Here is a 65,874-nt window from a genome sequence, read left to right on the forward strand (position 1 = left end):
AGTAATGAATAAAGAGTTACTGAAAATTAATAAAGTGTTAATGAGTGTTCCAGTTCTGTTTTCTAATTCCTTTAACAAATGTGATACGTGTTTATATTTGTCGGTCAAAGTTATATAAGTTAGACGTAGGTACTATTAGCGATAAGTATCTGTTGATTCTGAACTTAGGCCTACAACTTTTGTCAAAGCGAACCTAGCCCTTAGCAAACATTGTAGAAGTTTATTCCTTATAGTTACGTGGAGTAGACTTCGCATTATTTTCTCCAAAAAATTCAAATACTTATAAATCAACAGATCGTATTAGAACGCTATATCTACGTTGGTAAATAGACACCGCTAAATTCGAGGAGTTGGAGCTCATTTCTGTGCCCACATACAAGAAAAGATGTTTGTTTCTATTGACTTTCACACAAAGACTGCGCTAGCTGTCATTACTTTTGGAGTGATAGACGAAAGTGAAATCATCTAGTTAACACTACCAAAAGCATAGTCATGGGTCCTCATTATATAGTTAAAATGTTGTCTGTTTCCCTTTCTGAACTTTTGGAAAAATAAGATTAACATAAGTTAATGGAGCTTTAACATATGTTCGCAACCACAAGTATCGTGGTTATAGCTTGAACATATGCTGCCTTTATGTTAAGGTGTGCAATCTGAGGGTTGCGGATTCGAATCCCCGTCGCACCAAACATGCTCGCCCTTTCAGCCGTCTTGGCGTTATAATGTGACGGTCAATCCCACTATTCGTTGGTAAGAGAGTAACCCAAGAGTTGTCGGTGGGTGGTGATGACTAGCTGCCTTTCCTCTAGTCTTACACTGCAAAATTAGGGATGGGTAGCACAGATAGCTCCCGAGTAGCTTTGTGCGAAATTCAAAAACAAACAAACAAAGCCTTATGTTTTTACACAAATTTTGAAATAATTTATTTAAATCTGTTTTCGTACCATTAAATGACAACCCTACCGACGAAAACATTCTGACAAGTTTCAAAATTAGAAACGTGTGCGCTCTGAAACTCGGTGACAGTTGTCACATGTCTTTAAGATGAGGGACCATCGTCCTATTTACAGTTGACGTAATACCCCCATTGTAATTAGAATTAGTTATAAAATCAGATTATTATATAGCAAATAGCCTAGAAGACAAGCATTTTCACTGTGTGCCCGCATGATTAGATGCTTGTTAATGTGGCTTAAGAAAGGTTGCCCGTTTTATTTCCTAGTTTTCCCTTATGACTCTTACGTAACTTTGACTGAATATAAATTCCCTGTGGCAGTTGTGAAAATATTTAATTATTTTTTATAAGCACCAGAAAATAGCACCTTCGAATGAGATCAAACGTTTCGTCACAACATTACCCAGTGTACATTGCGCTAACTGGTTCCTCCACTCCTTTTTTTTTTTAACGACAAAAAATCATTACAGTCACCTGGTATGGAAGATTATTTTATTCCACATCTGATAATTCTGTTCTGGTTTTGAGTTCTACACTTACATTGTTCTAACTACTGTATATTATTTGGACTACTGTTACAGTTTATTGTTCTGACTACTGTTACAGTTTTTTGTTCTGACTACTGTTACAGTTTATTGTTCTGACTACTGTTACAGTTTTTTGTTCTGACTACTGTTACAGTTTATTGTTTTGACTACTGTTACAGTTTATTGTTCTGGCTGCAATTACAACTTATTGTTCTGACTACTGTTACAGTTTTTTGTTCTGGCTGCTATTACAATTTATTGTTCTGACTACTGTTACAGTTTTTTGTTCTGGTTGCTATTACAATTTATTGTTCTGACTACTGTTACAGTTTTTTGTTCTGGCTGCTATTACAATTTATTGTTCTGACTACTGTTACAGTTTTTTGTTCTGGCTGCTATTACAATTTATTGTTCTGACTACTGTTACAGTTTATTATTCTGGCTGTTATTACAGATTATTGTTCTGGCTACTGTTACAATTTATTGTTCTGATTACTGTTACAATATATTGTTCTGGCTACTGTTACAATTTATTGTTCTGACTACTGTTACAATATATTGTTCTGGCTACTGTTACAGTTTATTGTTCTGGCTGCAATTACAACTTATTGTTCTGACTACTATTACAGTTTTTTGTTCTGGCTGCTATTACAATTTATTGTTCTGACTACTGTTACAGTTTTTTGTTCTGGCTGCTATTACAATTTATTGTTCTGACTACTGTTACAGTTTATTATTCTGGCTGTTATTACAATTTATTGTTCTGACTACTGTTACAGTTTATTATTCTGGCTGTTATTACAATTTATTGTTCTGATTGCTGTTACAATTTTTGTTCTGACTACTGTTGCAGTTTATTGTTCTGGCTACTGTTACAATTTATTGTTCTGACTACTGTTACAATATATTGTTCTGGCTACTGTTACAATTTATTGTTCTGACCACTGTTACAGTTTTTTGTGACTACTGCTACAATCTGGAAACTCAGATTACTGAATTCATTTCACTTTTAAATTGTTTAAATTAAGGTTTAACTACCATATTCTCGTTCTGAATAAAATAAAATAAATGATCTCCAGTGGCAGAGCAGTAAGTCTGAAGGTTTATAAAGCGGGTTTTGACACTGTAGGTGGGCGCAGCATGATAGCCATTTTGTAGCTTCATGTCTAACTTCCAATAAGAAGAGTAAAATAAAATAAAATAAAATAAAATAATGGAAGTGGAAGCTTAATAAACACGTGACGGATAAACACAATAAGAGAGCAGTACACACATTATATATATATATGATGTTAAAGTTATTCCTATATGAAAACATAAAACAATACATCCAATTCTAGGACTACTATTTACTAAAACTGAAATATATTCATCACTCAGAGTATTTTGAAAGAAATGATACAAAAATACTTTTAAATGTTTTTAAACTTCGAGTTTTAGTATAATTTAGTATTATTAAATAACATTCCTGCCTAAAGGAAAGTATAAACTTATTTAACAAATATTCCATTTTTGTCCTGATACTTTAGCTTCCTGGTTAGGAAAAAGTTAAAATAATTGGTTGTTCTAATACATAAGACATTCCAAGGCGTCTGTCTGTCTGTCTCAGATGAAGCGAAAAAGTAGAGTGCGTGAATTGGTGTTGGAAAAGAAAAAAACAGCTATTCTTTGAAGGTTTCATGTGCATACAAGTGTAATAATACAGCACTAACAGAAGCACTTAACATCAAGCAGTAAGAAGTGTCGACGCTTTGAATAAAACAAGTCATTCTAATACCATGCATTTGATTCGAGTTACAAGTTCATCACACACACACGTATATATATTGCTCTAACGACTCAATAAAGTTTGCTTTTCTGTGGAATATTTTATTTGTAGGCTTAAGAACTGTTCAATTCTTGTTATCTTACTGTTCGAAATTTATTTTATACATGCTAAACAATATGCATAATGTAAAATCATGTTTATTATTGTCATAAGTTCTTATGAAGATCAAGTGTATTATGCCTAGCTAGCTGTGTGATTTGAAATGATATGTATCTATCATCCAACCTCGTGAAGCTTCTCACAGTCATTACATTAAAGTGAGAGTTTCTAATTATTCATGAACCGTTGCTAGACCTCAGAAAAGAGAACCAGCCAATGTTGCGAAATGTGTACAAATTACTTAAAAATTAGTAGAACTTTTACCATTTCTACGGTAGAGTTGCTCGTAGCTCCGAATTCGACAAACCACCATCCATAATTCAAACAAACAACAAATAATTAAAAAACAACATGTGTCTGCTTGTTCTTGTTCGGCTTAATTATAAAGTATACCAGCCCCGAGCATGAACCAAATACCCTCAGTCGCAACAAACGTAAAACAGATTGCTTACGGCGGTGTTAACAATAAATTAAACGGACCAACGACATAAAGTAGAATATTTTAGATACATTTTACCCTGAAGTTAGGTGGTCATTTCATTATACTTATTTGGAGAGGATCTGGAATTTCGATTCAACGTCGTTTTTATACATGATGGTGGGTAGAGTGTGGTGTTGATAGAAATAAGAATTGGTTCTCGATCTCTGAAGAACCGTGCCACTAATGTCTTACATCATAGTGACAACAGAATACCACTCTTTGTGGTGTAATGGGTCTTGACTGCAGTCTGGTGGACGATAACCCCCTTTAAACTTGAAGAGGAGATTGGCCAGATAAAGTAGTCAATGCCATCTACTTTCATTGATGACGGTGTTGAACACATTCCATTTCAATGGTATGAACATATTCCATACGAGATTTCAATGGTATGAAAACATTCCATTTCAATGTCATGAACACATTCCATACGAGATTTCAATGTTATGAACACATTCCATTTCAATGGTATGAACGGTAAAAATGTAAAGCTATCTCTTACAGATGCCACTTGTTGACCATAGGTTGACTGACCAATCATTTGTACTTCAGGTTACAGGATAGATGGATTATCAGCTGCTAATTTACACAAATAAGTCGAGGAAGAAGAATAGATGAGTTTATTTTATAATTAGTTATTTCTAGATTTGTCAAATTATATAACTTTAAATAGCTTTGAATTCTTTTCTTTAGTACATTTTATTTATAATTAAATATATAAATGACTGAAAAACAATGAACACTTTTACAGAGTTAGATCAGTTAGACTGATATATGCACAACATATGTAAACTAATGAATGAGTCCAAGTGACTTAGATCAGTTAGATTGATATGTGCACAACATATGTAAACTAATGAATGAGTCCAAGTGAGTTAGATCAGTTAGATTGATATGTACACAACATAGGTAAACTAATGAATGAGTCCAAGTCACATAACACTCCTGAGGAAGGACATTGGATCATTGGAAAGGGTTCAGAGAAGGGTTACTAGAATGGTACGTGGGACGGAGATGTTGTTATGTGAGGAGAGATTAAGATTTATGAAACTGTTTTCTTTCGATAAAACAGAGTTAGAGGAGGTCTGATTGAGGATTTTAAGCTTGTAAAAGGAATTGATAGTTTTGATGTATTCATACTTAACATTGATAACGGTACGACTAGGGGAGACAAACATAGATTTAACATTGACAACGGTACGACTAGGGGAGAAAAACATAGATTTAACATTGACAACGGTGCGACTAGGGGAGACAAACATAGATTTAACATTGACAACGGTACGACTAGGTGAGACAAACATAGATTTAACATTGACAACGGTACGACTAGGTGAGACAAACATAGATTTAACATTGACAACGGTACGACTAGGGGAGACAAACATAGGTTTAACATTGATAACGGTACGACTAGGGGAGACAAACATAGATTTAACATTGACAACGGTACGACTAGGGGAGACAAACATAGATTTAACATTGATAACGGTACGACTAGGGGAGACAAACATAGATTTAACATTGATAACGGTACGACTAGGGGAGACAAACATAGATTTAACATTGATAACGGTACGACTAGGGGAGACAAACATAGATTTAACATTGATAACGGTACGACTAGGGGAGACAAACATAGATTTAACATTGATAACGGTACGACTAGGGGAGACAAACATAGATTTAACATTGATAACGGTACGACTAGGGGAGACAAACATAGATTTTGGTACAATAAGAGTCAGCTTTAGCTAAGACAGTTTTATTCTTCTAACAGGATGGTTGGACTCTGGAAATGGTTGAATTTAAATGTTGAGGAAACAGTAAATATGAGCGAGCTTAAGAGAAGACTTGAATCTATATGAATGCTAGAGGCTGACTTTGTTGTCCCTAAACACTGTGCTATGTTATAAATATATTTGTTTTATGAGGTATTACTGAAGATGTTTAATGATAGAAATAGATACGTGTATGGTATATACGAAGTGATTAGCTTACCAGGAGCTTTATAACATACCCTTCTAAGGATACAACCAACTTCACGTAATTTCTCTAGTCAAGGGTCTTGTCTGAAAGGCAGAATGGTGTAACAACTGTAAAACGCAGTCATTTGTATCAATGACATTGTAATTCTTTTTAACCTTTTGCTTCTAAGTTTTATTTCAATTCTTCCAGATTTAAAAACTTTCTCTTAGTGAATATAGCTTTATAAATATCTCATATTGAGCAATCTTTATTCACCCTCCACGTGTCCGACACTTGGTTATCTCCTCCAGGTGTCTCTCACTATTCCACGTGGTCTTTGTTCTTCTTTTCCTCTTCATCTGTGGATTCCAGATGAGACATTGTCCAATGATATTGGAAGAGAGCTTCTGTACGGTGTAGACAAACCAGTATCCACTTCACTCTCAGATACTGCTTGACCTTCTTACCAAGATTCAGTATTACTGGTCAGTAAACGTGTAGACATCTTTTGATGAACCAGGATTCAGTACTAAATAAGTAGATATGATGACAAGTTTACGAACGGCTGGAATGGCTAATGAAATAAACTTTATTACAAAGAAGTAACTTGACGAAACGTTGTACACTTGATATTTGTAATAAAGAACCTATTCAAGTTCTCTATAAACTTTATTATCTGAACAGTTTAAGTTTATCACAAAAAAACAAATAAACTGCGTGATAACAAGACGTTTTAAAAAGGCTTAACAGTATAAAGGATTTGGTAAACACGACTCTGAGAGTGAACTTTGTGCAATCCACAGATAAGAAGGAAGAGATCGAATTAAAAAGATTCGAACTTTGAACTCATTAAGTGGACGAAGCGAAGCATTTATTCGTCTTTGTGTAACAGACTAACAGATATCAGCATGGGTTACCCTTCCTTTGCTAAAAACATTGTTTTGAGTGACGTCTAGTGGAGCTACTTTCCTATTGGATAGTTTCTAACGCAGAGTGTTGCAAAAGTGTCACACTATTATGACTTTTTTTTAAAAGAGCCCAGCATGGCCAGGTGGTTAAGGCACTCGCCTTGTAATCTGAGGGTCGCGGGTTCGAATCCCCGTCACACCAAACATGTTTGCCCTTTCAGCCGTGGGGGTATTATAACGTGACGGTCAATCCCTCTATTCTTTGGTAAAAGAGTAGCCCAAGGGTTGGCGATGGGTGGTGATGACTACCTGCCTTCTTACACTGCTAAATTAGGGACGGCTAGAGCAGATAGCCCTCGTTTAAAAAACCCTTATACAATCTTACAGCTGTTGGAAATGTCCATCGTATGTGTCATAACAATACAATATCATAACAATACCAGTTGAACTCATTATGCAAAGTTAATGACTACAGTTTGTGTAACCAAATCAAAGAATCAGTTAGTGAAACGCAAAACTGATACACAGAAAAATCACAGTGAGGGCAGGACTTTGATAGAGATATACCAGTACTTTGGAAGGTTTATCTCACACTGTACAGTTAAATACAGTGGAGCAATAGTGTTAGATTATAGTAATCATTAATTAAAGTTTTAAGCTAGATCCTGCATTCATCTAACTTTACTTGGTTTGTGTTCACCTGGTTTGCTACACATATTCCAAGCTTGTATATATAACTTATTACTGTTTTGTCAAAATAATCTGTCATAATATAACTGAAGTATGTATATATATATATATATATATTCTGAGATTTAACAAGAAGGCAGAAGGGTGCCTAAAGGGGTCATCTGTTTTAACCATTCTAACGATTATAAAGTAACGTATTATCTGTCAGCCAGTCAGCAGACATTAAAATGACGTTATGTAAAGAACTCTTAACGTTACAATATCTATTGTCGTGAAGTTAGTAAAACGTGTGCATGCTATGAATCACGAGAAGAATTATGCACTATGAAGGCTACAACAGAGCATACCATATGAACTTGAAAAGTAAAAAAATAAAAAAAATATTTGTTACTCTTAATTTTAGTTTTATTTATTTTGGAAACAGAACACATTCAGGGGCCCTGCGGAAAAAAAATACACATAGTTTTATAAGACCTTTTTTACTATGTGCGGATAACTCTGGAAGTTACAACTGTACAAGTCGGTCCAGCTTAGTTAATCTACAGAATAAAATGGTTGAACTTGTATTATGTTGAATGTAGTTATAATGTAGCCTTTACGAAACAGATTGAACCAATTTGATTTCTTGAGGCAATAAAACTATAAATATTTTTAAAGTTGAATCCGTCTTCAAGTATACAAGGTGTCCCAAAAATGTCGACATGTAGGGATATGAGATAATATATTGAGCAATTTATTGAATTAGACTTTTTAAAATGCAATGTATAACCAGTAACTAGACTACTTTATAACTGTTTCTCAGTCAAACAATAAAACCTTTACCGCTTTGGGAAGTGATACGTAAAACAGTGGTGAGAATGCGTGTGTTTTTCTTATAGCAAAGCCACATCGTGCTATCTGCTCAGCCCACCGAGGGGAATCGAACCCCTGATTTTACCATTGTAAATCCGGAGACATACCGCTGTACTAGCGGGGAGCAGTGAGAATGTTATGGACTTTGTGGTAGTTTCGAGAAGCGTAGATAAACCCTCCACAATATAACCGTGTTTGATAATGACCAATCCATTGTTATGTCAAATTAATAATGTGTTTACGGACAACCACAATTCGCTAACCTTTGACCGCTCTCATAAGTCTTTTCTCTAGATTTTCGACATTTTGTCCTAACAGTGTCATAGATTATGCATATAGTTTTAGACGAACAAAGACAGATCGTGTCACTTAAGTTACGTTTAACGTATGCATGTAGCAAAGAAAGTTCGGCCAATATAGTCACGCGAGTCTACATGGTAAGTAGATTGATGGCGTGGCTGATTACGTCACGTTTGTCATCGCCAACCGCACTTCATGGTTCGTTTCTCTGGTTTATCCATAAAACAGAACTGTATTAGGGAGGAAATCATATTGTCGCTGAAAACAAAAGAGCTTCGAAAGATATACTGAGCGTTCTGTTTCAGTGTTATGTATCAAACGCTAAAATTCCTATTTTTATTGAGAGAATAGGATGAGAGACAGATAGTAAGTACACGTGTCCGATACTGTAATGTCGTTCTTAACTTAAACACTGGGGTAACTTGTACATGTATGTATGAAAACTAACTGTATTTATAACTGTATTTACTGATGTAAACACTGGGTAACTTGTATACGTATGTATGAATGAAAACTAACTATTTTTATAACTGTATTTACTGTTGTAAACACTGGGGTAGTTTGTACACGTATGTATGAAAACTAGCTGTTTTTATAACTGTATTTACTGTTGTAATCACTGGGTAACTTGTACACGTATGTATGAAAACTAACTGTTTTTATAACTGTATTTACTGTTGTAAACACTGGGTAACTTGTACACGTATGTATGAAAACTAATTGTTTTTATAACTGTATTTACTGTTGTAAACACTGGGGTAACTTGTACATGTATGTATGAAAACTAACTGTATTTACTGATGTAAACACTGGGGTAACTTGTACACGTATGTATGAAAACTAACTGTTTTTATAACTGTATTTACTGTTGTAAACACTGGGGTAACTTGTACATGTATGTATGAAAACTAACTGTATTTACTGATGTAAACACTGGGGTAACTTGTACACGTATGTATGAAAACTAACTGTATTTACTGATGTAAACACTGGGGTAACTTGTACACATATGTATGAAAACTAACTGTTTTTATAACTGTATTTACTGTTGTAAACACTGGGGTAACTTGTACACGTATGTATGAAAACTAACTGTATTTACTAAGGTAAACACTGGGGTATCTTGTACACGTATGTATGAAAACTAACTGTATTTACTGATGTAAACACTGGGGTAACTTGTACACGTACGTATGAAAACTAACTATATTTACTAATGTGAAGTATAAATTTACTTGTACCATTTCACGACTGTTACGAAAACACTTTAATTGCTTTATTCTACTGGATAGAAAGATTTCTACCTTCTGAAAACAGCTGAACCTCGTACTTATTAGTTACCCTTGCAGTTATTGGCAACTCTGACGTCAAACTTTTAGAACTTTCTAGGTGATCTGAACCTATCTTCTTTTTTTTTAATTCACAACATCCTTACGACCCGCAGCTCCCTCTGGCTAACAAACAGATTACAACATCAGAATATAACTTACAACAATATAGAAACTATCAACTGCAGGTTAAATTAAGGGTCTGATTCAGAGACGAAAGAAACAAAAGATATCTGAAGGATTGGTTAGAAAGTGCATTTGAGATCTGAATATGATAAGTCCATTGAAATCCTCAGGTTTGTTCTTCCCCAGGAAACGTGTCCTTTATAATCTGCAAATGGAACAGTTCCAAAGTTATACACGAACATATAGTTTATGTGACAATCTTAAAAACTGTTAGCGGGTATTAACCTTTAACCACCCCCACCCACCCAACTGATGCTCTCATCTTCAGTTCATTCATCTGTATAACTTTTTGTGATTTTTTTTTTCACTAATATAAACATTTCCTTATGCCAATATGATCACCTGTTGTTAAACCTTTGGAAAACCAACATCCAGCTATAAGCTGTTTAAGCTTGTTAGGTTCTTTAAAATATAATTTATACAGAAATGTTCGATTTAGAATTGAATGGATTTTTGAGAAATCATACTTTCGACAAAATATGGTTCACTAGCTGAACCACCAATGGTGGGACGACGACAGAAAATACTTACTGTGCGCAGTTTGAACCATTTTCAGTATTGTGAGAAAATGATTCTGTTAATTTGACCAAGTCCACTGTTAATAATGAAATTAGTCTATTAGGGTTTGTCTTGCTTCATTTTTTTGTTATTGAAATGCGTGACTGTATATCAAACAGAACATTAGCTAGATTATTCAAGTATTAATAACAGCTTGAACAATTGATCTTTTATATGTATTAAGCATTTATCTCACGAATTAAACAGACCAGAAGTAACTGCACGTTTCAGCTGAGTCAGAAGCAACATTTCCTGACACTTTATAACTCTGGCACTGAATTATCGAACGTTTCAGACATCTAACATCTAAAATTGGAACTTCAATTTTTCATTGGTGCAAAAGTATCACGCAATCTCTCGAGGGTCTACGTGTTCAAAAGTTTTAAACCCGAACATGACTAAAAACAATGATTTTGAAACTTCACTGGTATATTGAATAACACAAACACATTACTTTGTTATTGCATCGATGGTTAAAACAAAAACAAACTGTTTATATTCAGGAGAAAAACAGAACAATATCCCATGAAGCTGCCACAGCTTTGATGACGTAATCTGCTTATTGAAAAGGGCATGAAAACAATGTTGAAGTTATAACACTTTCTGTGTGAATTTCGGTCTTTCTTTTGAGGGAGGTATAAAGTACAAAGCTACGAGGGCTGTTCAAAAAATACGCGGACTGTTTGAATTGCGCGGTTCCAGGGGAATCTGCTTGGTGCCGCTAGGTTTGCAGAGATAAGATGATTACGACGCCATTTCCCGATTGCAGATATCTTCATTTGTGTATTAGCTACGCGGTTTTAAGTGAAGTGCGAATTTTTCGTTTGGCGGATTTCAGAATGAATGACCTGAAGGAGCAACGACTTGCTGTGAAATTTTGTGTTAAACTTGGAAATTCTGCGACTGAAACTTTTGCTATGCTTAACACGGCTTACAGTGATGTTGCTATGAAGCGTACGGCATGTTTCAAGTGGCATGAACGTTTTAAGGATGGTCAACAGTCCATTGAAGATGATGAGCGTCCTGGACGTCCTTCCACGTCAACTGACAACCCACACGTCGACAAAATCAACACCCTGGTGCGGGCAAATCGACGTCTGACTGTCAGGGAGCTTGCTGAAGAATGTGGAATATCAGTTGGATCTTCTTACGAGATTTTGACAGGAAGATTGAAGATGCACCGCGTTGCTGCGAAATTCAGCCCTCAGAACTCGTGAGTTTTTGGCCAAACACTCGATCACTGTTCTTCCCCATCCCCCCTACTCACCTGACCTTCCTCCTTGCGATTTTTTTTGTTCCCCCAACTCAAAAGACCCTTGAAAGAAAGAAGATTTGAGACGATTCCCGAGATTAAGGCAAATGCGACGAAGGAGCTGGAGGACATTACAAAAGAAGCGTACCAGGACTGTTTCAACAAGTGGAAACACCTTTGGGATAAGTGTGTGCGTTGGGGAGTAGAGTACTTTGAAGGGATTCCAGACCTGTAACTTCTAAATAAAGTACATTTTGTTTTATGACGTCAGTCCGCGTATTTTTTTAACAGACCTCGTATTTGTACGGTACCTGCCACTGCTATAGAAACTCGGTTGTTGTTTACAAGCGTTATATTAAAATGTTCACATTTTTTCTGTTTTAGTCAGTTCCCCGCTGAAGACATGACGTGTTGAATTCAGAAAACAAAAACACCAAAAGTCTTTTACTGAAGGGCTAATTTTTTATCATTTTTCCTTTTTTTTTAAAAGCAGTGCAATTACATATATTACAGAATATTCAATATCTATTCAAGTGTACCCTTAATTTACGCGAAAGATTTTTCTCGTTAAGATAAAAATTACTGTGAAAAAAGTAATTTCACTTCCGGCTTGATAGTTTAATTCACCAGTTCATCAGAGATAAGTAATGATACACTGCTGGCCAAAATCGTAAGGCCAATGAACATAAAGAAAAAATATGCATTTTACGTTGTTAGACTAAACCACTTATTTGAGTAGAGCTTCGAAAGATAAAAATAAGAAAAGGGAAAATAAAAACAACTTTTTTAGTATTTAATAGGGAAAATGTGAACAGTATGAAATTAGCCTAAATACTAGCTGGTCAAAAGTTTAAGACCATACCAAAAAGAAGTCCTAAACAGGGTAGGAAATGCTCAATAAGAGGTCTCAATAGTGAGTTGCACGGTCGTCATTGCGAATAACTGCAAACATTCGCTTTGGCATGGTCGATATAAGCGTTTGCAGAAGACTGGCTGGAATGTTATTCCAAGTGGTGAAGATGGCTTCACGAAGATCATGCACTGTTTGGAATTGATGTCCATTTCTATAGACTTCCCTTGCCATTCACCCCAAACATTTTCAATGGGGTTCAGTTCTGGCGAACATGCTGGATGGTTCAAAAGAATCACATTATTTGTCATGAGAAAGTCCTTTGTCCTGCGGGTATTGTGGACTGCAGCGTTGTCCTGCTTAAAGATCCAGTCATTTCCACACAAGCGAGTACCTTCAGTCAATAAGGATGCTCTCTCCAACATGCCAATGTAGCCAGCTTCTGTTTGGTGCCCCTGTATAACCTCAAGCTCCAATGTTCCATGGAAGGAGAAAGCCCCCCAGATCATGATGGAACCTCCTCTACTATGTCGTGTAGAAAATGTCTCTGGTGGGATATCCTTATCGTGCCAGTAACGTTGGAAGTCATCTGGACCATCCAGGCTAAGTTTTTTCTCATCAGAGAACAAAACCTTCTTCCACTTTTCTACGTCCCATGTTCGGTGCTTCTCAGCAAAGTTTAACCGAGCTGTTTTGTGGTGTGGAAGGAGGCGTGGCCTTTGAAGACGTTTTCGGTTTTTAAAGCCTTTCTTTCGTAGATGCCGTCTTATTGTTCTCGAGCTGCATTCTGCGTCCGTAAGAGCCTTAATCTGGTTCGACGATCGACTGGTGTCTTGCCGGCAACCGTCGAATCCTCCCGCTCAACGTCGGCGAAATTTTCTTGGGCCGACCACTTGAAATTCTCGTTCCGTATCCCTCAGGGTCTTTTAAGATATTTGCAACAGCAGTTTTACTACGCCTAATTTCACCAGCGATGGCACGTTGAGAGAGACCTTGCTTTTGCAGCTCGACAATTCTGCCACGTTCAAACTCTGTCAACTTTTTAACCTTTGTTATGTTTTTATCCAATGTAACACAGGAGATGCCATTGGGAGATGTTGACAACGCTAATGCTTGAACACAAATGACTAAATTTCGTTACGTGTTTACCGATTAATGCTTCGTTTCAGTATGGTCTTAAACTTTTGACCAGTTAGTATTTAGGCTAATTTTAATGTTCACATTTTACCTATTAAATGCTAAAAAGGTTTTTATTTTTATTTTCATCTTTCGAAGCTCTACTCAAATAAGTGGTTGAGTCTAACAACACAAAATGTATATTTTTTCTTTATGTTCATTGGCCTAAAGATATTAACCAGCAGTATATATAAAAGAAATTCGAATACTTTTAGATTTCGGTACCTGTTTTGTATCAGATTTATTAATACACTCACTGTTTCAGGTTTGTTTTAATTCGTGGAAGTATAGGTGGTGTCTGTCTTTATCAGTTAGACATGTAAATTATATGAAAACATTCGTTCAATCTGGTAGTATAATTGACCAGTCTAATTACAGTACATTTTGGAATACTGCCCATTGTGTACGGTATTCCAGTGGCTCCCCCTATTTCAGTTTAATTCACTGCTGTCGAATGACTGAAATTTTACAGAAATGAGGAATTATTTGTATAACTTACTTATATATGTTAAGAAATATAACTGCAAGATTATAAAAATCGTGTCATATATCTATTTGACAGTTATATCATATATTTGATTTATCTTTGGTGACGTTTGTAAAAATTATCTTTGATTGACGATTTAAAAAAAATAACTTTTACCCTATAGCTATCACGGCCTTTATAATCATGTTACTTCATTTACTACTGTTGTCATCGAACTCTGTTGGTTCCCTCAGACAGTCGGACTTCAACAGATTTTGTATTTTTGTCTGTTTTGTTTTGTGCACAGACACTCGAGTGATATCTGCGCTAGCCGTCCCTAATTTAGAACTGGTAAACACTCACCGCCAACTTTTGGGCTCTTCTTTATCAACGAATAATGAGATGGACTGTCACAACAACGCTGTAACTGCTAAAAGGGTGAACATGTTAAGTAACGGTATTCGAACCCGCGACCTGAATGCACTAACCGCCAGTTTCTAGTAAAGACAAGAATAAAACTGTCTTAGACAAGAGGTCAAAACTAGTTGATACAATGATTAGGGGAAATTAACTTTCAGAAAAAAAAAACAAAAAATATTTTGCCTGACCAACCAATCAATTGTCTCAACTATAGTATGTCAAGGTAAAATGAATCCTTCAAGATAACGATACTTCGAACTAACAAGTAAAACTGCCAGAAAGACTTCGACTGGTATGTTAATAACCATGGATCAGGATGATAGACTTCTCTATTTCTTTTAATTGGTCTCAATGTTTCAGTACAACAAGACATAGAGGCCACCCAAAAGTGCCGTCAAAAGTCTACACAACAGTGACGCCAAAATTCTACACAGCATCGAAAAAGTAAAGTTTCAATGATAAATATATTCCTAACAATATTCTGGGTAAAGTTTCACTGATAGTATACTAACATTCAACAATGTTCTGGGTAAAATTTCACTAAGAGAATAATAACATTTAACTATGTTCTGGGTAAAGTTTCACTAAAAGAATAATAACATTTAACAATGTTCTGGGTAAAGTTTCACTGAAAGAATAAGAACATTCAACAGTGTTCTGGGTAAAGTTTCACTTAAAGAATAATAATATTTAACAGTGTTCTGGGTAAAGTTCCACTCAAAGAATAATAACATTTAACAATGTTCTGGGTAATGTTTCACTAAAAGAATAATAACAATTAACAATGTTCTGGGTAAAGTTTCACTAAAAGAATAATAACATTTAACAGTGTTCTGGGTAAAGTTTCACTTAAAGAATAATAATATTTAACAGTGTTCTGGGTAAAGTTCCACTCAAAGAATAATAACATTTAACAATGTTCTGGGTAATGTTTCACTAAAAGAATAATAACAATTAACAATGTTCTGGGTAAAGTTTCACTAAAAGAATAATAACATTTAACAGTGTTCTGGGTAAAGTTTCACTTAAAGAATAATAATATTCAACAATGTTCTGGGTAAAGTTTCACTAAAAGAATAATAACATTTAACAGTGTTCTGGGTAAAGTTTCACTTAAAGAATAATAATATTTAACAGTGTTCTGGGTAAAGTTCCACTCAAAGAATAATAACATTTAACAATGTTCTGGGTAATGTTTCACTAAAAGAATAATAACAATTAACAATGTTCTGGGTAAAGTTTCACTAAAAGCATAATAACATTTAACAGTGTTCTGGGTAAAGTTTCACTTAAAGAATAATAATATTCAACAATGTTCTGGGTAAAGTTTCACTAAAAGAATAATAACATTTAACAGTGTTCTGGGTAAAGTTTCACTTAAAGAATAATAATATTTAACAGTGTTCTGGGTAAAGTTCCACTAAAAGAATAATAACATTTAACAGTGTTCTGGGTAAAGTTTCACTTAAAGAATAATAATATTTAACAGTGTTCTGGGTAAAGTTCCACTAAAAGAATAATAACATTTAACAGTGTTCTGGGTAAAGTTTCACTTAAAGAATAATAATATTTAACAGTGTTCTGGGTAAAGTTCCACTAAAAGAATAATAATATTTAACAGTGTTCTGGGTAAAGTTTCACTAAAAAAATAATAACATTTAACAGTGTTCTGGGTAAAGTTTCACTAAAAGAATAATAACAATTAACAATGTTCTGGGTGAAGTTTCACTTAAAGAATAATAATATTCAACAGTGTTCTGGGTAAAGTTTCACTAAAAGAATAATAACATTTAACAGTGTTCTGGGTAAAGTTTCACTTAAAGAATAATAACATTTAACAGTGTTCTGGGTAAAGTTTCACTTAGAGAATAATAATATTTAACAGTGTTCTGGGTAAAGTTCCACTAAAATAATAATAATATTTAACAGTGTTCTGGGTAAAGTTTCACTTAAAGAATAATAGCATGATTATTTCGTTCATGGTATAAAAAATTGTGATTATTTTTGTCTTTGCTACAAACATTCTCTTTGGTAAAACAACAAAAGAAACACTGATTTTTAAACACCAGTGTTCTCACCTGAAGCTGGTTTTGTCTGCTGACCATCAAAATACACTATTTTACTATTTTAAAATACTTAATATTCTCACAACTTCAAACAGATTTAATGAAGATTTAAAAAAATATATTATTTTGTTCATCCAGTGGAGGAGGACAGTGGTAAGCTTTATGGACTTACAAAGCTAAAATCTGGAGTTTGATTATCTGTTGTGGCCACAGCACATAGCCCAATGTGGTTTTAAAATAAATTCAATATTTTCTCATAACCATAGAGTTACTTTATATTTCAACCATTAAAGAAACAAATTATAGATACTTTGTTGTTATGCATAAAACTACACAATGTGTTCTCTGTGGTGTCCACTTCAGATACCTAAACCTGAGTTTTACTGTATAAGCTCTCATTCATGTCTCTGACTCACAGAAGGGTGAGATTTTTGGTTTAAAACACTTTATTTTCTCACAACATTTAGTCAACTTGGACCTTTAGTCCACAAATTTAAGTCGGCTGGAGATAAAACTTGGATTGCCTTTGTTGCAGATTTTACTGAGTTAGTTTATAATACTCTGGCCATATGCTCTTAAGCTGAAGAGAACCAGCTATCCAAAAGTGATAAATGAAAATATATTTCAACTTGTTCAAGTATCGTTTAATAACATAAGGACCAAAATATTATTCAGAAAAACTAGAGTTGTACATAACCAGTCTCGCCAGCATGATAAGATGGAACATATAATGGAGTTAAGAAGTTTTCTGGGGCTTGTTTAGAATTCAATAAACTGTTTGATTGCATTTTTGGGGGATTTACAATGCTAGAATACCGGGTTTTGATACCCATGATGGGAAGAGCACAGATAGCCCATTGTTTAACGTTGCGCTTAACTCCAAACAACAACAGTGATTTGGGTAGGGCTATTTCCGGGCTATCTACGCCAGTCGTCCCTAACTTTAAAAGGGATAGACGAGAGAAAATACAGCTAGACAACACCACCTACCAGTAACTCTTTAACCATGGAGAGCATTTTAATGTACAAGCAATAGCACTATTTGACTGCAAACCAAACAGGCCATGACAGTACAAAAATTTAATACTGTGGTTATTAATTTACCTATCTTTATAATCTTGCCTGCATCGTACATCATTTGTCACAATTTCTTTTCTGTTTTGTTTTTAATGATTACCAGTCCAAAAGCTTGGAAATGAAAACAAAATTCCTTCACATCTACTAAACCTGGTGAACAAGACAAATAAAAACGGATTTGAAGTTCAACTCAAATCAACACAGAAAAACGTTTTCGCTGAAAAAAAAAAAGATAAATCACTAAAAAACTGTCTTGAAATATTTTTAAAATCAAATCATTTATGAAAGAATATGTAGTTTTTCTAGTGAAAAACAAACTAAAAAACTACAAATAAAAGGTGGTTCATCAAACATTAACGAACCCAACAATTTGATTTCACAATATTACAAAATCAGCTTTAACTAGTGCAATTTTTTGTTTAACAATGTTTTGTGACCAGTTTTAAATGAGACATTGTTTTGTAGCAATAATTTACATTAAGTTCTTAACCAGGAAACTGTTTGACCTAACAATCTATTATAACAAGTTCCAACCAGAACATAGCTTGACTTAATAATATATTATAACAAGTTTTAACTAAGACACTGTATGACACAACAAACTTTGATAATAAGTTTTAACTAGAACACAGTTTGACCTAACAATGTTTTATAACAAGCTTTAATGTTTGTTTGTTTTAAATTTCACGCAAAGCTACACGAGAGCTATCTGCACTAGCTGTCTCTAATCTAGCAGTGTAAGATTAGAGGGAAGGCAAATAGTCATCACATCACCACCAACTGCCAACTCTTACCAACAAACAGTGGGATTGATTGTCACATTATAACACCTCACAGCTAAAAGGGTGAGCATGTTTGGTATGACAAGGTTTTGAACCCGCGACCCTAAGATTACGAGTGCTTTAACCACCTGGCCATGCTGTACCCAAAAACTTTTAACTAGAACACTTTGTTTTGACAATGTTTTATAACAAGGTCTAACTAGGACACAGTTTGACCTAAAAATGTTTAATAAGTTTTAACCAGAACATTGTTTTACAACGTTTTTAACCTTGGCATTAATTAGTTTTGCCATAGTTTACAACCATTGCTCTGGTTGACATTTTGATTTCTCTCCATTTCTCAAGATTTTTAATTTATAAAATCAGAGGAAAAAAAATCTATACATTTTATCCTTACTTATTCGTTGTTAAGTACGAAGGTAATAAAGGTATTCAATATCCACAAATATCGAAAAAGCCTATAAACTGAACCACTAGGGGATCTTTATATTTAACTTTAACAACAGAAAAAAAAATTTCCAACTTAATATAGCAGTTACAGAAATACACCTTAATAAAAGTAATTGAACGTTTTTCATCATGCTTAATTTTCCATATTTTAATATTTACGAAACACTAGATGAAACAGAATTCACTGATATACCAAAATAAAATCTGTTTTAAAGAAAAAAATTATGAAATTGTTATAGCAGTCTACTTCATTCTGCCCTTTAATAAATTCTATGTTTGTCTCGAGATGTATTGTGCTCTAAATAGGTCAGGTTATAAAAGACCTATAGAGTTAGCACTGAAACAGTTGTAAATTTCCTGTCTTGTAATATAACAACATTCAGACAAACAAAGCTACTGATGTTCTAGAATCCAATATTTTTTATTGACCATGTCAAAAGGTTGCATACATAATTTTTCTTGCTACCCTCTAGTGATAAAAAAGTTGTTACCTTAGGTAACAATTAATGGATAAAATATTTCTAGGTGAAATAAATTAGCTATTTTCCTTTAGATTTAGAAAACTTAAAGCATAATATTATTACGGTATTTAAAATCCTTTTAAAGATAGTTAGGGGTACGTGTGTTGCTATACCAAATTAAGATCGAAATATTATCATTCCGATAACTGGCAATAATGTAATGTTCCTTTTTCGTAAAAAATGAAACATTTTTATTCATTTTATAAATTAATCGATATCTGGGGTTTATAAATAATCATAGTCATTACATAAAACTATACATACATGTTTTATTCATTGATTTATACTTTTAATTGATTTATTAATTGCAATTCTCATCACTTTATTTTAAAAAAATATCCCAACTGAAATGTCAAATTGCAGAAGACGCCCATATCTAAAAAAGCATGGAAACTTTTATCTGTAACAGTTACTGCTGTAAATAACAAAAAAAATCCTATTGCTGTTTTCACTGAGTGAAGGAATTAATATATCTAATTATTTTCCTATCACATATGTTTGCAGTCTATAATCAACGCATTGTAAGAGATGGTAGTTCTATTTCTTATATTGATTAATCATCCTGCCAAAAGATGTCGCAACAGTAGAAGTTCAACCTACTTTTATAAAATATGAATAGTATTGGTACATACTTTTCATCTAAAGTAATAAATATTGACAACAACAAAAAAATAAAACAGTCTTCTATAAGATATTCAGTTGAAACAACTCAGAGTTTCGTATTTAAATGAACAGAATGAGAAGTAATTACTGTAGGAAAAATGACAAAAAAGTGCAGTGATTCACAACTAATAATAAAAATAATTAATAGAAATATAATTGCCTAAAAATTAACAAAATAACGGTGTCAGACCAGCCTCCCCACCCCACAGCAAGTTTCTGTCATCCAACAGCAACTACAGCTTACAGGAATGGTCACATTAGCTATTAAGAACAGCAGCAGAAAATTATATTAGCGGAGGTTGATAGTAAGTCTCATTCTTTTGTCTGATTTCATGATTAAAGCTTTAAAAATTATACTTTGTGGAAACGTGTTGCCACCTTTGATCTCCACTGATTATTTAATATTAATGTAACGTGCATAATAAACAATGATGTTATAGAAAATAGTAGTGCTAATTAAGAACTGTAATAACACAGTTAAATAACAACAGTAAAATTAAAAATTACTTCATTGTTGTAAATGATATTGAATTTCTTGCTATAACAAAATGTCACCAAATTTTTATATCGTTACAAAAATATCTATTTCTGTAAATTATATTAGTGATGTTTTAACACATTTTTCTGGTTTCTTACACATTCAAGTCCTGATTATTACTGCACCATCTTGAAGTTTACACTCAAGATCAATAACGTTTCGTTCTTAAAATCTTTATCCATTTCATTAATCCCAAAAGGATATCCTTCATTTGTTTCTACTTAAATCAGTTACCACAAAGAAACTTTGGTTTAGCATGTTTTCAACAGAACTTCACTGACTCTTCTTGACATCACATACAAGCCAACTAGTGTGTGTTTCATTTCACATCTTGCTACAGGTTGTATCGTCACAATAACTCACTCTAGTATTCTCGTAATGTTTTGTTCCATTCTTACTCCATCTTACTCTGTTGTGATGTGTTACAAGACATGCACCTGTCAGTCTGTGAAGGGACATGGGGCGTGAAACTGTCAGTTTGTGAAGGGACATTTTTTACTTTGTTGTATGTGGATATCGATTCGCTGATTAAGATCAGAAATAACTATCAGTCTACTGAGTAAAGTTACATCTTGTTAAATTATTTGTTAAGTCATTTGATCTAATGAATATTAAAGATTTATCTGTAGCCTGATCTTATAAACATCTGAAGCCTGATCTTTTTTAATGTTATACATTTATCTGTAATCTGATCTTATGAATGTTATATATTTATCTGTAACCTGACCTTATGAATATTATATATTTATCTGTAACCTGACCTTATGAATATTATATATTTATCTGTAACCTGATCTTATGAATATTATATATTTATTTCTAACCTGATCTTACACACAGTGTACAATTTAAATGTTCTGTTTCCTAAATAATGATTTTGATTTTTCTGGGTCGTCATAAAAGACACATATGAGCCATATAACAAATGGAAAATAGTTCATACGATTACAGAATTATATACAAGATTGTGATCTGATTATACATACAGTACAGTACAAGTTCTTCACAACTATCTATTCAAGAGAAATAAATATTCAACTGTTGACTTGTCAAAGTTCAAAGTTTGATACATTCAAACACTGCATGTTGTTCCGTGCTGGAAAAGAAAAGAGAAAAGGTTCAGCAGTCTTTCATAAACCACAGTTAATATAACAGTGGAATTACATATTTTATGGCCTCACCTTCGAAGTAGATAGTGTCCATATCATTATCAGGTTGTGGAACAAAAGGCCCTTCCTTGACCAACAGATTTTCCCAGTCAGTCTCTTTAAACAATGGGAACGACTTTAAGTCTAAGAGATGAATAAAACAATAGAGTGAGGTAGAGGTTTCATAAATATATATGAAAGGAAAGACTAAGTAATGACAAACTAAATTAATTCACAATTCTTGAAGAGGAAAACTGTTAAAGAGAGCATTTTAACAAATTATAGTTATCTATTGTTATACATAGAAAAACTAATGACAACAGGAAATATTACAAGCAAAAAATAAACTTACAACAGAAGTAAAATCATGTTTTGTGTTTACTGAGAAAGTTATGGGACTGAATGAGTGAAAAATATCGATAACAACAGTTTCTGATTTTAATAATTAAAACATTTTAACCCATCATACTGAGTTATCAACTTCATACTGTGAGAGCTTACCTACTGTTTAGCTGCTATTATTATATTTTTGAAATAAGTAATCTGTTTTATGTATTTATTACTTATTTAAACAAGTCTGGCACTGTTTAAGGAGTTCATGAAAACAAACGTCATGATGTGTAAAAATAATTTTATAAACACATACGACGTCTGAAGGTAATTATTCTGGTACTTCTCTGCCAAACTAATGAAAAAATTATTTACAACATACCAACCTTTAACTACACCTCAAAATTTAGAAAGCGTATCTGACGATTTTGGGAGACCATACAATGGCCCTGATAGTTGTGTACTACCACAACTATTGTAATATTTATAACTGTTTACCTAGATTAACATACCTAATATATCATAAACTGCTTTATAAAAATATGTTTGGAAATAACAATAACATTGTTGGACTTTATGTTATTCTTGAGGTTACTTTCAAATTAGGTAGTTAGAAGGAAACAACATTTACTGAAGTAGAAAAAGAAAAAAACCTGGTGTTCAATACATTACTTTCAATAAATTAAACAGTTCGAAGATCTTAAGTGAAACATGTATAATATTTCTTTCACCAAACTAATATTACTAAAACATATAAAACATAACCTTATGTATGACACATTTTTACATGATGAAGTTCGTTGAAAACTTGAAAAATGTTTACCACAATTGTTCAAACAGTTACTTGATAGAGTTAGTACTAGAGTTACTATTATATGTTACACCAACACGAGGATATTGATGTCAACAGGATTAAAGCTACTTTTGTGTGTTAAATTCAGTAAGATGACACTGATGTCAATATTTTAGTACTGGTGTTGTAGCTACTATTGTGTGGTAAGTGTTACAGTGTTATAAAAATCAAGTCAAATTTCCAATTCGGCATGAGATGTTTAGTGATAATTATGTGATAGACTATCTTCTTCAATGAACATCTATTACAGAAACAAAGGAGAAACATTCTGTTATCACGAGGACATGACATACGAAGAGAGGCATGGACCAAACGATAGTATGGGACACGACACACGAAGAGAGGTATGGACCAAACGATAGTATGGGACACGACACACGAAGAGAGGTATGGACCAAATGATGGCATGGAACACGACACACGAAGAGAGGTATGGACCAAATGATGGTATGGAACATGACACACGAAGAGAGGTATGGACCAAATGATGGTATGGAACATGACACACAAAGAGAGGTATGGACCAAATGATGGTATGGAACACGACACACGAAGAGAGCTATGGACCAAATGATAGTATGGAACACGACACACGAAGAGAGCTATGGACCAAATGATAGTATGGAACACGACATACGAAGAGAGCTATGGACCAAATGATAGTATGGAACACGACACACGAAGAGAGCTATGGACCAAATGATAGTATGGAACACGACACACGAAGAGAGGTATGGACCAAATGATGGTATGGAACACCAAGAGAGGCATGGACCAAACGATAGTATGGGACACGACACACGAAGAGAGGTATGGACCAAATGATGGTATGGAACACAACACACCAAGAGAGGCATGGACCAAATGATGGTATGGAACACCAAGAGAGGCATGGACCAAACGATAGTATGGGACACGACACACGAAGAGAGGTATGGACCAAACGATAGTATGGGACACAACACACGAAGAGAGGTATGGACCAAATGATGGTATGGAACACAACACACCAAGAGAGGCATGGACCAAATGATGGTATGGGACACGACACACCAAGAGAGGCATGGACCAAATGATGGTATGGGACACGACACACGAAGAGAGGTATGGACCAAATGATGGTATGGGACACGACACACGAAGAGAGGTATGGACCAAATGATGGTATGGAACATGACACACAAAGAGAGCTATGGACCAAATGATGGTATGAGACACGACACACGAAGAGAGGTATGGACCAAATGATGGTATGGAACATGACACACAAAGAGAGCTATGGACCAAATGATGGTATGAGACACGACACACGAAGAGAGGTATGGTCCAAATGATGGTATGAGACACGACACACGAAGAGAGGTGTGGACCAAATGATGGTATGGAACACGACACACGAAGAGAGGTATGGACCAAATGATGGTATGGAACATGACACACGAAGAGAGGTATGGTCCAAATGATGGTATGAGACACGACACACGAAGAGAGGTGTGGACCAAATGATGGTATGGAACACGACACACGAAGAGAGGTATGGACCAAATGATGGTATGGAACATGACACACGAAGAGAGGTATGGACCAAATGATGGTATGAAACATGACACATGAAGAGAGGTATGGAACACAACACACGAAGAGAGGTATGGACCAAATGATGGTATGGAACATGACACACGAAGAGAGGTATGGACCAAATGATGGTATGAAACATGACACATGAAGAGAGGTATGGAACACAACACACGAAGAGAGGTATGGACCAAATGATGGTATGAAACATGACACACGAAGAGAGGTATGGAACACAACACACGAAGAGAGGTATGGACCAAATGATGGTATGAAACATGACACATGAAGAGAGGTATGGACCAAATGATAGTATGGCATACAATACATAATGAGAGGTATGGATCAAACATTAATTCTGACAGATCTTTACAAGCTACTTGCCAGCAGCACTGGGTCTTTTCACAGGATCCAGAGTTAGAAGTTTATTGACAGCAAGCTGAGCATCCTCTGACAATGCTTCCTCATCTTCTGGCCAGGGGATGTCTGGAATGAACACAAATTAATCTTCTAAACTTTAGGAAATGGATGTTTAGAACACTCCTAACAGCTGCATTATATTTTTTCCTCTCTATTGTAATAGGTTTTTTCATAAAACATGTATCTGTGGTATGTATTACATTTTAATAGAATGGTTTTTATTATCATAAACATCTTACCCAGTGAACTACACTTTTTTATATTTAAAGTATTAAATAAATAAATTATTAACCATTATTCACTCATTCTTATAAGAAGTCCAAATTGCTTTCTTATCAACTCTGGCTTAAATCCATACTATAATGAAACTCTTGCTTTTATGATACTGAAAAAACTATTGTATTACACGATATGTAACCTCCAACTTTTCAAAATTTTTATCTTATATGCATGTAGGTTTGAGATAGGGGTCACAATTTTGCTGTTTTGCTTCTGTTTACTGTCATGAAGTTCATTTTTCTCTATCCTCAGAGTGCAGAAAGGACGTCATGAATCCATCATACTCACGCTGTAATGGAGCTCTTGCTTATGTGTATGATATTTGAAAAATATTTTTTTTTATTACATAACATTCCTATTTTTCCTCAATTTCCCATCATGGAAAACTTTATTTTTTTCCATTCTCAGGGTACAGATATGACATCATGAATACATCGCATGTGGATATGATGCACTGGTGCAATGGGTAATTGGCTAATATAAATAATTACACTGGTTTATACATTCTTTACTTAGAATTATCCACTGTACTTTTGCTTCCACAGAAAATAAAACTGAACTAAAGGAACAAATTATTGACAGCATATGCCTTTCAAATGAAAATGTAGCTAAAAATATCATGAACATAGAAAATTCAAACTGAAGATTTAATGCATTCTAATAATTACAGGATTTAATTTTTTTGTACATTTGTTAATTTGGAAATATTTATTCTAATGTATGAATCTGACTGTAAATTGATTTTGTTTTCTATAAATACCCAATACTTAAAACATGTTTTGACTGCAGCTGAGTAGAGTCAAGTAAAAAACAAACTGACAACAAGTTTTCTCACCCCTCCCTTTTTCTGGTATAACAGAACAACTGTCTACCATGAGTAGAGTCAAGTAAAAAACAAACTGACAACAAGTTTTCTCACCCCTCCCTTTTTCTGGTATAACAGAACAACTGTTTACCATGAATAGAGTCAAGTAAAAAACAAACTGACAACAAGTTTTCTCACCCCTCCCTTTTTCTGGTATAACAGAACAACTGTCTACCATGAGTAGAGTCAAGTAGAAAACAAACTGACAACAAGTTTTCTCACCCCTCCCTTTTTCTGGTATAACAGAACAACTGTCTACCATGAGTAGAGTCAAGTAAAAAACAAACTGACAACAAGTTTTCTCACCCCTCCCTTTTTCTGGTATAACAGAACAACTGTCCACCATGAGTAGAGTCAAGTAAAAAACAAACTGACAACAAGTTTTCTCACCCCTCCCTTTTCTGGTATAACAGAACAACTGTCTACCATGAGTAGAGTCAAGTAAAAAACAAACTGACAAGTTTTCTCACCCCTCCTTTTTCTGGTATAACAGAACAACTGTCAACCATGAGTAGAGTCAAGTAAAAAAAACAAACTGACAACAAGTTTTCTCACCCCTCCCTTTTTCTGGTATAACAGAACAACTGTCTACCATGAGTAGAGTCAAGTAAAAAACAAACTGACAAGTTTTCTCACCCCTCCCTTTTTCTGGTATAACAGAACAACTGTCTACCATGAGTAGAGTCAAAAAAAACAAACTGACAAGTTTTCTCACCCCTCCCCCTTTTCTGGTATAACAGAACAACTGTCTACCATGAGTAGAGTCAAGTAAAAACAAACTGACAACAAGTTTTCTCACCCCTCCCTTTTTCTGGTATAACAGAACAACTGTCTACCATGAGTAGAGTCAAGTAAAAAAACAAACTGACAACAAGTTTTCTCACCCCTCCCTTTTTCTGGTATAACAGAACAACTGTCTACCATGAGTAGAGTCAAGTAAAAAACAAACTGACAACAAGTTTTCTCACCCCTCCCTTTTTCTGGTATAACAGAACAACTGTCTACCATGAGTAGAGTCAAGTAAAAACAAACTGACAACAAGTTTTCTCACCCTCCCCTTTTTCTGGTATAACAGAACAACTGTCTACCATGAGTAGAGTCAAGTAAAAACAAACCGACAAGTTTTCTCACCCCTCCCTTTTTCTGGTATAACAGAACAACTGTCTACCATGAGTAGAGTCAAGTAAAAAACAAACTGACAAGTTTTCTCACCCCTCCCTTTTTCTGGTATAACAGAACAACTGTCTACCATGAGTAGAGTCAAGTAAAAAACAAACTGGTAACAAGTTTTCTCACCCCTCCCTTTTTCTGGTATAACAGAACAACTGTCTACCATGAGTAGAGTCAAATAAAAAACAAACTGACAACAAGTTTTCTCACTCCTCCCTTTTTCTGGTATAACAGAACAACTGTCTACCATGAGTAGAGTCAGGTAAAAAACAAACTGACAACAAGTTTTCTCACCCCTCCCTTTTTCTGGTATAACAGAACAACTGTCTACCATGAGAAGAGTCAAGTAAAAAACAAACTGACAAGTTTTCTCACCCCTCCCTTTTTCTGGTATAACAGAACAACTGTCTACCATGAGAAGAGTCAAGTAAAAAACAAACTGACAAGTTTTCTCACCCCTCCCTTTTTCTGGTATAACAGAACAACTGTCTACCATGAGTAGAGTCAAGTAAAAACAAACTGACAACAAGTTTTCTCACCCCTCCCTTTTCTGGTATAACAGAACAACTGTCTACCATGAGTAGAGTCAAGTAAAAAACACACTGGTAACAAGTTTTCTCACCCCTCCCTTTTTCTGGTATAACAGAACAACTGTCTACCATGAGTAGAGTCAAGTAAAAAACACACTGGTAACAAGTTTTCTCACCCCTCCCTTTTTCTGGTATAACAGAACAACTGTCTACCGTGGATAATTTTTGCAGAATTGAAGAGTCTGATCTGGCAAAGGAAGATAATTAATTTTATTTGAAATGTTTGAAACAATATTTCAAAACAAATAACACTGATGAAGAAAAACATGGTATATTTTTAAGTTTTATTGCTGCCAAAACATAGGCACTATTGAAAACGTTTTCATTGTCAGCACATTGTCAGTTTGATGCACATCACTTTACATCTTATGTATAGAGTTCGAAGCGAGTTACTTTATTTCTGGTGGATACAGTTCGATGCGAGCTACTTTATTTCTGGTGGATACAGTTCGATGCGAGTTACTTTATTTCTGGTGGATACAGTTCGATGCGAGTTACTTTATTTCTGGTGGATACAGTTCGATGCGAGTTACTTTATTTCTGGTGGATACAGTTCGATGCGAGTTACTTTATTTCTGGTGGATACAGTTCGATGCGAGTTACTTTATTTCTGGTGGATACAGTTCGATGCGAGTTACTTTATTTCTGGTGGATACAGTTCGATGAGAGTTACTTTATTTCTGGTGGATACAGTTCGATCACGAGTTACTTTATTTCTGGTGGATACAGTTTGATGTGAGTTACTTTATTTCTGGTGGATACAGTTTGATGTGAGTTACTTTATTTCTGGTGGATACAGTTCGATGCGAGTTACTTTATTTCTGGTGGATACAGTTCGATGCGAGTTACTTTATTTCTGGTGGATACAGTTCAATGCGAGTTACTTTATTTCTGGTGGATACAGTTCGATGCACGTTTTCTCACTTTTCTATCAATAACAAAACTTTTCTTGAAGAAGTTAATTTTTAATTAGAGAATGTGAAATTAGACAGTTATCTTAAATGATTAAAAAAAACATTCTTTTGGATGCATGTTCCAAACCTTAATGTTTTGTGGACTTCCTTCTTTAACTCCTAGGAGTAACTATTCTTGGGCCTTCTAGTTTTAAGTAATTCACAGTTTTTAGCAAAAACAAAACAGTTGTGATCCAGTAGTGAAATACACTAAGATATGGTCTCTTATACCATTAGAGTTCTTATGTTAAAACAAAAAGGTAAAGAAATATTAACATAAGTTTCACTTTTATTTAAGCCTTTGCAAAAAACATATATCAAATCAAATGGAATAGCATAAAATATCAGCTGGAAGCTAATGAATACAGAAACTAATGGAAAAAAATAACTTACAGTTTTAGAAAGTTGTACTGATGTACAATAAACACTTTTTATAAACTTTAAATTTTTTTTAAATATCTGACCTCTGTTCAGTATGTTATTAAATACAGCCTCAGGGGTCTGGTCATTGAAGGGGGGAACACCAGTAAGAAATTCAAACAAACACACACCCAGAGCCCACCAATCGACTGGAAAACCTGTGAGGAAAGAAAAACAAATTGTAGTTAAATTTTTAAGTTTTCTGGTTCTAATTAAACTTTTTCCACAATATTCATATGCTTCACCTGGTGAGTTTATCATTAACTTAAATGTTTAAATATTTCTATCACTTGTTTATTCTTTTTTTCATAAGTAAATTTTGTGTAATGCATGCTACATAACTTCATCAACCAGAAGTTAATGTCTTCCTTATCTGATAACGTATTTCACGTGGATACTCACCTCTGCAGAACCCCATAAAACATCTTGAACAGAGATCCCATCCCCACAAGAGACAAGGTAACAGTGTTACAAGCCTGTAATCTAATCATCTTTAGACTACTCCACCAGTAGAAGACTGATACATCGTACATTCCAAGTCATCCCTGCGAGAAGTAGCAAGTGAACAAAGGCTTAAATAATACTGCTTTTCATTTCATTCTCTCTTCCAACTGTTGTGCAGACAACAATGGTAGTTAAACCAACACATGATGAAAAGGCTCAGCTGAAGTAACAAAAGCAGGAGGTCGGAAATCCTGGATCTGAGTGTATTTATGGTTTTTTTTATAGCAAAGCCACTCTAGGCCATCTGCTGTGTCCATCAAGGAGAATCAAACCCCTGATTTGTAAATCCGTAGACTTACTGCTGTCCTAGCAAGGGACCCTAGATATGATATCAGAATGGAACCAACAATGGTAGTAATATCACTGATTGTGAGATCACGTGAATGTGTTCAAGTGAAAAAAATGTTAAAAACCTTGAGACATGTCAGAAATATAACATAAATGATCCATTAGTACACAAAACTTATGTTGTGGTGGTCCACTTTTGTACATAGAAAACAGGCTTCTTATTTTTTGTTTTCTTGTTATCAGTTAAAATGGAAAACAGGCCAGGGTTGGAGCCTGTGAATAGGCCTAATGATAACTTCAGGTGAGACATGTTTCAAAAGTAGAAATTGTATTGAAGGATAATTTCAATGAAAGTTCTAACTGTAAAGTTTAGAATTTAGTGTATTTCTTTTATACATTAAGAAAAGAAAAAATAACATGACAAAGTAACAATAGATTAAAACAATAATTGTAGAAATGCTGGTAAATTAAAAACAGAGGAACCAATATCAAATGGAGAACAAGTTTGTATTCACATGATTGTGCTCAAGGGAATTACTGTGTATCATTTACATTACAAGTTGGTGGAAGCTTTGTGTCAGTGAGGGAAGAGACTCTTACGGTCATGTGAAGATGTGAGTAGCATTCCAAATTAACTTACTGTGTTCTTTGTGTAACAATAGTTCTGGAGCAAGATAATCTGGGTGCCAAGTATACGACACTCACTAGATGGAGCTGGTCCTCTTCTTACACTCTTTGGTGTTCTGAAAGGAGTCTGGGTTAACATCATGGGAGTACAGGTTGCTGCACTAGGTATCTGCAAAACACACAATTAATGGTTTTATCATGAAATGCAATATCAAACAAGTTTCAATACTAAAGCTAATACCAGACATCCAAGCACAAGTATTCTAATATCTCATTACAATGCATAAAAAATAATAATCTGTATCCTTCATAGTATCATAATAACATTCTTAAATAGAATAATACAGAAATGACTAAAACAAAAGCTCTGAAAAGAATATATTGTATACACTTTAATAATTACCTCAGATACAACAGAACTAATAAATTATCATTTTACAGCTTAACTTGTGTATAGAACTAACAAAGTTATTGTTTCACCTTATTTGCTCTTGTACTTCATTATATAATTTTAAAAAAATTATTCTTTTAAACGTCAACACTGTTATCAAAACTGCCAAGTCTAAAATTCTAGCTTTGAAACTGAAATGCTAAAACTCATGATTGAAAGTAAAGAATGTTTAATGACATGCCAATCATGTTATCTTCCACATCGAGTGCCAATGAGGCTTTTCACCCAATACCATCAGGGCTCTTCAGACCAACTGAGATATAATACATACAGTACTGGTTTCAATGCTAGTTATATTAGCAAATTACTTAACAACTGTTACAGTGTTAACTGACATAGTACTGATTTAGATGTTAGTTATATTAGCAAATTACTTAACAACTGTTACAGTGTTAACTGACATAGTACTGATTTAGATTTTAGTTATATTAGCAAATTACTTAACTGTTACAGTGTTAACTGACATAGTACTGATTTAGATGTTAGTTATATTAGCAAATTACTTAACTGTTACAGTGTTAACTAACAGTACTGATTTAGATGCTAGTTATATTAGCAAATTACTTAACAACTGTTACAGTGTTAACTGACATAGTACTGATTTAGATGTTAGTTATATTAGCAAATTACTTAACAACTGTTACACTGTTAACTGACATAGTACTGATTTAGATGTTAGTTATATTAGCAAATTACTTAACAACTGTTACACTGTTAACTGACATAGTACTGATTTAGATTTTAGTTATATTAGCAAATTACTTAACTGTTACAGTGTTAACTGACATAGTACTGATTTAGATGCTAGTTATATTAGCAAATTACTTAACTGTTAGTGTTAACTGACATAGTACTGATTTAGATGCTAGTTATATTAGCAAATTACTTAACTGTTAGTGTTAACTGACATAGTACTGATTTAGATGCTAGTTATATTAGCAAATTACTTAACTGTTACAGTGTTAACTGACATAGTACTGATTTAGATGCTAGTTATATTAGCAAATTACTTAACAACTGTTACAGTGTTAACTGACATAGTACTGATTTAGATGCTAGTTATATTAGCAAATTACTTAACTGTTACAGTGTTAACCCACATAGTACTGATTTAGATGCTAGTTATATTAGCAAATTACTTAACTGTTACAGTGTTAACTGACATAATACTGATTTAGATGCTAGTTATATTAGCAAATTACTTAACTGTTAGTGTTAACTGACATAGTACTGATTTAGATGCTGGTTATATTAGCAAATTACTTAACTGTTAGTGTTAACTGACATAGTACTGATTTAGATGCTGGTTATATTAGCAAATTACTTAACTGTTAGTGTTAACTGACATAGTACTGATTTAGATTTTAGTTATATTAGCAAATTACTTAACTGTTACAGTGTTAACTGACATAGTACTGATTTAGATGCTAGTTATATTAGCAAATTACTTAACTGTTAGTGTTAACTGACATAGTACTGATTTAGATGCTGGTTATATTAGCAAATTACTTAACTGTTAGTGTTAACTGACATAGTACTGATTTCGATGCTAGTTATATTAGCAAATTACTTAACTGTTAGTGTTAACTGACATAGTACTGATTTAGATGCTGGTTATATTAGCAAATTACTTAACTGTTAGTGTTAACTGACATAGTACTGATTTAGATTTTAGTTATATTAGCAAATTACTTAACTGTTACAGTGTTAACTGACATAGTACTGATTTCGATGCTAGTTATATTAGCAAATTACTTAACTGTTAGTGTTGACTGACATAGTACTGATTTAGATGCTGGTTATATTAGCAAATTACTTAACTGTTAGTGTTAACTGACATAGTACTGATTTCGATGCTAGTTATATTAGCAAATTACTTAACTGTTACAGTGTTAACTGACATAGTACTGATTTAGATGCTAGTTATATTAGCAAATTACTTAACTGTTACAGTGTTAACTGACATAGTACTGATTTAGATGCTAGTTATATTAGCAAATTACTTAACAACTGTTACAGTGCGAACTGGATTAAATTAGCAAAGTGTAGTTTCATCAGTTTTTAGTTATGAGATCCTACAAGGTCAACTTACAGATTTTGTTCTCCTTTGGAAAGGATGTGAAGGGGTAATCATGAGAGAGACGTGTTTTGTAGAATTGTTTCCTCCTACATAAGAACTCGCAGTAGAGGAATGGGAAATGTCCGATATCATTGACTTAACAGATGCAAACCTTGTGAATTTTGTGACTTGTGGAGCTTCAGAATTACTCGGTGTTTGTTCTGTTAAAGCAAAAGACACTGGTTTTTCTGAACCTTTGCTATGAAGAAGTTGTTCTTGTTTGTTTCCATCTTCATTTGATTTCTCTGAAAACGCAGTCTGACCTAATAAACAGTCAGACAAACAAGTTGGTTGTCTAAGCTCATTCGTGAAAGGGGATGATCCAAACACACTATCCTCTGTGTCTATCGACATAACAGTACAAGAACGATTAGGGCTGCTAAATCGCATCTTTTTTGATGTCTTTTGAATCCCCAAAGCTGACAGTTCTGCTGTTAATCCTGTAGAAAATTGGTCACCTTCAGTCTCTCCGGGGCTGGGCGAGTCTGAATGGTTTCGTTTTACACTGTGTGAAATAGGTCTTTTGAAGACAGTAGCTTCATCAGTTTGAGAACTAAATTGAAGCACTCTTTTCTCACTACTGTTTGGACTGTCTTCAATGTCTTTGGAAGAACTAATACCTCTCAAACCTCTCAAGTTTCTGGCAGAGTTGGAGTTACGAAGTGTTACCCGAGGCCGTCCACCAACTGGAGTAATTTTTGCCTGGGAGCATTTAAAATTACCTTTTGTTGTAGGCTTGATATGGAGATTTGCTGGTGTCCTTGGTTCTTTAGGGGTAGACACTGTAGTAGATGGAGAGGGAAGGAACAAAAAGAGGAAGATGATGAGAAAAAATCAACATAAACGTTCAAGATATTTTTAATAATTAGATTTAATTTTGAGATTATTTACTAAACTGAAAACACCTATTGTCTTTGATTTGCTAATTTCCTATTGTTTAATTTATAAAATAAGTCACACCTTTCATAGCCTCTGTTATGGAAGATGATTTTCCCTCCTTTTGTGGGCTTATTTTTGATTCTTTTACCTCATATGTTTTGGAAATACCAGAAGGGCTTATGTTGTTTGGCTTTTTAGGATCATCTCTTTGCTTGTAAGGAAAGTAAGGGCTCTCACCGTCAGATAAAAGAGTTGGTCGTCTAAAAGAAGGAGTTGTATTCTAGGAGGAAAAAAACCCATCATAATAATTTAGTTTTCATTTCATGTATAATGAATTTACGATTGAAACTACATTATCAGTTTTAATTGTGTAAGCATAAGATATTTTGTGTTTACAGTATCATTAAGAAATAATCAGTTTCTGTTGAGATTAAAGCAACTGACAGAAGCTTGAAACTAGAGCATCATGTGATTATGAAGAAAGAAAAACCTAATAAATATTTAACAAAACTTAAAAATAAGACAGAAGAAAAGAGGAGGCCCTTATTAAATTATTTGATTAATATAATAACGTATGTATCAAAACCAATGATGACTCCAAAAGGAGATTAATAGGTCAAAATAATGCCCATCTATTCTTCTTACTGATGGTGATCTATTAAGTCTGAAACAAACAGTATTCAACAAGTTGCAATATTAATCCTTAATACAGGAAATTCAATGAACAAGAAGGTGTTTCTTGTACAAAAGCAGGTAAGGAATGCTCAGGGAAGAATGAAAAACTTACAAATGCTAGTGATGACGTTAAAGACAGGATCTGTCCTGGAGTTCTGGTGTTGAGGAAAGGGGAGCCGAAATGGTTCAGGCACGAAGGGGTTCCCAACACGTCAGCTAACTCTATCTCTGTTATATAAAACATCTGATGAACATTAGCAAAACTAAAGTGTAACTACCTTAAAACACCCTTTAGTTTTTAATACTGTAATGAATCACAAATGTCATCGGTCTTTCAGAAAGAACAACTTTATGCTCAAATCTACAAAATTAAGGCTATATTCTAAAGTGTCAATTAAAACACTGTTTTTAATGTAAAGAACCCAACATGAGAGTCCTGACTGCCTTTTTCCAAAAACTCTCTGAGAATCATAATATATTTCAAGAAAAGTAATGGATATCAGTTTAAAACTACATCTAAGTGTCACTCTTAATCATGTGTGTAAATGTTGAGACATGAATAAATATTTGGCTACCTATGAAACTTAAAACATTGTATATTTTGAGAATTTAAATGACAATTAAATACTAAGGTTAAAAAATTAAGATGTAAAGAATTATTACAAACAATTATTACTTAACTGAATAATTTTTCTTTCTATGTTGATACAGTTAGGAAAATTAAATATTGTTTTCATTACTTCCAATATCACAAAATGTCATTAAAATAAAGAATATCAATAAGTGTTAATACCCATACCAGCTGTTCTGAGATACTTATCAATAAGTGTTAATACCCGCACCAGCTGTTCTGAGATACTTATCAATAAGTGTTAATACCCGCACCAGCTGTTCTGAGATACTTATCAATAAGTGTTAATACCCGCACCAGCTGTTCTGAGATACTTATCAATAAGTGTTAATACCTGCACCAGCTGTTCTGAGATACTTATCAATAAGTGTTAATACCCGCACCAGCTGTTCTGAGATACTTATCAATAAGTGTTAATACCCGCACCAGCTGTTCTGAGATACTTATCAATAAGTGTTAATACCCGCACCAGCTGTTCTGAGATACTTATCAATAAGTGTTAATACCCATACCAGCTGTTCTGAGATACTTATCAATAAGTGTTAATACCCGCACCAGCTGTTCTGAGATACTTATCAATAAGTGTTAATACCCGCACCAGCTGTTCTGAGATACTTATCAATAAGTGTTAATACCCGCACCAGCTGTTCTGAGATACTTATCAATAAGTGTTAATACCCGCACCAGCTGTTCTGAGATACTTATCAATAAGTGTTAATACCCATACCAGCTGTTCTGAGATACTTATCAATAAGTGTTAATACCCGCACCAGCTGTTCTGAGATACATCTGAACTGTTTGTTTAAAAATAGCCTAGAAGCATTATACTGACACAGGCAAAAAGTTGTCAATGGGAAGTGAGGTTTGATTTCTAATACAAAGTTAAAACAATGGGTTTGCAATATTATGTTGACAAAGAATTTACACAGAGAACAATAATTTACACAGTGGAATTTACAACTGTTGCACCATTTTATGAAACAAAACAAAACAGTGCTACTCACAATTCTAAATTATACAAGTGAAATTTTCAGCAACTCTGATGTGTGAAACCAAGTAAGATATTAAGTGCTGTCCTCTGTATGTAAAATTAAACATCACAAGAAGAATATCATGGTCTCTTAGGCAGTTTGATCTGATTTTCAGATGCTTATAACATGGACAGAATTCAACATATTTTAGACAGTCATAGCTTGAACAGAATTCAACATATTATAGAGAGTCACAGCCTGAACAGAATTCAATGTACTTACGTTTCTTAATAGTTATCTTTGACAAACCAAAGTCAGTGAGTTTGATGTGACCTTTACTGGAAATCAACATATTGTCAGGCTTCAAGTCTCTGTTATGAAATAAATAAAAAAACTCATAAAAACAGAACACACAACTGATTAATATACTATTCAATGCTCTGCTGGTATTTAGATAATGGAAAGTTCATATCTCATGTGACTACCATTAAACACCATCATACAGTGACAGTACAGAAAGTTAAACTAATAACAAGGAAACATGAATTCCAAAAATTATGTTTTTTAAAATCAATTTTTAAATTTCCTGGACAAGAGGTGATATACTTTGTGAATTACTGAATCTGAATGGGAAAAACGAACATGGTGTTATGATCATACAAAACAAAACAGCTTAACATGGTGTTATGATCATACAAAACAAAACAGCTTAACATGGTGTTATGATCATACAAAACAAAACAACTTAACATGGTGTTATGATCATATAAAACAAAACAGCTTAACATGGTGTTATGATCATACAAAACAAAACAGCTTAACATGGTGTTATGATCATACAAAACAAAACAGCTTAATTTGTCTTTTTATTATAATTCTGTATTTAGGTCATTGCCTACCTGTGGACTATGTTGTGCCGATGTAAGTACTCCAGTGCCATGGAAACTTCTGCAATGTAGAGTACAGCCATATCCTCATCAAAGTATCCATACATATGAAGTAAAGACTTTGCATCTCCTCCAATCATATATTCCATTATCTAGATCATGTGAAGACAATAAAACTACATATTTTAGTCACCAAACGTAGAGAATCAAAATCATATAACCTGGACCAAAAATTTGTTTTCATGTAAATGTACAAATATTTAATAAACATCTGCTGTATCTTTCTTTTTAAAATAATTAGATTTACCTTTGAATTTTGAGGTCACTTTATAGAACTACATAAAAACAATTTGGAAACATTATGATTGGTAATACATCGACTTTTCAAGAAATGAAATTAAGTTAATCTAAACAGCCTTAAACCTCTCTTTATAAAGATGTGTACTGATAACATTTTGACATAGTCTTATTGTTTTACAACATTTACTGTTCCAACAACATATAATGTTACTGCATAAAGCTTTGTCCCCAATTAGTTATATTAGTGGGTTTGATGTTGAAGTCCATAAAGTTCCCACTCAGCTGTTTTCCTTATATTCTGTTGTGTTTTTAATTGATTTTTGAAAAAAATTAATTTTAAGGAATCCAGTAATTGAATAAATAGTTCAACAAGATGATACTAAGTACCAAATACAACTAGTACAAAACAGTCATCAGTGAAAACATGTAATAAAAAGTAAGGAGGTCACCTGCATGGTCTACAAGGTACTTGTAGCAGGACCACCAGAACTCTTAACAAAATTACATTACATAGTCATCAGTGAAAACATGTAATAAAAACTAAGGAGGTCACCTGCATGGTCTACAAGGTACTTGTAGCAGTAAGGAGGTCACCTGCATGGTCTACAAGGTACTTGTAGCAGTAAGGAGGTCACCTGCATGGTCTACAAGGTACTTGTAGCAGTAAGGAGGTCACCTGCATGGTCTACAAGGTACTTGTAGCAGGACCACCAGAACTCTTAACAAAAAGGTAACCTGCATGGTCTACAAGGTACTTGTAGCAGGACCACCAGAACTCTTAACAAAAAGGTCACCTGCATGGTCTACAAGGTACTTGTAGCAGGACCACCAGAACTCTTAACAAAAAGGTCACCTGCATGGTCTACAAGGTACTTGTAGCAGGACCACCAGAACTCTTAACAAAAAGGTCACCTGCATGGTCTACAAGGTACTTGTAGCAGGACCACCAGAACTCTTAACAAAAAGGTCACCTGCATGGTCTACAAGGTACTTGTAGCAGGACCACCAGAACTCTTAACAAAATTACATCTGCTCACTTTTCTTATTTTGTTCATTTCTTCCAAAAAAGCAGCAGTGTTCTACAATTTTAAAGACAAGTTTATTCTGTGCACTGGATACTACGTTTCTTGTTTGTATTGCCTCTCCATTAATGGACATGGTCATTTTGACCAATCTGGTAAACAATATATAGTTTACTATAATTATTATAATATAACTGGCTGCCTAACTAAGTTGTAAGTAATTAAAAATAATTCCCTTCGAATATTTGAGGTAGCATCTCAAGTAATTCAGTAAATTATTCTAAAGTATTTTTATTTATACAATATAACCTAACCATCCATTCCTGAATAACAATGTTCTATACAAAATTTTAAATGTTTTTAATGGTAGTGTGCAGAACAGAGAGAATCAGACACACAATAACTATCTTTACACACTAGATAAAAGCAGTGCTTATTTACATGCATGTTACATTTTGATAGATTACTATCCCAGATGAAAATAATTATCATCCTTATCACAAGAGGGTGCTTTCTCTTGTGTAATTAGTAGGGGTGTTGATACATTATACAAGTATTGTATGATGAAGCTATATGATTATATCAATACACTACCTAATAAGTTATGTATTTTCATAAAATTCAGCAAGCTTTCAGTAAACATTACAAGTCTTTTGTACAGAAAAAAATTAGAATTTCTAATAGAATATTTCTGCTAAAAATTAATGTTTTAATACATGGAGCCCAACCCAAGAATTTGAAAAAAACACTTTAGAGTGTGAAGTGCTTAAATAAGGTATTATTATTAATACAGGTAATAAACAACAGAAAAGGCTGTCAAACTTTATAACAAACCATTGTTAAATTATCTGTATCCAGACACATCGTGTCACAGTATCAATATCTAGATATGTACTGTATTGACTACTACGATAAGGTACAGTTACCCTATAATTAGTGAAAAGAAAAAAAAACGTTCTGGCAGTTCATACGCAATCCAAATTTTCTGCACTCATCTGGGCACTAAGATACGTACCAGGTAAATATTCTGTCTGGACTGCAATGAGTAGAAAATCTGCACAACAAAAGGGCTGTGGCTGAGAGCTAAGGCATCCCTCTCGGCTAGAACTTAAAATGGAAACTGGTTTTACCACTGGTAAATATGTTTTGAAATATTATTTAGTCTTAAACTAAAAACAAACTTTGTATGTACTAAACCTTGCTACTACATAAGTTATGATTTCAGTCATAGTATTAGAACAAAATAAAAGATTAAAAATATAGGATAAAAAAAGAAATTGGGAAAAGTCATACAAGGATCTGGCCTTCTTAAACTGTCAATACTTACACAAAAACATGATTTCATGGCATTCTATCTGAAGGATCTGTGTAATTATCTATGCGATATCAGTGGTGTATGTAATGTTCTCAGCGACTACTTATGGTTATTCTGAACGTTTATGTGTATTGTCATCACCCAACAACCATTACTCAATAGATGTTCACACATGCTTCTTATGTTGACTAAAAAAAAAATCAACACGTCTTCCCACTTTAATATACAAATTCTTTTTATGCTGTTAACTACCAAAGCAGCCCACAGATCATATTGAGTAACTTTATGTATTTGTTTGTTACAACACTTAGTGTAACAAATATTGGTCACATCTTCCCTCAAACATCTAGATGTAATTACTTCACTTACAACATAAAAATACACAGAGGGGCCTCAGCAATAACCAGTGAAATTAACTGTAACACAGTGAGTACTATTTATGTGAGTGAATATTTTTAGTAGGGCTACTGTAAGAATAAACTCATGGCTTCACTAGTAATGACACAACATAAAAACATAAAAATCCATTGTGCTCAAGTAATTCCTGCCACTAATTCTAGGGTTAACAGTTAGGACTTAATATAAATCTTTACAAGTTGGCTGTTAGAAGTCTTTTTTGTTTTTCAAAACTGAGAAGGACAAGGTGAAACCCTTGAATGTAACATGTACATTTCTATTGTGAAATTAGATCAATTTTTAGAACAAAGTTTCTTACTCTGTTAACAAAAAATGGTGATTTGCTACTGAAAGCCTCAATTATTTTAATATTTTATCTTTACGAATACAATGTACTTTGTTTTACTCCTGTCCATTTTTTTGTTAAGCAAAAGGTTACACAATAGGTTATTTGAACTGTCTACCACGAGTACAAATATCTAGTTTTTTACGATTATAAGCCTTCAGAGTTACTGCTGAGCCACTAGGGAAACTAACACTTGTCAACAGATGTATTTATGTACATGTTACTAGAAGAAATGTTTGTAGTACATAAGACTTTTCAACTCATTTCAGTCATCTTATTTAGGTGCACTAACAGCCCAAGAATCTCTGCTAATAACCTCACAAAACAAACTGCATACAGCTAATAGCATTCTTCCAAATGTTACTTCTCACATTATATAATCTCAATACAACAAAAATCTCAAAATAACTTAACTTTCTTTAAAATGATATTTCTGAGATTTTTAATACTAACTTAGTATTTGTATTTTTAATACAATACACTAACTTAGTATTGTTTCTCGTTAGAAGTTTGTTTGTTTTTTTTCATTAGAGAACACAGTTTAATGACAGTAATTGTGGTTAAAGTTTGGCAAATCATTTGGACAATGTAAAAAGCAAGTTAAGCGAGACTAAAAGAAATGGTTGATTACTGAGTTGGCTTATTATTTAGTATATCTGTTACTTCAGGTTACTTTTGTTAGATTGAGTTTGTTTTTCAACAGTGTACAAGAAGAAACTGTTGCAGGTACAAAGAAAATTAATAAGTGGAATTGTTTATTAGTATTAGTGACTATTGTAAACTTAGGGCTATCAGTGAAAATTACTTAAGCTAACTTGTACAAGTAGTATTTGAAGAAATAAAATGCTTTTGTTCACATTAAGTAGACTGGACTTTATATTATGTTTGTTAAATATTCCCTAAGAACATGCACAACAGAAACCATTAAACACTGATGAAAAAAGTGGGATTATTTTGGTAGAAATAAAATAGAATCAAGATTAAGCTCCAAGATAACAACATGAGCTTGAAGGGAAATTGAAAATTTAAAGAAAATAATGAAACAGTGAAAACAAGATTAAGAAATGAATCAGAAAAATAAAATAATATTACCAAGAAAGTCAGAAAATTGCAAGAAGATCAATATGGAAGAAGATTAATACATCTAACTTGTTAGCACCAGTGTTTTACTACCTATAGCTCCAGGACCTTCCAAAACTACTCCAGCTGCAGCACTAATTAATTAAGGAATTCAAAAGGTTAATTGAACATCACCTAATTGAGAACCAAGGAGATTATGATGGAAAGGTACCAAGGAAAATGTATCGGGTATTGTTTGAAATAACTTACAAGTTGTAAGGACGGAGCAGTTAACAAAAACTATTTATTCTGGAGTGAATTTAAAAACACTAGCTTCAACAATGTGAAACAATCTAAACTTCCAAACATGCACTAACAAAAATATTTGGAGTTCTATATCAGGAAGAAGGAAGTTTCTAAAATTTAGGAGTAGAGAGATGATAAGAACAGGTTTGGTCTGTTTTGAATTTTGTGCAAAGCTACACGAGGGCTATCTGTACGAGACATTCCTAATTTAGCAGTATAAGACAAGAGGGAAGGCAGCTAGTCATCATCATCCACTGCCAACTCTTGGGCTACTCTTTACAAATAATGGTTTTGACCATCACATTATAACATCCCTATGGCTGAAAGGGCGGACATGTTTGGTGTGACAGGGATAAGATGTAGAAGGACTTGTCCAATTATCTTATTCAGAAGCTCCAAGTGAAATGATGGATTCATTTGCATGCAACCAATTCATGGATGTTACAGTGGATGACAATATGAAATTAAACTAAAGCAAAGTAGTAGAAATAAGATCTTTAAAAATATGTGTCCAATTGGCAACTTGAATCAAATAACGTTACAGATAAACAACTAAAATAAGAAGTTATGTGATCATCAAATCAAACAGCGTGGAAACAACTATTCATTTCAAACAGTGTGGAAACAACTATTCATTTCAAACAGTGTGGAAACAACTATTCATTCCAATAGGAGTCTATGATAGGATTAATTAGGTGTTATTATCTTCTCTGAATAATCAAAAAAACCCACCCAACAACAGAGACTGCTTTAACTACATTTTATCCATCACTACAGAAGATCAAAACATTTTAAATTATAAAACTTCAACTTCAAAGAGCGATCATTTATTCAATATACAAATATCACAGTTGTTTAATTTTCACATTCATAATCACATAATTATGGACTGAAAGGATCTTAATCTTATAACTGATCAATCTCTTTAAACATCCAAACAGTGTGTTGTTACTAATGGCAGAGCAAATATGATTTTAGGTTGTTTCTATAGAAATATTGAAAATAAGTCTAAAGAGGTTATAATATCCTTATATAGCCATTGGTCAGACCACATCTGATTTACCGCATTCAGTCAGTGACACTTTACCTTAGAAACAATATTAAACTATTGCAAAGGGTTCCCATGTTGTCAGAATGACAGGTTGAGGTCTTCTCTGAAGTGACTTCCTGTTAAACAAGAGTTACATGGAACCTAATTGAAGTAATTAAGAGTTAATGGAGTTAATAATGTTGGAGTATTACATGTTTCATGGTGAGAACGGTATTGTTAATAATGTTGGAGTATTACATGTTTCATGGTGAGAACGGTATTGTTAATAATGTTGGAGTATCACATGTTTCATGGTGAGAACGGTATTGTTAATGGAGTTAATAATGTTGGAGTATCACATTTTTCATGGTGAGAACGGTATTGTTAATGGAGTTAATAACGTTGGAGTATCACATATTTCATGGTGAGAACGGTATTGTTAATGGAGTTAATAATGTTGGAGTATTACATGTTTCATGGTGAGAACAGTATTGTTAATGGAGTTAATAATGTTGGAGTATTACATGTTTCATGGTGAGAACGGTATTGTTAATAATGTTGGAGTATTACATGTTTCATGGTGAGAACGGTATTGTTAATAATGTTGGAGTATTAGATGTTTCATGGTGAGAACGGTATTGTTAATAATGTTGGAGTATTAGATGTTTCATGGTGAGAACGGTATTGTTAATAATGTTGGAGTATACACATGTTTCATGGTGAGAACGGTATTGTTAATAATGTTGGAGTATTACATGTTTCATGGTGAGAACGGTATTGTTAATAATGTTGGAGTATTACATGTTTCATGGTGAGAACGGTATTGTTAATAATGTTGGAGTATTACATGTTTCATGGTGAGAACGGTATTGTTAATAATGTTGGAGTATTACATGTTTCATGATGAGAACGGTATTGTTAATAATGTTGGAGTATTACATGTTTCATGGTGAGAACGGTATTGTTAATAATGTTGGAGTATTACATGTTTCATGGTGAGAAGCGGTATTGTTAATAATGTTGGAGTATTACATGTTTCATGGTGAGAACGGTATTGTTAATAATGTTGGAGTATTACATGTTTCATGGTGAGAACGGTATTGTTAATAATGTTGGAGTATTACATGTTTCATGGTGAGAACGGTGTTGTTAATGGAGTTAATAATGTTGGAGTATTACATGTTTCATGGTGAGAACGGTATTGTTAATAATGTTGGAGTATTACATGTTTCATGGTGAGAATGGTATTGTTAATGGAGTTAATAATGTTGGAGTATCACATGTTTCATGGTGAGAACGGTAGAACTTGGAGGCACAAATACAAATTTTGGCAAGAGGTCATCTTCAGCTAAGACAAGTTTATTTTTCTAACAGGTTGGTTGGCTTTTAGAATGACTTGCCTTCAGATGTGGTGAGTGCAGTTTTTTTTAAGGGAATATAGAGGACGACTTGTTGATAAATATTTGAAAGATAAGGACTTTCTATTTTTATTCTGATGTTTACCTCAGTGGATGAGATGGTCTAAATGGACTGAGAAATCCATTGTTGTCCTTAAATTAAATGTTTATGTCTGATTAAAATATCAAATAAAGTCATACAAATATCCAATAACAAATTAATAACCAAAAATGAAACTTAGTCTTTTCTAACAGTACCTCACAAGTCTTACCTTGATGAACCATGTTTTTGTTCACCATCTCAGCTTTCTTCATTACTTTGATGGCAAATAACTGCCTTGGATTTTCCTTTTTATGGCCAAGAAAAACTTTCCTTTAGGAAACAATTAAAATGCAAGAATTTCATTACATCAAGTTATTTATAATCAACCAATGACATAAACACTTAAAATAAGCAAATAAAAATTAGCTGTCATTGTCTAAACCAGCAATATTCAGTAGGGTTCTTTTGAAAGCTACAAACATATCCAAAGAACTGAGTTTTTACTGAAATATTTCTATCTGTTTATGAGTGAACTTTGATATTATTTTCTATTTACATTTAACATATGGAAGAATCTTCACTTATCAAAAGTTTAAACTTGATATCACAAAAATACAGCAAAACTGAAATTAACTCTTTTTGCAGATGATGTGTTTCACAAAATATTTATTAGTAATAGAAAAATTACAGTTCACTAAATTATTTCTAGAATAAATAAATAAAACGGATACATGTAACAAAAAATACAAAAAAGTTTTAATTTTAATTTCTTTATTTCTTCCAGTTTTTTAATGTTAAAGTGACCTTTTTCTGGAAGTGGAGACCATGAAAAATTATTATGAAATTTTGATAAATGCAGTCTGTATTTGGATTTTAATCAATACTACAGTTTTCACAAAGCTAAATATACTGTTTGTTCATGACTTGTCACAATACTACAGGCACAAAGTGAAGAAATACGAATTAGTCAAAGCAAATAGTCTCTTATTTTTCCATTGTGTAAACAACAAAATACATATATTAATACATTGTCTCCCAAACAACAAAATACATATCATATTAATGCATTGTCTCCCAAACAACAAAATACATATCATATTAATACATTGTCTCCCAAACAACAAAATACATATCATATTAATACATTGTCTCCCAAACAACAAAATACATATCATATTAATGCATTGCCTCCCAAACAACAAAATACATATCATATTAATGCATTGCCTCCCAAACAAAATACATATCATATAAATGCATTGCCTCCTAAACAACAAAATACATATCATATAAATGCATTGCCTCCCAAACAACAAAATACATATATTAATACATTGTCTCCCAAACAACAAAATACATATCATATTAATACATTGTCTCCCAAACAACAAAATACATATCATATTAATACATTGTCTCCCAAACAACAAAATACATATCATATTAATACATTGTCTCCCAAACAACAAAATACATATCATATTAATACATTGTCTCCCAAACAACAAAATACATATCATATTAATACATTGTCTCCCAAACAACAAAATACATATCATATTAATACATTGTCTCCCAAACATCAAAATACATATCATATTAATACATTGTCTCCCAAACATCAAAATACATATCATATTAATACATTTGTCTCCCCAAACAACAAAATACATATCATATTAATGCATTGCCTCCCAGGCCTACTTTGCTGATACTTTCTAGGGTCCCACTAGTCATTTTACAATTCAGGAAGAGTGTATATGTAGCTGTTATGTCCCAGCCAATATGTGGCCCTTTATGTATGTATAAAAAGAGTACAACTTACTGTAAAACTATCACAACCCATCAGTGTGCCGTGTGGGAGCCACATGACTCACTGGAATGCTATCACAACCCATCAGTGTGCCATGTGGGAGCCACATGACTCACTGGAACTCTATCACAACCCATCAGTGTGCTGTGTGGGAGCCACATGACTCACTGGAACACTATCACAACCCATCAGTGTGCCATGTGGGAGCCACGTGACTCACTGGAACATTATCACAACCCATCAGTGTGCCATGTGGGAGCCACGACTCACTGGAACATTATCACAACCCATCAGTGTGCCGTGTGGGAGCCACATGACTCACTGGAACACTATCACAACCCATCAATGTGCTGTGTGGGAGCCACATGACTCACTGGAACATTATCACAACCCATCAGTGTGCCATGTGGGAGCCAACGTGTTAAACATATAATCAAGTATTAGAGATATTTTACTTGCTAAAATGTCATTCTTACAGAAAAATAAGTTATCAATACAATTAGCTGAACAATGTTAAACATAATGTATTAAAATTACCAGTGGTGGGTCCTCATGGAACTCCACCTGCCTTTCAACCTTCAAATTACCAGTGGTGGGTCCTCATGGAACTCCACTTGCCTTTCAAACAGATGTTTCTTACCTACTTGTAAGTCAATAACTTTGATGGTTACAGGATTTCTAATACTTTTAAATGTTTAATCAATATTGCAATTAATTAATCTATTACTTATGGCAATACAGAATGAGGAATTTAATTAAGGGAAGAAAAAGTAGTTCTTTATAATGAACAACAGCAAAAAATCATTACATTATTCAGTATGGTGGTCTCACATCACTGATATATTAGTGAAAATAAACAAATTAATGCATATGTTGTGGGTGTTAACGTACATTTAGAAGAAAGTATGATTACAGAGTTTTCATTTGTAGTTTGTTATTGATCTAGTGCTTAGATACTGTTTAAGATTTAGCAAGGGAAGCTGCTTATTTAATACTTGAAACATGTTAGTCTTAAGAGTTCAAATCATCTATTAAGGAAACTGTTTACTTAAATGTGAACCAACTTATAAAGCCACATTGGAAAACAAATAGTGGATAATATGATTATTTGATAAATAAGTTATTTTAATTCCTGGAGAAAATGAGCTTCTACAAGTTTTCCTGTTAATTTGTACAGCATGTTGTGAGATATTTATGCCAAATAATTTATCAAACAGGTTGTGTTAAAGTTTATAGTGAGATTTTGTAATGTGTAAACTTAATTTAGTATTATTTAATAATTACAGCAATTCAAATATTTTGCTTTTAAAGAAACATGGAGAATAAAATCTTTATCACCTAGCAACATTCTTCTGTTTATTGTTTGAACTGCTGAGTATTGGGAAAGTACCTGGTTGGCAACACCTACCATCAACTTTTTTGTGTCTGTATGTACGATGGTCTTAGGAATATTATATTAATAAATCAATGGATTAACAAGTACTATGAAGATTTATTCAAGAATGTTTAAATATAAATTTTATTTTTTTGCTTAAAGAGGAAGCACTGGATTAGCCCTTAATCCACTTGTGCTGTCTATCTCTTATTCTCATTACGAAAGACCATAACCTAGAGATACAACCTGATCTACTACTGGAAAACAACAGCCACCAGCACTCTCTTATAACGAACAGCCTCAAAACATTCCTCCCATGGACAGAATATGTTTGACAAGGAAAACAAAAGCAACACTGAAATGACATCAACTTAATGACTTTCTATATCATGTGTTATGGAAAACTTAATAGATGTACAATAAATACAAAAAAATCTTTAAATTAAAATAAAGCGGTTAAAACATACGTTATATCTGTATACTACACTGACAGCTTTCTTTTGAACATTTTCCAACAAGTCAATATCTCTTCATATGAGACAGCAAAACTATAAACAGTATTCAAAGTGAGACCTAAACATACGTTATACCTGTATACTACACTAACAGCTTTCTTTTGAACATTTTCCAACAAGTCAATATCTCTTCATATGAGACAGCAAAACTATAAACAGTATTCAAAGTGAGACCTAAACATACGTTATACCTGTATACTACACTAACAGCTTTCTTTTGAACATTTTCCAACAAGTCAATATCTCTTCATATGAGACAGCAAAACTATAAACAGTATTCAAAGTGAGACCTAAACACTGTTATGTACAGTTGTACCAATATGTTAATAAATATATCCAAAAACTCTATTAACTTTGCCACTACCACAAAGCAATGATCAAACAGCTTGGAAAGCCTATCCACTGCTTTGCCAAGATACTTTACGTTATTCTATTGAGTATGTTCCCCCACTTAGATTGTCAAATGTTTGTCCAACAAACCAGTTGAAGAAAGGACAATCCTCAGTAATCCTGGTTCCTAAATTTATCAAGGGTCCCAGCTTGGGTAGTAATGGTAGCATATTCAAAGTTAACAAACAAGTAAAGGAAGGTTTTCCCTTTTGTTAATCCACATTGACTTCACTAGGCTTCTTTAGATGTAAGACTACTTGGTCTGTAATTTCCAAACAATTCTTATCAAAATGTGGCTAACAGTAGCAGCTCTTCCATCTTCATGCACCAAATAAAAATATTGCAAATAATTCCTAAGAAAACAGACCAATTATGTGTGATAAATTCTGGAAATGATACATAAAGAAGCAGTCAAAAATGGAGTAGTCACATTAATAACAACATATACCCCTAAAAACATCGTAGAAAAACACCAAATACATGTATAAAGGACTGTTTAAGAAACACCTTATAATGACAGAAGTTCTTTCACTTTATACCTAGGCAGCTTCATCCATTCTGCTCTAAAGCAGTCTAGAGTGCATGTAGTCTAAGGAACTCAAGCACTTGCAGTCAACACAGAAGGGCTAAAGATTTGTTTTGTACAAACCAGATATATATGTTCTATGTATAGATGTAAAGTATACACACCTATCTATTTATATAATAGTCAATTTAATAAAAACTGCAACTTTGTCAGAATTGATGACACTATTTTTATTACAATACTCAACTTACCCAAAAGCACCTCTGCTGATAGGTTTAATTACATTGAAGTCTTCTATTGTTGGCATCTGTTAGATAAAATGAATAGGTAAAAAAACTCTTCATAAGTTCATCATACACAACATAATCTGTTATCCATATCTTGGTACATTTGCAATTATCAATACTTATAATACAATGAGGTGTTTGGATCATAATATATACTCATTTCCCTTACATGCAACATATAGGTTTCATAAGAATGGGGAACCAAATATTTTTAAGTGAATCATGGGAAAAAGTAACAAGCCAAAAGTAATAACATGCAGTATTTTATCCACTGAAAAAAATTTAATAATGGTTAAGTGTTTCATTGGTAATTACTCTGAAGAAAAAATATTTTTAGCAGTTGTTTTTAATATTTATTTTCTTTAACATTAAAGTACTTAACATAAATAATCAAGTGTTTTAAGTATCCTAAGAAACAAATTTATAACTTAAACACTTAAACAAAAAAATAAAATACTGACCAAATTCTCAATGCTCATTATGAGAATCAACCACGTTAAAAATCAAACAGCTAACAGTATCACAAGTAACAGTGTAAGTAATTTATAGCTAACAGTATCACAAGTAACAATGTAAGTAATTTATAGCTACCAGTATCACAACTAACAATGTAAGTAATTTATAGCTAACAGTATCACAAGTAACAATGTAAGTAATTTATAGCTACCAGTATCACATGTAACAATGTAAGTAATTTATAGCTAACAGTATCACAAGTAACAATGTAAGTAATTTATAGCTACCAGTATCACAAGTAACAATGTAAGTAATTTATAGCTACCAGTATCACATGTAACAATGTAAGTAATTTATAGCTACCAGTATCACAAGTAACAATGTAAGTAATTTATAGCTACCAGTATCACATGTAACAATGTAAGTAATTTATAGCTACCAGTATCACATGTAACAATGTAAGTAATTTATAGCTACCAGTATCACATGTAACAATGTAAGTAATTTATAGCTACCAGTATCACATGTAACAATGTAAGTAATTTATAGTTAACAGTATCACAAGTAACAATGTAAGTAATTTATAGTTAACAGTATCACAAGTAGCAATGTAAGTAATTTATAGCTACCAGTATCACATGTAACAATGTAAGTAATTTATAGCTACCAGTATCACAAGTAACAATGTAAGTAATTTATAGCTACCAGTATCACATGTAACAATGTAAGTAATTTATAGCTACCAGTATCACATGTAACAATGTAAGTAATTTATAGCTACCAGTATCACATGTAACAATGTAAGTAATTTATAGCTACCAGTATCACATGTAACAATGTAAGTAATTTATAGCTACCAGTATCACAACTAACAATGTAAGTAATTTATAGCTACCAGTATCACAACTAACAATGTAAGTAATTTATAGCTAACAGTATCACAAGTAACAATGTAAGTAATTTATAGCTACCAGTATCACATGTAACAATGTAAGTAATTTATAGCTACCAGTATCACATGTAACAATGTAAGTAATTTATAGTTAACAGTATCACAAGTAGCAATGTAAGTAATTTATAGCTACCAGTATCACATGTAACAATGTAAGTAATTTATAGCTACCAGTATCACATGTAACAATGTAAGTAATTTATAGCTACCAGTATCACATGTAACAATGTAAGTAATTTATAGCTACCAGTATCACATGTAACAATGTAAGTAATTTATAGCTACCAGTATCACATGTAACAATGTAAGTAATTTATAGCTACCAGTATCACAACTAACAATGTAAGTAATTTATAGCTACCAGTATCACATGTAACAATGTAAGTAATTTATAGTTAACAGTATCACAAGTAGCAATGTAAGTAATTTATAGCTACCAGTATCACAACTAACAATGTAAGTAATTTATAGCTACCAGTATCACATGTAACAATGTAAGTAATTTATAGTTAACAGTATCACAAGTAGCAATGTAAGTAATTTATAGCTACCAGTATCACATGTAACAATGTAAGTAATTTATAGCTAACAGTATCACAAGTAACAATGTAAGTAATTTATAGCTACCAGTATCACAACTAACAATGTAAGTAATTTATAGCTACCAGTATCACATGTAACAATGTAAGTAATTTATAGCTACCAGTATCACATGTAACAATGTAAGTAATTTATAGCTACCAGTATCACATGTAACAATGTAAGTAATTTATAGCTACCAGTATCACAAGTAACAATGTAAGTAATTTATAGCTACCAGTATCACATGTAACAATGTAAGTAATTTATAGCTACCAGTATCACATGTAACAATGTAAGTAATTTATAGCTACCAGTATCACATGTAACAATGTAAGTAATTTATAGCTACCAGTATCACAACTAACAATGTAAGTAATTTATAGCTACCAGTATCACATGTAACAATGTAGGTAATTTATAGCTACCAGTATCACAACTAACAATGTAAGTAATTTATAGCTACCAGTATCACATGTAACAATGTAAGTAATTTATAGCTACCAGTATCACAAGTAACAATGTAAGTAATTTATAGCTACCAGTATCACATGTAACAATGTAAGTAATTTATAGCTACCAGTATCACATGTAACAATGTAAGTAATTTATAGTTAACAGTATCACAAGTAGCAATGTAAGTAATTTATAGCTACCAGTATCACATGTAACAATGTAAGTAATTTATAGCTACCAGTATCACATGTAACAATGTAAGTAATTTATAGCTACCAGTATCACATGTAACAATGTAAGTAATTTATAGCTACCAGTATCACATGTAACAATGTAAGTAATTTATAGCTACCAGTATCACATGTAACAATGTAAGTAATTTATAGCTACCAGTATCACAACTAACAATGTAAGTAATTTATAGCTACCAGTATCACATGTAACAATGTAAGTAATTTATAGTTAACAGTATCACAAGTAACAATGTAAGTAATTTATAGCTACCAGTATCACAACTAACAATGTAAGTAATTTATAGCTACCAGTATCACATGTAACAATGTAAGTAATTTATAGTTAACAGTATCACAAGTAGCAATGTAAGTAATTTATAGCTACCAGTATCACAACTAACAATGTAAGTAATTTATAGCTACCAGTATCACATGTAACAATGTAAGTAATTTATAGCTACCAGTATCACATGTAACAATGTAAGTAATTTATAGCTACCAGTATCACATGTAACAATGTAAGTAATTTATAGCTACCAGTATCACATGTAACAATGTGTAAGTAATTTATAGCTACCAGTATCACATGTAACAATGTAAGTAATTTATAGCTACCAGTATCACATGTAACAATGTAAGTAATTTATAGCTACCAGTATCACAACTAACAATGTAAGTAATTTATAGCTACCAGTATCACAACTAACAATGTAAGTAATTTATAGCTACCAGTATCACAAGTAGCAATGTAAGTAATTTATAGCTACCAGTATCACAACTAACAATGTAAGTAATTTATAGCTACCAGTATCACATGTAACAATGTAAGTAATTTATAGCTAACAGTATCACAAGTAACAATGTAAGTAATTTATAGCTACCAGTATCACAACTAACAATGTAAGTAATTTATAGCTACCAGTATCACATGTAACAATGTAAGTAATTTATAGCTACCAGTATCACATGTAACAATGTAAGTAATTTATAGCTACCAGTATCACATGTAACAATGTAAGTAATTTATAGCTACCAGTATCACATGTAACAATGTAAGTAATTTATAGCTACCAGTATCACAACTAACAATGTAAGTAATTTATAGCTACCAGTATCACATGTAACAATGTAAGTAATTTATAGCTACCAGTATCACAACTAACAATGTAAGTAATTTATAGCTACCAGTATCACATGTAACAATGTAAGTAATTTATAGCTGCCAGTATCACATGTAACAATGTAAGTAATTTATAGTTAACAGTATCACAAGTAGCAATGTAAGTAATTTATAGCTACCAGTATCACATGTAACAATGTAAGTAATTTATAGCTAACAGTATCACATGTAACAATGTAAGTAATTTATAGCTACCAGTATCACAAGTAACAATGTAAGTAATTTATAGCTAACAGTATCACATGTAACAATGTAAGTAATTTATAGCTACCAGTATCACAAGTAACAATGTAAGTAATTTATAGCTACCAGTATCACAATGTAACAATGTAAGTAATTTATAGCTACCAGTATCACATGTAACAATGTAAGTAATTTATAGCTACCAGTATCACATACTAACAATGTAAGTAATTTATAGCTACCAGTATCACAACTAACAATGTAAGTAATTTATAGCTAACAGTATCACAACTAACAATGTAAGTAATTTATAGCTACCAGTATCACAACTAACAATGTAAGTAATTTATAGCTACCAGTATCACAACTAACAATGTAAGTAATTTATAGCTAACAGTATCACAACTAACAATGTAAGTAATTTATAGCTACCAGTATCACATGTAACAATGTAAGTAATTTATAGCTACCAGTATCACAAGTAACAATGTAAGTAATTTATAGCTACCAGTATCACATGTAACAATGTAAGTAATTTATAGCTACCAGTATCACATGTAACAATGTAAGTAATTTATAGCTACCAGTATCACAACTAACAATGTAAGTAATTTATAGCTAACAGTATCACAACTAACAATGTAAGTAATTTATAGTTAACAGTATCACAAGTAACAAAGTAAGTAATTTATAGCTAACAGTATCACAACTAACAATGTAAGTAATTTATAGCTACCAGTATCACAACTAACAATGTAAGTAATTTATAGCTAACAGTATCACAACTAACAATGTAAGTAATTTATAGCTAACAGTATCACAAGTGGCAATGTAAGTAATTTATAGCTAACAGTATCACAAGTAACAATGTAAGTAATTTATAGCTAACAGTATCACAAGTAACAATGTAAGTAATTTATAGTTAACAGTATCACAAGTAACAAAGTAAGTAATTTATAGCTAACAGTATCACAACTAACAATGTAAGTAATTTATAGCTACCAGTATCACAACTAACAATGTAAGTAATTTATAGCTACCAGTATCACATGTAACAATGTAAGTAATTTATAGCTACCAGTATCACATGTAACAATGTAAGTAATTTATAGCTAACAGTATCACAAGTAGCAATGTAAGTAATTTATAGCTACCAGTATCACATGTAACAATGTAAGTAATTTATAGCTACCAGTATCACAACTAACAATGTAAGTAATTTATAGTTAACAGTATCACAACTAACAATGTAAGTAATTTATAGCTAACAGTATCACAAGTAGCAATGTAAGTAATTTATAGCTAACAGTATCACAAGTAACAGTGTAAGTAATTAATACATTGATTTGTAACTTTAAAGGAAGTATATAAAATATTAATGAAGACATCTTTTATCTTGAGGAATTCTACACATCTTGTGGAGGCTTTTATAAACCAAGAATATTTGTTCTCCATTAGTGTGTTTGGGTTTGGTGTTTAGAAGTGCAAGCTAAATTAAATCATTAATGACATGTAGAAAACAGTACCTAATATTCCATTTAATATTTTAAATATTATTTACATTACAATTCATCTTATTTTACACCACATAGTACTAATGGTAATACTATTCTAATTTCTGTTAAAAATAATCAAATCTCATATGGTTATGTGTAAATTTCTGCTCTCAAGGAAGAGCTTGGAAAAATTCTGGACTAAAACAACAATACTATATTCTTTTTTCAATAACTTATTTTTAGTTATTCAGTGAACAAGCACATTAACTTACCATTTTCACAGTATCAATATCAGATTCTGTTCTCTTACTAACTGCAGTATCTGACTCAGAGCGCAAAGCTGGTGAGATTTTCAAATTTTCAGGCAGGTTTTCTTTTTCTTCTTCTGTAGTATCCATTATAAAATTATTACTATTAACGATCTTGATATTATTTGTGTCAAAAGTGTAAAGAAAAATATTTAAACTAAAATACTGTTTAATAAAAACAAATTCTTATCACAAAACTCAAATTCAAATTTCGTTGCGCCATCGATAACTGAAATGCTACCGCGCCACCTCTGTATTAAATATGTACACTTTAGTGATGGATTTAACTGGTCTGCACTTCATATTTTTAAATAACAATCTTACATATTCAGTTTTTCATTTTATTTAACTGCATTGAACAAAACATTTTCTTGAACAGTCTGCATATACTGTCAAAAAAGTAATAAACAGCAAGAAGTTAGATTCGTGACCAACAGCGTTTCTTTCAAACAGTCGATTAGGAGTCTTTGAATGGTAAAACAGAAGTGTGACCTAAACGATTAATTCGTGTTAAGGTGTAAAGGTTTGTTTTTGAATTTCGCACAAAGCTACTCGAGGGTTATCTGTACTAGTCGTCCCTAATTTTGTACAAAGCTACACGAGGGCTATCTGTACTAGTCGTCCCTAATTTTGTACAAAGCTACACGAGGGCTATCTGTACTAGTCGTCCCTAATTTTGTACAAAGCTACTCGAGGGCTATCTGTACTAGTCGTCCCTAATTTTGTACAAAGCTACACGAGGGCTATCTGTACTAGTCGTCCCTAATTTTGTACAAAGCTACACGAGGGCTATCTGTACTAGTCGTCCCTAATTTAGCAGTGTAAGACTAGAGGGAAGGCAGCTAGTCATCACCACCCACCACCAACTCTCGGATTACTCTTTTACCAACGAATAGTGGGATTGATCGTAACTTTATAACACCTCCACGGCGATTATTTGTATTTTTGTGAGACAACTGATTTGCATTAAGATTAAATAAAGACAATCATTGCTTTTATTGTAAGAAGATTAGAGTATTTTATAGAAATAGTTTACTTTTAATTTTCTCTTCTTCTATTTTTCAAATATTCAAATAAGGTACTTATTATGTATTTCAAATTGTATCCTATTTCTGTTGTATTTACCATTGTGTTTGTTCTGCACTTACAGAACCCTGAAGCTGGAATTTTAAAGATTTCAAAACATTTAATAAATTCTATGCACTATTACGTTTATGTTCTGCTTTATTATGAAATTACGTTTTCCGAAAAATGAATCGATTACGGATGACTATATCTAAACGTAAAGAGTCTCTGACTTAGTTATTTAGCCCATACGTCGCTTCGTACAAATTAAAAATACAAAATTTATTTGTTTCATATTTTTCTCTCGCCTCATTAATAATGAATCAGTAAAATAAAAACTAATTTATTAATAAGGTTATTATAGCAAGATTTGATGAAATATTTTCGGTTGTTGTTCCCTCCACTGGTAAAAGAGTTCAAGCAAATCAATAAAAACATTAGTGAATAACTTACAATTACAGTGTTTGAAAACTATAAGACATTTGGCTCATACAGTTGAATTATTTTCGGATTGTGCAGATATTACTCAATCGTATTTTTGGGACTGTGTGTGGCGTACATGTTAGCATTCTTGAATTATGAATCCAAAGATTCCAGGTTCGTATCTTGTTGCCACGAAAACATTTTCTTATTTCAGGGTTATTTGTTTGCTAAAAGAATGATAGTGAAAATGTATTATTTGATTAGGAAAAAAAGTAGACACAGAATTGTATTTGGACGCTGTTGACTAGTTGCCCTTTCTCTAACCTATCAGGTCAAAATTAATGGTAGCTACTTACAGATAATTCTTTCCCCCCAGTGGCTCAGCGGTATGTCTGCGGACTTACAACGATAAAATCCGGCTTTCGATACCCGTGGTGAACGCAGCACAGATATCCCATTGTGTAGCTTTGTGCTTAATTCAAACAACAACAGATAACTCTTGTGTATGTTTGTGTGCAAATCCTTAAAAAAACACTTTTAACTTTTACCTTAACTTTCTTTCTGGAAAAAAAGTCGTGAAACATGAATATTGTGTTAACAACATTTATTTGTTGTATAATAATATAATTTCTGTACTGGTATGGTAATACTTCTGGACATCGTTTTCCTCCACAGATTCAGTAGAGCCCTCTATTGACAAAAAGTTTGAGCAAATGGTTTGGTGAAGTTAAACTGAATTATTTAATTATAAATGAGTTTGAAGATAGAGATTGAGCATCAAGTAAAAAATGAAAATCAGTCTTTATTCAGAAAGAAGAAAAAATTCAAAGCCACAAGTGCACTTGAAAAACAACAGATCTTCACTGGAGGCCAAAAATCATTTTAGTGGTTGATCTTGACCCAGATCTCTCTTTCTGAAAAACCTATTTCAGACTAAGAAAACATATCAATATATTTATATTCTTAAAAAAGCACTCGACCCAGCTACGAAAAATATTATTGTCTACTTTATAAAATGTAAGGTATTTTGAGATATCTTATACTTAACAAACTGATCCTACATTTATACGGGATCTCAAAAATATGCAGTATTTATATTATTACTTTATTTTTGTGAATTATTCAGTCAACAAGTTGCTCAAAATAGTAAAATTAAACGTGAAGCGCAATCTATCATTTAGTTTACCTCCTGTTGCTGAGTTACACTATTTAGTTTATCTCCTGTTGCTGAGTTATACTATTTAGTTAACCTCCTGTTGCTGAGTTACACTATTTAGTTTATCTCCTGTTGCTGAGTTATACTATTTAGTTAACCTCCTGTTGCTGAGTTACACTATTTAGTTTGCCTCCTTTTGCTGAGTTATACAATTTAGTTTACCTCCTGTTGCTGAGTTACACTATTTAGTTCACCTCCTGTTGCTGAGTTATACAATTTAGTTTACCTCCTGTTGCTGAGTTACACTATTTAGTTTACCTCCCGAGTTAAAACTATTTTTGGATGATTTGACCTCTCACATTTAATTCTGGACAAAGGAATGTAAAAGAATAATATTTAGCTTCACACAGTGCCACAGTGTATATCTTATGCTTAGTGAGGGATAAACTGGTTTTAACATTCGACCGAATAATTCACAAGTGTAAATTAACGGAATCAACGTCCCATAACATTATTGTAACTTACTGACAAGGAGTGAGAGATATGGCTTTACATTTATTTCAAAGTGTATTATACTCTACAGGACTCTTTCCAACAACAAAACACACGCATTGCCAAACGAGCAGAACTCAAAAACTCTAACTAACGAGTAAAAAAGAAAGTTAGTTATGTTTCTTTACCTGTTTGCTAGTTTTTCTTGATGACGAGAAACTCGTTTGAAATAAAAATGTATCTCAGAACGGCTGGTATGGGTATTAACACTTTTATTAAGGAAAGAACAACGTTTCGACCTTCCAAGGTTATCTACACGTTACGATTAACTAATTAAGGTTAACCTGAAGATGACCAAGGAAGGTAGAAACGTTGTTCTCTCCTTATCAATAAAAGTGTTAATACCCATACCAGTTGTTCGAGATACATTGTGTGCTAGTTTTATATTTACATATATCTATATCCATAAAAAATGCAAACTTTAAACGTTTGCAAGTAATATATATTTATTGCTCCTTTGTTATACACTTATTAGGAATAAACATTTTCTAAATCCTAATTCTAGAACTCTTTCTTAATCTGATTCAGTCACATGGAAAATGCAACTTGAGGTGTTATATTTTATTGTTTTACTGGTTAAGAACTTGTTTCGTGTATTGTGTTGTGCCTGTGGTAGTCACATGAAGAACTTGTTTCGTGTATTGTGTTGTGCTTGTAGTAGTCACATGAAGAACTTGTTTCGTGTATTGTGTTGTGCTTGTAGTAGTCACACGAATAACTTGTTTTGTGTATTGTGTTGTGCTTGTAGTAGTCACAGGAAGAACTTGTTTTGTGTATTGTGTTGTGTTTGTAGTAGTCACAGAAGAAGAACTTGTTTTGTGTATTGTGTTGTGCTTGTATTAGTCACACGAATAACTTGTTTTGTGTATTGTGTTGTGCTTGTATTAGTCACACGAAGAACTTGTTTCGTGTATTGTGTTGTGCTTGTAGTAGTCACAGGAAGAACTTGTTTCGTGTATTGTGTTGTGCTTGTAGTAGTCACAGGAAGAACTTGTTTTGTGTATTGTGTTGTGCTTGTAGTAGTCACAGGAAGAACTTGTTTTGTGTATTGTGTTGTGCTTGTAGTAGTCACAGGAAGAACTTGTTTCGTGTATTGTGTTGTGGTTGTAGTAGTCACACGAAGAACTTGTTTCGTGTATTGTGTTGTGCTTGTAGTAGTCACAGGAAGAACTTGTTTCGTGTATTGTGTTGTGCTTGTAGTAGTCACAGGAAGAACTTGTTTCGTGTATTGTGTTGGGCTTGTAGTAGTCACAGGAAGAACTTGTTTCGTGTATTGTGTTGTGCTTGTAGTAGTCACACGAATAACTTGTTTTGTGTATTGTGTTGTGCTTGTAGTAGTCACAGGAAGAACTTGTTTCGTGTATTGTGTTGTGTTTGTAGTAGTCACAGGAAGAACTTGTTTTGTGTATTGTGTTGTGGTTGTAGTAGTCACAGGAAGAACTTGTTTCGTGTATTGTGTTGTGGTTGTAGTAGTCACAGGAAGAACTTGTTTTGTGTATTGTGTTGTGATTGTAGTAGTCACACGAAGAACTTGTTTCGTGTATTGTGTTGTTCTTGTAGTAGTCACAGGAAGAACTTGTTTCGTGTATTGTGTTGTGCTTGTAGTAGTCACAGGAAGAACTTGTTTCGTGTATTGTGTTGTGCTTGTAGTAGTCACAGGAAGAACTTGTTTCGTGTATTGTGTTGTGCTTGTAGTAGTCACAGGAAGAACTTGTTTCGTGTATTGTGTTGTGCTTGTAGTTATCACATGAAGAACTTGTTTCGTGTTTTGTGTTGTGCTTGTAGTAATCACATGAAGAACTTGTTTCGTGTATTGTGTTGTGGTTGTAGTAGTCACACGAAGAACTTGTTTCGTGTATTGTGTTGTGCTTGTAGTAGTCACAGGAAGAACTTGTTTCGTGTATTGTGTTGTGGTTGTAGTAGTCACACGAAGAACTTGTTTCGTGTATTGTGTTGTGCTTGTAGTAGTCACACGAAGAACTTGTTTCGTGTATTGTGTTGTGCTTGTAGTAGTCACAGGAAGAACTTGTTTCGTGTATTGTGTTGTGCTTGTAGTAGTCACAGGAAGAACTTGTTTCGTGTATTGTGTTGTGCTTGTAGTAGTCACAGGAAGAACTTGTTTTGTGTATTGTGTTGTGCTTGTTGTTATCACATGAAGAACTTGTTTCGTGTATTGTGTTGTGCTTGTAGTAGTCACACGAATAACTTGTTTTGTGTATTGTGTTGTGCTTGTAGTAGTCACAGGAAGAACTTGTTTCGTGTATTGTGTTGTGTTTGTAGTAGTCACAGGAAGAACTTGTTTTGTGTATTGTGTTGTGGTTGTAGTAGTCACAGGAAGAACTTGTTTCGTGTATTGTGTTGTGCTTGTAGTAGTCACAGGAAGAACTTGTTTCGTGTATTGTATTGTGCTTGTAGCAGTCACAGGAAGAACTTGTTTCGTGTATTGTGTTGTGCTTGTAGTAGTCACAGGAAGAACTTGTTTTGTGTATTGTGTTGTGCTTTTTAGTAGTCAGGGAAGAACTTGTTTCGTGTATTGTGTTGTGGTTGTAGTAGTCACACGAAGAACTTGTTTCGTGTATTGTGTTGTGCTTGTAGTAGTCACAGGAAGAACTTGTTTCGTGTATTGTGTTGTGCTTGTAGTAGTCACAGGAAGAACTTGTTTTGTGTATTGTGTTGTGCTTGTAGTAGTCACAGGAAGAACTTGTTTTGTGTATTGTGTTGTGCTTGTAGTAGTCACAGGAAGAACTTGTTTCGTGTATTGTGTTGTGCTTGTAGTAGTCACAGGAAGAACTTGTTTCGTGTATTGTGTTGTGCTTGTAGTAGTCACATGAAGAACTTGTTTCGTGCATTGTGTTGTGCTTGTAGTTATCACATGAAGAACTTGTTTCGTGTTTTGTGTTGTGCTTGTAGTAGTCACATGAAGAACTTGTTTCGTGTATTGTGTTGTGCTTGTATTAGTCACATGAAGCAGAAATATTTTTGAATTTCTGTGTTTTTTTCTGATGTTGGTAACGAAGAACATTTGCCTTGTATGTATATATATAATATATTATATATATGTGCACTTTTGTCCCTTTTAAAAAATATTAGATGAGGCAAAACATCCCATGGAAGATCAAGTTTCTAAATTCATGGACGTGTTTCATTATCTTAAGTTCATCATTTATGTTGAAATACAGTTGACATTCAAATCAGTTAGTTTGATTTTTTTGTGCTCAGCTTTGTAGAGTTGTTTTTTATGTTGAAATACAGTTGACATTCAAATCAGTTAGTTTGATTTTTTTGTGCTCAGCTTTGTAGAGTTGTTTTTTTATTAAATGATCAGTTCATTTTGAAGTTTTATATTCTTGTTTGTTTCGGTAAATAAAGTGTTCTCATTTTATTTTGACATCAACACTTGTCCTGTCTCTTCTGTTTCACCTTTTACAAATCACCGCACATTTATCTTTGCATATTACATTTATAAATGTTTCGTTGTGATGGTGATCAGACAAGTGTATAGGAGTGTAGCCTCAGATTACCTCATACTATAACTTAACGGATTACATCAGTTGAACACATATTAACACCATGATCAGGATCCAGTTTTTAAGGAAGTAGTTGCTGATTTATCTCTTTAAGTTATTATTATATTATTTCATGCGCTCTTAAAACAAGAAATTATCCGATAGATGCTTTTGTATCCTGAAAATAATTTCAACAAAGAGAAGGACAGCAAGACTTAACGAAGGATGAGAACATTGCAGCCCCAAATGACTCAGAGGAGCACGCTATCATGTCTAAATTGTTTCTGTGATGTGTAAATTATTTTTGTCAAGTTATTTCGAAACATTCAACTTCAAGTGAAAAAACAACAACATCTAAGGAATAATTTCTAAGTTCTATCACGAAATTATTAATGTTTTTAAATTTTAAATCAATATACACGCAAAGTTTATTATAAATTTTTTACCATTCCTTCTATAAGTGATTAGGTTTGTTTTGAATTTCGCACAAAGATACAGGGGGGCTATCTGCGCTAGCCGTCCCTAATTTATCAGTGTAAGACTGGAGGGAAGGCAGCTAGTCATCACTACCCACCACCAACTCTCGGATTACTCTTTTACCAACGAATAGTGGGATTGATCGTAACTTTATAACACCTCCACGGCTTAAAGGGCGAGCATGTTTGGTATGACGGGAATTCGAACCTGCGACCCTTGGATTACGAGCCGAGTGCTTTAACCACCTGACCATGCTGAGTTTACCTTTTATAAGTTCTATTATTTAGTTCAAATATTAATTTTTAGATATTCTAAAGCGCTAACCTATCTTCTAGCTCGAGGACATTGATTTTAAGTATGTATGTATTATGAAATGACACAAACTTTACCTAGCAATAACGCATAAATATTAAAGTTATGAAAGAAAATGCAAATTTATAGTGAAAGCTAGTCACATGACACGTAACCTCGTGGTCTAACCACTAAATAAAAACGTTTCTTGATCTTTAAGACAGTTAATTCAAGATATATCGTTAAGAATAATTATTGCCCTATATGTGGAAGTGGTTTAATTTTGAAATATTGTTTTATCGTCTGGCGAATTATTTTTTATAGTCGTGCGGGTGCTTTTCGAATAATAAAGCTAAATCGGGCTGCTTGCTGTGTCTACCGAGGGGAACCGAAACCATGATTTTAGAGTTGTAAATCCGTAGACTTACCGATGTTACAGCGGGGACATTTTATTATTATCATTCTGATTTTTTTTCAAATTCCTTTTAGATTTATTTATTTCACTGAAATTGATATTTATGTTGGATTGTTCATTAATTAACGTTTTCATCTAGTCTTGCGCGAATTCAAAAAACAAACAAACAAAAACAAACAGGACTCATACCAGTCGTGTTGAGAATACGTTTGTATTCTAGTTGTTTGAATTTTTATTTTGGATTTTTTTATCTTGGAGCAGTTGGTGTGGGTATCAATAAAAGTGTTAATACCTATACCAGTTGTTCTGCGACAATTTTTATTTCAAATGAATTTCTCGCCATCAAGAATTTCTGGATATCTGTTGTTATACTTAATAAATTGTTTTTGTTTCTCTCTAATTGTAGAGGAGTTTGTTTAGTCGGTTCTAATAGAATTTTGTATTGATTCTGTTATTATTCAAGATGTTTACAAATAAAACTCCTAATACTTTTGTCCCCCGCTGGTACAGCGGTAAGTCTATGGATTTACAACGCTAAAATCAGGGGTTCGATTCTCCTCGGTGGACTCAGCAGATAGCCTGTTGTGGCTTTGCTATAAGAAAACACATACATAATACTTTTAACATTCCAAATCTTTGTACATGGGGTAAAAAAAATTACTTTTAAATATAATTATGCCAGATGGCTCTGAAAGCACAAACATGGCCACGCTTCGAGAACAACTAGCGGATTTAGCTAATACTGCACCAGTTATTGCGGATCCTGAAGATGATGTTAATACAGGTTTGTAGTTTAGTTTCTTGATGAATAGTTGAAGCTTACGCTATGATCAACTAGGTTTTATACTTTGAGTTTTACTTTAAGGTTAAAAGTTGTAATTTTCAACATGGTGAAGTACGTAACATTTACAATAGAAATTAAAATAAATTGACTGAAGCTGGCACTGAGACAAGTTGAAACTTCGAACTTTGAAAATATCACTCTCTTTAGAACCAGAAATGTATGATTCAAAATCTGAACATCTTACTTCTTCAGCTATCCAAATTAAGACAATTAGTACATTAAATTGCGTAGTACTTAAATGTGAAAGGAAACTCTCTGGTATTTTTTTACAAATGAATACTAAACACATCCCTGAAGAGCCTAGGTGTATTTCCATTACAATTTGTTCAATATTAAAGTTCCATACAGAAGCTACAAAGAGAGTGGTTTTGGTTGTATGTTTTCGAGATAACTCTAAGACTTATTTTATTTGTTAATTGATTGTTCTTTAAGTGAAATACAGCATCCCCAAGTTTCTGTATAACTAGTTTCAAGGTCTACCTCCTGAGAGTAAACTCAGTATATATCAATAAAACCACATTCTCAGAATTGTTAATTAATTAACTGCCAACTTTTTATGATTCTGCTATCACCTTTCCATGCTTAGTTTTCAAATGAGATATAAACAGTATCACCTCTCGATTCAGTAGGAAAGTTGAAACATCGTGATAGTCAGCTGTAAGAGAAGCAGACAGGAACACTATGAATGCAGCTACATGTATAATATTGTACTTAGCTTGCTACTCAACATCTCAAAGGTGAATTTAAATGGTTCTTGAATACTTATCTATGTCATTTGGAGACTTTGATGTTTCTTATGCTTGGTCCTTAAGCTCATGATGTGCAAATGGATTTCAGTTATCCCACCACTTCAAATCACTTTTTTGCAACTCCAGAGATAAAAGTGTGGTAAATGCATATTTCTAGCCAATAAACATTTTTAAAAATTTCTGTCTGTGTTAAGAAAAACTGGATTGGGTAGTTTATTTTCAACAAAGTCCACAACAGCTTCTTGAAAGACCTGTTAAAGCAGAAATAACCATAAAATTTAAAATCTTATCCTATAAAGAAAAAACATTGTTAACAAATGGTATGTACAGTTTTATTGTGTGATAATTAATTTTCTGTATTTAAAAGAATGACAGTTTCATTGAAAATTGGATATTTTACTGTTTCCACAGTAAGCAATGACTAGAAATATTGAAACTGGTTAATTAACAGACAGTAACATGTCTTTTATTTTACCTATTGAAAGAAGAATGATAAATAAAATATACTTTATCTTGTACAGACAGTTTAATGTGGTATTTCATTTAATAGTTCAAATTGGTATAAAACATACTTTATATGGATTATTTTTTTAGTTTCTGTAGTAACAACAAATGAAAATCTCAGATTTGAGTATTGGAAGTAATAGCAAAATTCTCAGAAAATTCTACTTATTAGAGAAAGTGACTCCACATGGAAATTGTCTCAAATGATTTACCACATTAAATGTCCTTAAAACACTGAGCTTGTTGGGTGGCATTCAAGGGCCACCTTCTGTACTGATAGAAAGAGCTGACAGATAGAAGGTTCAAATGTATGAGATGGTATTGTAGTCATATTAACTATTTGTATGAATAAATAA

The 65,874-nt window shown here is 33.1% G+C and overlaps 1 protein-coding gene across 1 annotated transcript; it reads right to left on the minus strand.

The window, feature by feature from the left end:
- Nucleotides 1-19,614: 19,614 nt before the first annotated feature.
- On the minus strand, nucleotides 19,615-55,778 carry LOC143230567 (serine/threonine-protein kinase greatwall-like). The gene is given in 15 exon segments (XM_076464342.1): nucleotides 19,615-22,034; nucleotides 22,120-22,230; nucleotides 25,229-25,330; nucleotides 29,586-29,699; nucleotides 30,974-31,018; nucleotides 31,021-31,129; nucleotides 33,504-34,312; nucleotides 34,491-34,689; nucleotides 35,197-35,312; nucleotides 36,969-37,057; nucleotides 37,586-37,725; nucleotides 39,911-40,002; nucleotides 45,017-45,117; nucleotides 49,658-49,713; nucleotides 55,501-55,778. Coding segments are annotated over 15 exon segments (2,256 nt in total). The 5' UTR covers nucleotides 55,627-55,778; the 3' UTR covers nucleotides 19,615-21,987.
- Between the last annotated feature and the right edge of the window lie 10,096 nt (nucleotides 55,779-65,874).

The sequence above is a fragment of the Tachypleus tridentatus genome, chromosome 1, assembly GCF_004210375.1.
Source record: "Tachypleus tridentatus isolate NWPU-2018 chromosome 1, ASM421037v1, whole genome shotgun sequence".
Lineage (NCBI taxonomy): Eukaryota > Metazoa > Arthropoda > Merostomata > Xiphosura > Limulidae > Tachypleus > Tachypleus tridentatus.